We start from the raw sequence: 72089 nt of genomic DNA on the forward strand, positions 1-72089 counted from the left end.
TGTTCTTGTACATGGGATTGTGTGAAGATGACCCTTCTTGCGACAAAACCAAAATGCGGTTATGCCTCTAAGTCGTGCCTCAACACGTGGGAGATATAGCCGCATCTTGGGCGTTACACGCCCCCCCAAGGGGAGTCCGAATAGGACTAGGGGAGGGGGCGCGGCCCCTCTTTCCCTCTCCCTCTCCTTCCTTCTTCTCCTACTTGGACTAGGAAAGGGGGGTGATTCCTACTTGGAGTAGGATCCCCCCTTGGGCGCACCCCTTGTGACTGGCCGGCCTCCTCCTCCCCTCCTTTATATACGGGGAGAGGGGCACCCCATAGACACACAAGTTGATCTTTAGCATGTGCGGTTCCCCCTCCATAGTTTTACACCTCAGTCATATTGTCGTAGTGCTTAGGAGAAGCCCTGCGTCGGTAACTTCATCATCACCGTCAACACGCCGTCGTGCTGAAGGAACTCACCCTCGGCCTCAGCTGGATCAAGAGTACGAGGGATGTCATCGAGTTGAACGTGTGCAGATTACGGAGGTGTTGTGCGTTCAGTACTTGATCGGTTGGACCGCGAAGACGTTCGACTACATCAACCACGTTATTAAACGCTTCTGCTTTTGGTCTACGAGGGTACGTAGACACACTCTCCCCTCTCATTGATATGCATCTCCTAGATAGATCTTGCATGATCGTAGGAAATCTTTTGAAATACTGTGTTCCCCAATAGTGGCATCCGAGCCAGGTCTATGTGTAGATGTTATATGCATGAGTAGAACACAAAGAGTTGTGGGCGATAATAGTCATACTTCTTACCAGCATGTCAAACTTTGATTCAGCGGTATTGTTGGATGAAGCGGCCCAGACCGACATTACATGACCACGTTCATGAGACTGGTTCTACCAACGTGCTTCATACATAGGTGGCTAGTGGTTGTCTGTTTCTCCAACTTTAGTTGAATCGAGTGTGACTACGCCCAGTCCTTGTTGAAGGTTAAAAATGCACACTTGACGAAAAATCGTTGTGGTTTTTGATGCGTAGGTAAGAACGGTTCTTGCTAAGCCCATAGTAGCCATGTAAAACTTGCAACAACAAAGTAGAGGGCGTCTAACTTGTTTTTGCAGGGCATGTTGTGATGTGATATGGTCAAGACGTGATTACATAAATTGTTGTATGAGATGATCATGTTTTGTAACAAAGTTATCGGCAACTGGCAGGAGCCATATGGTTGTCGCTTTATTGTATGAAATGCAATCGCCATGTAATTTCTTTACTTTATCACTAAGCGGTAGTGATAGTCGTGGAAGAAATAGTTGGCGAGACGACAAAGATGCTAGGATGGAGATCAAGGTGTCAAGCCAGTGACGATGGTGATCATGATGGTGCTTTGGAGATGGAGATCAAAGGCACAAGATGATGACGGCCATATCATATCACTTATATTGATTGCATATGATGTTTTATCTTTTATGCATCTTATTTTTCTTAGTACAGTGGTAGCATTATAATATGATCTCTCACTAAATTTTAAGGTATATGTGTTCTCCCTGAGTATGGAGCGTTGCTACAGTTTGTCGTGCCAAGACACCACGTGATGATCGGGTGTGATAAGCTCTACGTTCACATACAACGGGTGCAAGCTAGTTTTGCACAAGCAGAATACTCATGTTAAACTTGTAGAGCCTAGCATATGCAGATATGACCTCGAAACACTGAGACCGAAAGGTCGAGCGTGAATCATATAGTAGATATGATCAACATAGTGATGTTCACCATTGAAAACTTCTCCATCTCATGTGATGATCGGACATGGTTTAGTTGATATGGATCACGTGATCATTTAGATGACTAGTCGGATGTCTATCTAAGTGGGAGTTCTTAAGTAATATGATTAATTGAACTTTAATTTATCATGAACTTAGTACCTGATAGTATTTTTAATGTCTATGTTGTTGTAGATAAATGGCCCGTGCTACTGCTCCTTTGAATTTTAATGCATTCCTAGAGAAAGCTAAGTAGAAAGATGATGGTAGAAAGTACACGGATTGGGTCCATAACTCAAGGATTATCCGCATTGCTGCACAAAAGAATTACGTCCTCGAAGCACCGCTAGGTGCAAAGCCCGCTGCAGGAGCAACACCAGATGTTATGAATGTCTGGCAGAGCAAAGCTGATGACTACTCGATAGTTCCGTGTGCCATGCTTTACGGCTTAGAATCGGGACTTCAACGACGTTTTGAACATCATGGAGCATATGAGATATTCTAGGAGTTGGAGTTAATATTTCAAGCAAATGCCCGAATTGAGAGATATGAAGTCTCCAATAAGTTCTATAGCTGCAATATGGAGGAGAATAGTTCTGTCAGTGAACATATACTCAGAATGTCTGGGTTCCACAATCACTTGACTCAATTCAGAGTTAATCTTCCTGATGACAGTGTCATTGACATAGTTCTTCAAACACTGCCACCAAGCTACAAAAGCTTCATGATGAACTATGATATGCAAGGCATGGATAAGACCATTCCTGAGCTCTTCGCAATGCTAAAAGATGCGGAGGTAGAAATCAAGAAGGAGCATCAAGTGTTGATGGTCAACAATACCACTAGTTTCAAGAAGAAGGGCAAAGGGAAGAAGGGGAACTTCATGAAGAACAGCAAACAAGTTGTTGCTCAAGCGAAGAAGCCCAAGTCTAGACCTAAGCCTGAGACTGAGTGCTTCTACTGCAAAGGGACTGGTCAATGGAAGTAGAAATGCCCCAAGTATTTGGCGGATAAGGATGGCAAAGTGAAAGGTATATTTGATATACATGTCATTGATGTGTACCTTACTAATGCTCGAAGTAGCGCCTGGGTATTTCATACTGGTTCCGTTGCTCATATTTGCAACTCGAAACAGGGGCTACGGATTAAGCAAAGATTGGCTAAGGACGAGGTGACGAAGCACGTGGGAAATGGTTCCAAAGTCGATGTGATCGCGGTCGGCACGCTACCTCTACATCTACCTTCGGGATTAGTATTAGACCTGACTAATTGTTATTTGGTGCCAGCGTTAAGCATGAGCATGATATCTAGATCTTGTTTGATGCGAGACGGTTATTCATTTAAATCAGAGAATAATGGTTGTTCTATTTATATGAGTAATATCTTTTATGGTCATGCACCCTTGATGAGTGGTCTATTTTTATTGAATCTCGATAGTAGTGATACACATATTCATAGTATTGAAGCCAAAATATATAAGTTTAATAATGATAGTGCAACTTATTTGTGGCACTGCCGTTTAGGTCATATTGGTGTAAAGCGCATGAAGAAACTCCATGCCGATGGACTTTTGGAATCACTTGATTATGAATCACTTGATGCTTGCGAACCATGCCTCATGGGCAAGATGACTAAGACTCCGTTCTCCGGAACAATGGAATGAGCAATAGACTTACTGGAAATAATACATACTGATGTATGCGGTCCGATGAGTGTTGATGCTCGTGGTGGGTATTGTTATTTTCTGACCTTCGTAGATGATTTGAGCAGATATGGGTATATCTAAATGATGAAACATAAGTCTGAAACATTTGAAAAGTTCAAAGAATTTCAGAGTGAAGTGGAAAATCATCGTAACAATAAAATTGAGTTTCTATGATCTGATCGTGGAGGTGAATATTTGAGTTATGAGTTTGGTCTTCATTTGAAACAATGCGGAATATTTTCACAACTCATGCCACCTGGAACACCACAGCGTAATGGTGTGTTCGAACGTCGTAACTGTACTTTATTAGATATGGTGAGATCTATGGTGTCTCTTACTGATTTACCGCTATCATTTTGGGGTTATGCTTTAGAGACGGCTACATTCACGTTAAGTAGGGCACCATCGAAATCCGTTGAGACAACACCATATGAACTGTGGTTTGGCAAGAAACCCAAGTTGTCGTTTCTTAAAGTTTGGGGATGCGATGCTTATGTGAAAAAGCTTCAACCTGATAAGCTCGAAGCCAAATCGGAGAAATGTGTCTTCATAGTATACCCAAAGTAAACTGTTGGGTACACCTTCTATCACAGATCTGAAGGCAAGATATTCGTTGCTTAGAATGGATCCTTTCTAGAGAAGGAGTTTCTCTCGAAAGAAGTGAGTGGGAGGAAAGTAGAACTTGATGAGGTAATTGTATCGTCTCCCTTATTGGAAAGTAGTTCATCACAGAAATCAGTTCCAGTGATTCCTACACCAATTAGTGAGGAAGCTCATGATGATGATCATGAAACTTCAGATCAAGTTACTACCGAACCTCGTAGGTCAACCAAAGTACGGTCCACACCAGAGTGGTACGGTAATCCTATTTTGGAGGTCATGTTACCTGACCATGACGAACCTACGAACTATGAGGAAGCGATGATGAGCCTAGATTCCGCAAAATGGCTTGAGGCTATGAAATCTGAGATGGGATCCACGTACGAGAACAAAGTATGGACTTTGGTTGACTTGCCCGGTGATCGGCAAGCCATAGAGAATAAATGGATCTTCAAGAAGAAGACTGACGCTGACAGTAATGTTACTGTCTAGAAAGCTCAACTTGTTGCGAAAGGTTTTCGACAAGTTCAAGGAGTTGACTACGATGAGACCTTCTCACCCGTAGTGATGCTTAAGTTTGTCTGAATCATGTTAGCAATTACTGCATTTTATGATTATGAAATTTGGCAAATGGATGTCAAAACTTCATTCCTTAATGGATATCTTAAAGAAGAGTTGTATATGATGCAACCAGTAGGTTTTGTCGATCCAAAAGGTGCTAACAAAGTGTGCAAGCTCCAGTGCTCCATTTATGGACTGGTGCAAGCATCTCGGAGTTGCAATATATGCTTTGATAGTGTGATCAAAGCATATGGTTTTATACAGACTTTTGGAGAAGCCTGTATTTACAAGAGAGTGAGTGGGAGCTCTGTAGCATTTCTAATATTATATGTGGATGAAATATTGTCGATTGGAAATGATACTAAATTTCTGAATAGCATAAAAGGATACTTGAATAAGAATTTTTCAATGAAAGACCTCGGTGAAGCTGCTTATATATTGGGCATCAAGATCTATAGAGATAGATCAAGACGCTTAATTGGACTTTCACAAAGCACATACCTTGATAAAGTTTTGAAAAATTTCAAAATGGATCAAGCAAAGAAAGGGTTCTTGCCTGTGTTACAAGGTGTGAAGTTGAGTCAGACTCAATGCCTGACCACTGCAGAAGATAGAGAGAAAATGAAAGTCATTCCCTATGCCTCAGCCATAGGTTCTATCATGTATGCAATGTTGTGTACCATACCTGATGTGTGCCTTGCTATTAGTTTAGTATGGAGGTACCAAAGTAATCCAGGAGTGGATCACTAAACAGCGGTCAGGAACATCCTGAAATACCTGAAAAGGACTACGGATATGTTTCTCGTTTATGGAGGTGACAAAGAGCTCGTCGTAAACGGTTACATCGATGCAAGCATTGGCACCGATCCGGATGACTCTAAGTCACAAACCGGATACATATTTTTATTGAATGGTGGAGCTGTCAGTTGGTGCAGCTCTAAGTAGACCGTCGTGGCGGGATCTACGTGTGAAGCGGAATACATAGCTGCTTTGGAAGCAACAAATGAAGGAGTCTAGATCAAGGAGTTCATATCCGATCTAGGTGTAATACCTAGTGCATTGGGTCCAATGAAAATCTTTTGTGACAATACTGGTGCAATTGCCTTGGCAAAGGAATCTAGATTTCACAAGAGAACCAAGCACATCAAGAGACACTTCAATTCCATCCACGATCAAGTCAAGGAGGGAGACATAGAGATTTGCAAAATACATACGGATCTGAATGTTGCAGATGCGTTGACTAAGCCTCTCTCACGAGCAAAGCATGATCAGCACCAAGACTCCATGGGTGTTAGAATCATTACTCTATAATCTAGATTATTGACTCTAGTGCAAGTGGGAGACTGAAGGAAATATGCCATAGAGGTAATAATAAAGTTGTTATTTATATTTCCTTATATCATGATAAATGTTTATTATTCATGCTAGAATTGTATTGACCGGAAACTTAGTAAATGTGTGAATACATAGACAAACAGAGTGTCCCTAGTATGCCTCTACTTGACTAGCTTGTTAATCAAAGATGGTTAAGTTTCCTAGCCATGGACATGTGTTGTCATTTGATGAACGGGATCACATCATTAGAGAATGATGTGATGGACTAGACCCATCCGTTAGCTTAGCACTATGATCATTTAGTTTATTGCTATTGCTTTCTTCATGACTTATACATGTTCCTATGACTATGAGATTATGCAACTGCCGAATACTGGAGGAACACTTAATGTGCAATCAAACGTCACAATGTAACTGGGTTATTATAAAGATTCTCTACACGTGTCTCTGATGGTGTTTGTTGAGTTGGCATAGATCGAGATTAGGATTTGCCACTCCGATTGTCGGAGAGGTATCTCTGGGCCCTCTCGGTAATGCACATCACTATAAGCCTTGCAAGCAATGTGACTAATGAGTTAGTTGTGGGATGATGCATTACGGAACGAGTAAAGAGACTTGCCGGGGACAAGATTGAACTAAGTATGATGAAATCGACGACCGAATCTCAGGCAAGTAACACACCGATGACAAAGGGAACAACGTATGTTGTTATACGGTTTGACCGATAAAGATCTTTGTCGGTGTCAAAACCGGCAGATCTCGGGTAGGGGGTCCCAAGCTGTGCGTCTAAGGCGGATGGTAACAGGAGGCAGGGGACACGATGTTTCACCCAGGTTCGGGCCCTCTTGATGGAGGTAAAACCCTACGTCCTACTTGATTTATTCTTGATGATAGGAGTATTACAAGAGTTGATCTACCACGAGATCGGAGAGGCTAAACCCTAGAAGCTAGCCTATGGTATGATTGTATGTTGTCCTACGGACTAAAACCCTCCGGTTTATATAGACACCGGAGGGGGCTAGGGTTACACAAGGTCGGTTACAAAGGAGGAGATATCCATATCAGTATTGCCTAGCTTGCCTTCCACGCCAAGTAGAGTCCCATCCGGACACGAGACGAAGTCTTCAATCTTGTATCTACATAGTCCAATAGTCCGGCCAAAGGATATAGTCCGGCTGTCCAGAGACCCCCTAATCCAGGACTCCCACAGTAGCCCCTGAACCAGGCTTCAATGACGATGAGTCCGGCGCGCAGTATTGTCTTTGGCATTGCAAGGCGGGTTCCTCCTCCGAATACACCACGGAAGAATTTGAATACAAAGATAGTGTCCGACCCTGCAAAATAAGTCCCACATACCACCATATAGAGAATGATATTTCCACAAATCTAATCTGCTAACATGTTTCGGCAACATGACATCATGTCGTGGCCTGGTGATTATTCGAACTGTTTCCTTTAACTAGCCCCGCACATAACGCGAGGCAATTTCCTGACACGTCTTGTCAAAGCAGAGATTGTGTCCCCCTTATTACGGGATTCTCATCAATACGGGCGTGGGTAACCCAACCGTGCCATCAATTACGACGCTTGGAGGATAAGCGACTTTTACCAGGCTAGTGGGGGTGCATAGTTTTGACCGCCCTTATAAAGGGATAAGGTTTATCCTTTTTCTACCCACGCCTTCTTCCTCCTTGCTCATCCATTCTCGTGTTGGGGAACGTAGCAGAAATTCAAAAAATTTCCTACGTGTCACCAAGATCTATCTATGGAGAAACTAGCAACGAGGGGAAGGAGAGTGCATCAACATACCCTTGTAGATCGCTATGCGGAAGCGTTCAAGTGAACGGGGTTGATGGAGTCGTACTCGTCGTGATCCAAATCACTGATGATCCTAGTGCCGAACGGACGGCACCTCCGTGTTCAACACACGTACAGCCCGGTGACGTTTCCTACGCCTTGAACCAGCAAGGGTAGAAGGAGAGGTTGGGGAAGACTCCATCCAGCAGCAGCACGACGGCGTGGTGGTGGTGGAGGAGCGTGGTACTCCAGCAGGGCTTCGCCAAGCACCGCAAGAGACGAGGAGGGAGAGGGGTAGGGCTGCGCCAAGAAGGAGAGGAACTCGTGTGTCTTGGGCAGCCCAAACCTCAAGTATATATAGGAGAAGGGGAGGGGCTGCGCCCCCACCTAGGGTTCCCTCCCTAGGGGTGGCGGCAGCCCCCAGATCCCATCTGGGTGGCGGCCAGGTGGAGGGGGAGAGGGAGGCGCACCAGGCATGGGCCCTAAGGCCCATCTGCCCTTAGGGTTTGCCCCCCTCCTCCCCTTAGGCGCCTTGGGCCCTTGTGGGGGGGTGCACCTGCCCACCTGGGGCTGGTCCCCTCCCACACTTGGCCCATGCAGCCCTCCGGGGCTTGTGGCCCCACTTGGTGGACCCCCTGGACCCTCCCGGTGGTCCCGGTACGTTACCGATAAACCCCGAAACTTTTCCGGTGACCAAAACAGGACTTCCCATATATATAAATCTTTACCTCCGGACCATTCCGGAACTCCTCGTGACGTTCGAGATCTCATCCGGGACTCCGAAAAACATTCGGTAACCACGTATATCTATTCCCTATAACCCTAGCGTCATCGAACCTTAAGTGTGTAGACCCTACGGGTTCAGGAGTCATGCAGACATTGCCGAGAAAACTCTCCGGCCAATAACCAACAGCGGGATCTGGATACCCATGTTGGCTCCCACATGTTCCACGATGATCTCATCGGATGAACCACAATGTCGAGGATTCAATCAATCCCGTATACAATTCCCTTTGTCTAGTGGTACGATACTTGCCTGAGATTCGATCATCGGTATCCCGATACCTTGTTCAATCTCGTTACCGGCAAGTCTCTTTACTCGTTACGTAACCCATCTTTTCGTGATCAACTCCTTGGTCACATTGTGCACATTATGATGATGTCCTACCGAGTGGGCCCACAGATACCTCTCCGTTTACACGGAGTGACAAATCCCAGTCTCGATTCGTGCCAACCCAACAGACACTTTCGGAGATACCTGTAGTGTACCTTTATAGCCACCCAGTTACGTTGTGACGTTTGGCACACCCAAAGTATTCCTACCATATCCGAAAGTTGCACAATCTCATGGTCTAAGGAAATGATACTTGATATTAGAAAAGCTTTAGCATACGAACTACACGATCTTTGTGCTAGGCTTAGGATTGGGTCTTGTCCATCACATCATTCTCCTAATGATGTGATCCCGTTATCAACGACATCCAATGTCCATGGTCAGGAAACCATAACCATCTATTGATCAACGAGCCAGTCAACTAGAGGCTTACTAGGGACATGGTGTTGTCTATGTATCCACACATGTATCTGAGTTTCCTATCAATACAATTCTAGCATGGATAATAAACGATTATCATGAACAAGGAAATATAATAATAACCAATTTATTATTGCCTCTAGGGCATATTTCAAACAGTCTCCCACTTGCACTAGAGTCAATAATCCAATTCACATCGATATGTGATTAACACTCAAGGTCACATCCCCATGTGACTAACACCCAAAGAGTTCTGGGTTTGATCATGTTATGCTTGTGAGAGAGGTTTCAGTCAACGGGTCTGCAGCATTCAGATCCGTATGTACTTCGCAAATTTCTATGTCATCTTGTAGATGCAACTACTACGCTACATTTGGAGCCATTTCAAATAACTGTTCTACTTGGAGCTATTCTAAATTGTTGCTCCATTATACTTATCCGGTATCTCTACACAGAGCTATCCGGATAGGTGTTAAGCTTGCATCGACGTAACTCTTTACGTCGAACTCTTTATCACCTCCATAACCGAGAAACATATCCTTATTCCTCTAAGGATAATTTAGACCGCTATCTGGTGATCCACTCCTAGATTACCTTTGTACCCTCTTGCCAGATATGTGGCAAGGCACACATCAGGTGTGGTACTCAGCATGGCATACCGTATAGAGCCTATGACAAAAGCATAGGGGACGACCTTCGTCCTTCCTCTTTCTTCTGCCGTGGTCGAGCTTTAAGTCTTAACTTCATACCTTACAACTCAGGCAAGAACTCCTTCTTTGACTGATCCATCTTGAACACCTTCAAGATCATGTCAAGGTATGTGCTCATTTGAAAGTACCATTAAGCATTTTGATCTATCCTTATAGATCTTGATGCTCAATGTTCAAGTATCTTAATCCAGGCTTTCCATTGAAAAACACTTTCCAAATAACCCTATATGCTTTCTAGAAATTCTACGTCATTTCTGATCAACAATATGTCAGCAACATATATTCATCAGAAATTCTATAGTGCTCCCACTCACTTCTTTCAAAATACAAGTTTCTCATAAACTTTGTATACACCCAAAAACTTTGATCATCTCATCAAAGCATACATTCCAACTCCGAGATGCTTACTCCAGTCCTTAGAAGGATTGCTGGAGCTTTGCATACTTGTTAGCATCTTTCAGGATTGACAAAACCTTCCGGTTGTATCACATACAACCTTTCCTCAAGAAAATCGTCGAGGAAACAATGTTTTGGCATCCTGTCTGCAAGATTTCATAAATAATGCAGAATCGCTAATATAATTCCAACAGACTCTTAGCATCGCTACGAGTGAGAAAGTCTCATCGTAGTCAACTCCTTGAACTTGTTGGAAAACATCTTACCGACAAGTCGAGCTTTCTTAATGGTGATACATACCATCATTGTCCGTCTTCCTTTTAAAATCCATATGTACCTAACAGCCTTACGACCATCAAGTAGTTCTTCCAAAGTCTACACTTTGTTTTCATATATGGATCCTCTCTCGGATTATATGGCCTCGAGCCATTTTGGAATCCAGGCCCACCATCGCTTCTCCATAGCTCGTAGGTTCATTGTTGTCTAGCAACATGACTTCCAAGACAGGATTACGTACCATTCTAAAGTAGTACGCATCCTTGTCATCCCACGAGGTTTGGTAGTGACTTGATCTGAAGTTTCATGATCACTATCATAAGCTTCCACTTCAATTGGTGTAGGTGCCAAAGGAACAACTCCCTGTGCCCTGCCACACACTAGTTGAAGAGACGGTTCAATAACCTCATCAAGTCTCCACCATCCTCCCACTCAATTCTTTCGAGAGAAACTTTTCCTCGAGAAAGGACCCGATTTTAGAAACAATCCCTTATTGCTTTCGGATCTGAGACAGGAGGTATACCCAACTGTTTTGGGTGTTCTATGAAGATGCATTTATCCGCTTTGGGTTCGAGCTTATCAGCCTGAAACTTTTCACATAAGCGTCGCAGCCCCAAACCTTTTAACAAATGACAGCTTAGGTTTCTCTAAACCATAGTTCATACGGTGTCATCTCATCGGAATTACGTGGTGCCCTATTTAAAGTGAATGTGGTTGTCTCTAATGCCTAACCCATAAACTATCGTGGTAATTCGGTAAGAGACACCATGGTATGCATCATATCCAATAGGGTGCAGTTATGATGTTCGGACACACCATCACACTATGGTGTTCCAGGTTGTATTAGTTGTGAAACATTTTCCACAATGTCTTAATTCTGTGCCAAACTCGTAATTCAGATATTCATCTCTACGATCATATCATAGACATTTTATCCTCTTGTCACGATGATGTTCAACTTCACTCTGAAATTAATTGAACCTTTCAATAATTCAGACTTATGTTTCATCAAGTAAATATACTCAGTATCTACTCAAATCATCTGTGAAGTAAGAACATAACGATATCCACTACATGCCTCAACACTCATTGGACTGCGCACATCAAGATGTATTCCTTCCAACAAGTTGCTTTCTTTTTCCATTTTACTAAAAACGAGGCTTTCAGTCATCTTGCCCATGTGGTATGATTTGCATGTCTCAAGTGATTCAAAATCAAGTGAGTCCAAATGGTCCATTTGCATGGAGTTTCTTCATGCATATACACCAATAGACATGGTTCGCATGTCTCAAACTTTTCAAAAACGAGTGAGCCCAAAGATCCATCAACATGGAGCTTCTTCATGCGTTTTATACCGATATGACTCAAATTGTAGTGCCACATTTGTGTGGTACTATCATTACTATCTTATACCTTTGGCATGAAAATGTGTATCACTACGATCTAGATTCAATAAACCATTCATTTTAGGTGCAAGACCATTGAAGGTATTATTCAAATAAACAGAGTAACCATTATTCTCCTTAAATGAATAACCGTATTGCGATAGACATAATCCAATCACGTCTATGCTCAACGCAAACACTAATCTCGATGGTAGAGGGAGCGTGCGATGCTTGATCACATCAAGATGGGAAAAACTTCCAACACATATCGCCAGCTCACCTTTAGCTAGTCTCTGTTTACTCCGCAGCCTTTTATTTCGAGTTTACTAACACTTAGCAACCGAACCGGTATCTAATACCATGGTGCTACTAGGAGTACTAGTAAAGTACACATTAACACAATGTATATCCAATATACTTCTATCGACCTTGCCAGCCTTCTCATCTACCAAGTATCTAGGGTAATTCTGCTCCAGTGGTTGTTCCCCTTATTACAGAAGCACTTAGTCTCGGGTTTGGGTTCAACCTTGGGTTTCTTCACTAGAGCAGCAGCTGATTTGTCGTTTCATGAAGTATCCTGTCGGTGTCAAAACTGGCAAACCTCGGGCAGGGGGACCCGAACTATGCGTCTAGGCCGGATGGTAACAGGAGGCAGGGAACACGATGTTTTACCCAGGTTCGGGCCCTCTTGATGGAGGTAAAACCCTACGTCCTGCTTGATTAATATTGATGATATGGGTAGTACAAGAGTAGATCTACCACGAGATCAAGGAGGCTAAACCCTAGAAGCTAGCCTATGGTATGATTGTTGTATATGAAGTTGATTGCCTATGGACTACAACCCTCCGGTTTATATAGACACCGGATAGGGTTAGGGTTACATAGAGTCGGTTACAATGGTGGGAGATCTTGAATATCCGCATCGCCAAGCTTGCCTTCCACGCCAAGGAAAGTCCCATCCGGACACGGGACGAAGTCTTCAATCTTGTATCTTCATAGTCCAGGAGTCCGGATGAAGGTATAGTCCGGCTACCCGAACACCCCCTAATCCAGGACTCCCTCAGTAGCACCCGAACTAGGCTTCAATGACGACGAGTCCGGCGCGCAGATTGTTCGGCATTGCAAGGCGGGTTCTTCTCCAAACCTTGTGTACCTGTAGGAATAATGTCTGATTTTTGTAATGTAGTGCTCCTCGGCTTCCACGCCCAATAATGGCCATCTTCCATGTGTTAAACGAATGCAAAAAGCCGAGGTGTCTTTACATCCACACCCCTAGCCATATAAACGAGCCGCCTATTTAACGGGATGGGGATTTAGGTCCAAACCACATCTTCTCCTTTCCGCGAGTTATCATCAGAGCGCTTCCAGCAAAGGTCCATTCCAACATGACCAGCCGTCGCAGCTCCTCCCCTCGCCCCTCTGGTCCCAAACCCGGGGACTGGGACAGTTGCACCATCCCGTATAGCGAGTTAGTGTCGCTTCAGGCCAAGGGATTTCTCCCTCAGGCATACATGGTCCTGGTCCGAGCCGGTCTCGCCACCTACAATGGCGGAAAACAAGCGAAGAGCACCCCCAATCCTTCTAAAGGAGAGCGGGTGTGCCTCGTCCCCTATCTAATAAGGGGACTGGGATTTCCAATTCATCCATTTCTCCGCGGGCTTCTGGAGTTCTACGGCCTCCAGCTGCACAATCTCACGCCCGCCTCCGTATTGCATATTGCGGGTTTTGTCGCCCTTTGCGAGCTATTTTTAGGCGTTGAGGCTCATTTCGCACTGTGGAAGAGGTTATTCTGCCTGGTGCCCCATTCTCAAAAGGGGTCTATATACCAAGTGGGCGGAGCCGAAGTATGGCGCATCGCCGGGACCGGATACCTATCCGGAACACCAAAGAAGGCGTCCGAGGACTGGCCTTCAGAATGGTTTTATATAGATGACGTCCCGCTACCGGACCCTATCCGGGTCGGTCTCCCTGAGTTCAACAGTGCTCCATTGAAGAAACGCTTGAGCTGGCATCCGCGGAGCTCCCAGAGAGAAAGCGACAGAGACGTCCTTTACCTGATGGGCCGGATAAGACTGTTGGCTCATTCTGGACTAACCAAGATTGGAGTCATGGCCGCATGCATTATGCGGGGGGTGCAGCCGCTTCAATATAGAGGCCACCCCATGTGGGATTTCAACGGGGATGATAACGCCACACGTTACGGTCGTAAGGGGCCGGCCTTAGCCGCTTCCTTAGTAAAGATCTTATCCTCTTTGTATAAGGGAGAAAAGGAGGAATTCCTCCACGTCAACCCGCAGGCCGGGTTTAGTATGTACGATCCTCCAAGTTGGGTAAGTGAACAATTGCGCTTGCCCGTTTGTTTTATACTCCCGTGGTTAGATAGGTAGTCTAACGACTTCAATGTAGGAACTGCGACAGGAGGTAAAGGATATAAGCAGCCGCCCTCCACAGCCCGAGGACCCAGAACGGTCCCTCAATCCGGACTCCGAAGAGGATCCGGACATATCGGTGGAGCTTATCGATGGGGTGTTCCATCAGCTAAGCAAGGACAATACCTTGGTAGCCATTACGGCGGATTACCCAGGGTTAATCCCGGCCTCCCAGGTGACAGAAACCGGGGTCTTATTCCCTTGAAAGAGATTCCACCCTCACGTAGCCTGGTGTTCCTGACGACAGCCATGTTTTGTAGGGGAGATTTCCGAGGCAGAAGGCCGAACCTGCGGCAGCTAGCCAACGAGGGGTCGTAGAGCCCCGTGGGGCAAAAAGGAATGAAGTCCGGACTGAGATGCCGACGCAAAGGTATAGTGCACCCTCTGTTTCCCTGGAGTTATTCTGTCAGGGCATATTAACGTTCGTGCTATCTTCAGAACGAAGAGACCTCACCGGACAACATCCGGAGAGGTTGCCAATTGCGCCTCCACCAGCCAGGCTCCAATGTCTGGCCAGGAAGCGGAGGCGAGCACAAGGCGCGCACCGGACGCTCCTCCGGCAGAGGATACGGACAGCCTGTCTGCCACAAATTCTGAAGTGGAGAGTGCCATGAACCACAGGCGTCGCCGGACAATTCTACGCGACACTTGTTTCTCCCAAGAGGCTTTAGATGCCTTTAATTCGGGAGATGCGTACCTCCGTGCCGCTCAAAATGGTTTAGCCAGAGCCACGGAGCAGTATGTAAAACACATACGGGTAAGAAAATTTTGGTTAAATATATATATATGCCAGTAGCCCCCGAGACTTGAAGCAGTTAGAGCAACTGATTTAAGGATCATTTAATATGCAGCTTCTTACAGAGAAGAATGCCGTACTGTCCCAGGAGCTGGAAAAGTGCAAGGCCCAAATAGAGGCCGCACTAGCCGCAGCAGGGGAGCCCAAAGAGACCCCCTTAGGTAAGATACACTTCGAAAGATTAGTATTGTGCGGTGTGGGTGCAAATCTGACAAATCATATTGCAGATGGCGCCGGACTTGATCCCGACAAGCAACAACTCTTACGCCGGCTAAAGGCCGGTGAGAGTACGTTGACAAAGGTTAGATGAGAGAAGAATGATCTTCAGGATGCCAACACCAAGTTGGACGTCGAACTTAAAGATGTTCGTGGCCAGCTGTCGGACTCCACGAAGGAGAATCAGCGGCTTTGACGCGGCATTTTTAGTGCGTGCTTGAACGAACTTTGAAAAAAGAGTTCGGCGAAGAAGTCAACTAAAAGAGTAATGTCTGTAGGTATGCTCACAGGTCGTCCTGCAGAGGAGATGCCCAGTTCTACGGGTGATCTTCTTACCGAACTCTTGCAACTGCACGAGCGAATTCGGCAGGCAATGCGGGGTATTGCCCAAGCCTTATGGCCTGCCCAATCCGTGCCTGAGGGCCTTGGAGAGCTTGCAGAGAAGCTGAAGGGAGCTCGGCGGCGCTTCTGGTTATGGAAGATATCGGCCTGCCGACAAGCCGCTAGGGAGGCCTGGGCCATGGGGAAGACCCGTTTTACGAAGTCTGACCCAAATCACATGGCCGAGGTCGGACCAGTGGGGCCTGACGGGAAGGAGATCCCTGTAAGCTTAGTATACGGCCAAGTAGAGTTGGCCGCGAAGTATTCCCAGTAGGACTGTAAATTAGACAACATGTTAAATGGTATAGAAGAGGAATACAGTCAGTCAGAATGACTATATAATTTTAAATTGACATGTGTAATGCCTTCTAGCCGGATTGTAGATCATTTGTTGTTGCCGACCTTTTCGCTTCAACCTCGGGACCTGACAGTCCGGAGTGTGTCCGAATACCATAGCGGTTATATAAGAACCGGGGTATGCGTGGAGACCAGGCGTAGGGGTCATTAGTGCTTTATCAGACAAGTGCCCAACTAGTTATGTTATATTACATGGTTAGTAAGAAACATCTTACAGAGAGAATAGTTCCGTTAGGGATTCCTTTCGCTGGGAGGCATGCCCTAAAGTGCATGTCCGGACTGCGTGAAAAAACGCAGAAAAAGCATCTGGGGGCGCATAAAATGGGTAAAAAAGATCATCTTTTATTTCACCGACTGAATATTCCCTTAAGAACGCTAGCTTTCGGCTTCACCAAGTCTGTGGTACACATCCGGCTGACCCGGCAGTAACAATCGCAGAGGTGCTCCCTTTACCACCTAGCCGAACAGTCGGGAACGTAGGGGTAAGCACAGGAGCCAGGCAACCCAGCTTGGCCAAAACTTAAGTCATATCGATGCATATAATGGTGAAGAAAAAGGTACATGTGGAAGTTTGACGCATGTGTTGGGTGTGAAGCCCGTATAAATAAGCTTCTGTTAAAGAAGCCCCCAGGTTTAATGAGCGCGAGTGGCGCGTCACTGGATGAGCCTTTAAGGGCTATAAAAGAAAAGAGGGGAAGGAGAGAAATGTAAGACAGAAAAATGCAAAAAATGGACAGAGGAAGGAGACGAACACAGAATCCGGCGCTAGGCATAGAATCTTCGGAGACGGGTGGCGTTCCACGGGTTCGGCTCGAGTCGGTTATCCGACGCATCTCGCAGGCGGTACGCCCCACCAGTCAGGACTTGGTCGATTATGAATGGACCTTCCCACTTGGGCTTGAGTTTGTCCTTTTTCTTATCCGGCAGGCGTAGAACTAGTTTGCCAACATTGTAATTTTTGGCCCGTACTTCTCTGCTTTGATATCTTCGGGCCTGCTGTTGATAAAATGCGGAACGGGCTTTTGCCACGTCAAGCTCCTCCTCCATGGCGTCCAAGTTGTCCTGCCGATCGAGCTCGGCTTCTCTTTCTTCGTACATGCGCACTCTACGTGAATCATGAATTATGTCGCAGGGCAGAACTGCCTCTGCGCCGTACACCATGGAAAATGGTGCGTATCCGGTGGTGCGATTTCGCGTGGTCCGCAGCCCCCATAGCACGGAGTCGAGCTCCTCTACCCAGTGCGTGTTAGATTCCTTGAGGGACCGCACCAGTCTGGGTTTAATGCCGCTCATGATAAGACCATTTGCGCGTTCGACCTGGCCGTTGGTTTGTGGGTGATAGACGGAAGCATAATCGAGCTTGATGCCCATGTTTTTGCACCAGAGTTTTACCTCATCGGCGGTAAAGTTTGTACCGTTATCGGTTATGATGCTGTGGGGGACGCCATAACGGTGTACAACCCCGGATATGAAGTCTATCACAGGTCCGGATTCGGCCGTTTTAACAGGCTTGGCTTCTATCCATTTGGTGAACTTATCCACCATGACCAGTAATTATTTTTTCCTATCGGTCCCACCTTTAAGGGGTCCGACCATGTCAAGCCCCCAGACCGCAAAAGGCCAGGTGATGGGTATAGTTTGGAGTGCGGTAGGTGGCATATGGCTTTGGTTGGCGAAAAGTTGGCAACCAGCGCATCGTTGGACTAGGTCCTGAGCGTCTGCCCGGGCCGTCGGCCAATAAAAGCCTGTACGGAAAGCCTTGCTAACAAGGGACCAAGCAGCGGCGTGGTGACCACCGAGTCCAGCATGAATTTTAGCCAGAAGGTTCCGCCCTTCCTCTTCAGAGATGCACCTTTGAAGGACTCCGGTAGTGCTTTTCTTATAAAGCTCTCCCTCGTGGACTCTATAGGCTTTAAATCGCCGCACTATGCAGCGGGCCTCGTTTTGGTCCTCCGGGAGTTCCTGCCTAGTAAGGTAGGGTAGGAGTGGTTTTGTCCACGGGGCGATAACCGCCATTATTACGTCGGCTAAAGGTGTGATTTCATTGGCAGAGCCTCCAATTGTGTCAGATTGTTCGGCGTCGAGTGATGCGGCTGGGTCCGGGCTGTATTTGCGGGTTCCCCCTCCCATGCTACGGATGGTTTGAACAATCTTTCCAAAAAGATGTTGGGGGGGGACTGCATCGCGTTTTGCTCCGATGCGTGCCAGGACGTCCGCTGCTTGATTGTTTTCTCGGGCTATATGGTGAAACTCCAGCCCTTCGAACCGAGCTGACATTTTTAGGACGGCATTGCGGTAAGCTGCCATTTTTGGGTCCTTGGCGTCGAAGTCTCCATTTATTTGGGATATCGCGAGGTTTGAATCCCCGCGTACCTCTAGGCGCTGGATACCCATGGATACTGCTATCCGAAGACCATGTAGGAGGGCCTCATATTCGGCTGCACTGTTGGAATCCGTGTACATAATCTGGAGCACATATTGGACTGTGTCTCCTGTGGGGGACGTCAGGACGACGCCAGTCCCCAGTCCGGCCAACATTTTGGAGCTGTCGAAATGCATAATCCAGTTTGAATATGTGTCGTACTCTTTAGGGAGCTCGGCCTCCGTCCATTCTGCGACGAAGTCGGCCAAAACTTGCGATTTAATAGCTCGCCATGGCTTATAGGTTATATCGAACGGGAGAAGCTCGATGGCCCATTTTGCAATCCGGCCCATTGCATCGCGGTTGTTGATAATATCGTTGAGTGGTACTTCCGAGGCTACTGTTATGGAACACTCTTGAAAGTAGTGCCGTAGCTTCCGGGATGCCATGAATACCGCGTATGCAATCTTTTGGTAATGCGGGTACTGTGGTTTGCATGGAGTGAGGACAGTGGACACGTAGTAGACCGGCCTTTGAAGGGGGAATTTGTGTCCATCCGTTTCCCGCTCGACAACGAGCACTGCGCTGACAACTTGATGTGTAGCTGCAATGTATAACAACATTCGTTCGCCAGTGTTCGGCGCAGCCAGGACTGGGTTTGTTGCCAATATGGCTTTTATTTCATCATGTCCGGCCGTGGCGGCATCCGTCCACTCAAAGTGTTCGGTCCGCCGAAGGAGGCGATAGAGGGGTAGTGCCTTTTCTCCCAAGAGGGAGATGAAGCGGCTTAAAGCCGCCACGCATCTGGTTAATTTTTGTATTTGTTTGAGGTCCTTTGGGACGTCCAATTGTGACAAAGCTCGGATCTTGGCTGGGTTTGCTTCAATTCCTCTACCGGATACAATGAAGCCCAAGAGCTTTCCGGCTGGAACGCCGAAGACGCATTTTTCTGGGTTGAGCTTGATGTCATATTGTCGGAGGTTATCGAATGTAAGCCTCAAGTCGTTTACTAGGGATTCGACATGTCTTGATTTGACGACCACATCATCCACATACGCCTCCACAGTTTTGCCGATCTAGTTTGCCAGACATGTCTGGATCATGCGCTGATATGTTGCGCCGGCGTTTTTCAGCCCGAAGGGCATTGTGTTGAAGCAGAATGGGCCGTATGGTGTGATGAATGCCGTTGCAGCTTGGTCTGATTCTGCCATCTTGATTTGATGGTATCCAGAGTATGCGTCAAGGAAACACAACAAATCGTGTCCTGCGGTGGCATCGATAATTTGATCAATGCAGGGGAGGGGGAAGGGATCCTTTGGGCAAGCCTTGTTAAGGTCTTTAAAATCGACACACAGGCACCAGGATTTGTCCTTCTTTGGTACCATCACCAGGTTTGCTAGCCAGTCCGGATGTTTTATGTCTCTGATGAATCCGGCCTCCAATATCTTGGCTAGCTCCTCTCCCATAGCTTGTCTCTTGGGTTCAGAAAAACGCCGAAGGCCTTGTTTGACAGGTTTAAATCCTTTTAGGATATTTAAGCTGTGTTCGGCCAGCCTGCGTGGGATCCCTGGCATGTCTAAAGGGTGCCAGGCGAAGATGTCCTAGTTCTCTCGTAGGAACTCTCGCAGTGCGGCGTCTGCATCAGGGTTCAGTCGTGCCCCGATTGAAGCTGTTTTATTGGGGTCCGTTGGATGGATCTGGAATTTTACTATTTCATCGGCTGGCTTGAAGGATGTGGATTTGGATCTCTTATCGAGTGTCACATCATCCCTGTTAACCGTGGAGCGCAGCGCAGTCAGTTCCTCGGCTGCTAAGGCTTCGGATAGCGCCTCAAGGGCTGATGCGGCCGTCTTGTTTTCGGCGCGGAGTGCTATGTCCGGATCACTAGCTAGAGTGATAATTCCATTCGGCCCGGGCATCTTAAGCTTCATGTACCCGTAATGGGGTACTGCTTGGAAGATTGTGAATGCTTCCCGCCCTAGTAAAGTGCGATATCCACTCTTAATCGGGGCCACCTGAAACATGACTTCTTCGGACCTGTAATTATCCGTGTGCCGAACACCACATCTAGTGTGATTTTTCCTGTGCAGCGCGCTTCCCGACTGGGGATTATTCCTCTAAAGGTTGTGCTGCTTCGCTCGACGCGGTTCCAGTCTATTTCCATGTTTTGAAGAGTTTCCTCATAAATGAGGTTCAGTCCGCTGCCTCCATCCATGAGCACCTTAGTGAGGCGAAAGCCGTCCACTATGGGACTGAGGACCAATGCGGTTGGTGCTCGGGCTGTTCGGAATTTAGGTTCATCACTTGCGTTGAAGGTGATGGCAGTGTCCTCCATGGATTTATTGTTGCAACTTGATAGACTTCGGCGAGGCTGCGGAGTGTTCTTTTCCGCACATTGTTTGATGTGAAAGTCTCGAAGACTATGAGAACGGTACTGGTGTCCTTGGGCTGGCTTTCTGCGGCCTCCGGAATTAAGAGGTCCTCGCCGATTTTGGCCACCTGCCGGAGTATCCAACATGCTCTAAGGCTGTGAGTTGGTGTGGCGTCCTTTGTACTGTGAATTCTATAGGGTCCATCAAGCCAACTTTCCAGTACGGTTCCATGCCCTCTAGAGGGTTTTGGTTTTTTGGTGTTTATTCCGGGTGTCCTATGATGATGCACCCTCTTAGTTCGGACGGGATTACTATTCAAGGCCGGATTATCCCAAAAATTTATTTCGGTTTTCCAGGCGCTTTCCATAGCACAGTATTTTTGTACTATGGACACCAAGTCAGCGAAGCGTGTGATATCACGACGACTTACGGCATTAAGGATTCCTTTGTCCGTGCAATTACTGCAAAAAATTGAGATTGCGTCTTCCTCGCGGCAATCCTTTATCCTGTTCATAACCAGGAGGAATCTGGCCCAGTAATGATGTACTGTTTCCTCGGGCCTCTGCCTGATTTGGGAGAGATCGCTTATGATTGGGTGGGCGGGTGTCGTTGAATCTGAAACCTCACCCAATCCAAGATTCGGAGGCCGAAGAGTTTCCGAACTCTGAAGTTCGGATTCTTGGATGTTGTCCAGTGAATCTGGCCCGTTGCCTGATCCTAAGCTCAGGTCTTGAGTTATATCTCCCCCTCCGCGGGTATCCGGCTTGGAGGGGTCGGGAATTCAGACGTAGCTAGTCCTTAAAATAGATGAAGGGTCGCCGCATAGCTTCTCTACCACGGCAACGTGGTGGGTGACTTGGGGAGAGTTAATTTCTCTTAGATCGGGTTTAAGCCCAACCTGGTCGTAATCCGTAGCGACCCCCAGGGCGGCGATGTGATCCAAGAGCTCGTTTACGGAAGAGAGCTCCATTGGATCTAGCTGCTCGACGAGCTCCGAGCTGACGTGTAGGTTACTTTTGATGACCCGAGAGGTCACCGTCGGCGCAACAGCCGAACAGGCGGTCATGAGGAAACCACCTAGCCGGAGGGTTTGGCCGACAGCCAAGGCTCCCTTAGCAACGGTGCCGTCTTTAAAGACGGGAGGAGGCATCCTTCCTGATTGTGACGGCACAGAGGAACTCTCAATGAAAGCACCAATGTCGGTGTCAAAACCGGAAGATCTCGGGTAGGGGGTCCCGAACTGTGCGTCTAGGCTGGATGGTAACAGGAGGCAGGGAACACGATGTTTTACCCAGGTTCGGGCGCTCTTGATGGAGGTAAAACCCTATGTCCTGCTTGATTAATATTGATGATATGGGTAGTACAAGAGTAGATCTACCACGAGATCAAGGAGGCTAACCCCTAGAAGCTAGCCTATGGTATGATTGTTGTATATGAAGTTGATTGCCTATGGACTACAACACTCCGGTTTATATAGACACCGGATAGGGTTAGGGTTACATAGAGTCGGTTACAATGGTGGGAGATCTTGAATATCCGCATCGCCAAGCTTGCCTTCCACGCCAAGGAAAGTCCCATCCGGACACGGGACGAAGACTTCAATCTTGTATCTTCATAGTCCAGGAGTCCGGCTGAAGGTATAGTCCGGCTACCCGAACACCCCCTAATCCAGGACTCCCTCATATCCCTTCTTGCCCTTGCCCTTCTTGAAACTAGTGGTTTCACCAACCATCAACAATTAATGCTCCTTCTTGATTTCTACTTTTGTGGTGTCAAACATCACGAATATCTCAAGGATCATCATATATGTCCTTGATATATTATAGTTCATCACGAAGCTCTAGCAGCTTGGTGGTAATGACTTCGGAGAACCATCACTATTTCATCTGGAAGATCAACTCCCACTCGATTCAAGCGATTGTTGTACTCAGGCAATCTGAGCACAAGCTCAAGATTGAGCTTTTCTCCCTTATTATGCAGGCTAGGAAAATCGTCGGAGGTCTTATACCTCTTGACGTGGGCACGAGCCTGAAATCCCAATTTCAGTCCTCGAAACATCTTATATGTTTCGCGACGTTTCAAAACATCTTCGGTTCCTCAACTCTAAACCGTTTAACTGAACTATCACGTAGTTATCAAAATGTGTATGTCAGATGTTCGCAACATCCACAGACGACGTTCGGGGTTCAACACACTGAGCGGTGCATTAAGGACATAAGCCTTCTATGAAGCAATGAGGACAATCCTCAGTTTACGGACCTAGTCCGCATAATTGCTACTATCAACTTTCAACTAAATTTTCTCTAGGAACATATCTAAACAGTAGAACTGAAGCGCGAGCTACGACATAATTTGCGAAGACCTTTTGACTATGTTCAGGATAATTAAGTTCATCTTATGAACTCCCACTCAGATAGACATCCCTCTAGTCATGTAAGTGATTACATGATCCGAGTCAACTAGGCCGTGTCCGATCATCACGTGAGACGGACTAGTCATCATCGGTGAACATCTTCATGTTGATCGTATCTATCATATGACTCATGCTCGACCTTTCGGTCTCTTGTGTTCCAAGGCCATGTCTGTACATGCTAGGCTCGTCAAGTCAACCTAAGTGTTTCGCGTGTGTAAATCTGGCTTACACCCGTTGTATGTGAACGTAAGAATCTATCACACCCGATCATCACGTGGTGCTTCGAAACGACGGACTTTCGCAACGGTGCACGGTTAGGGGGAACACTTTCTTGAAATTTTAATGAGGGATCATCTTATTTACTTCCGTCGTGCTAAGCAAATAAGATGCAAAAACATGATAAACATCACATGCAATCAAATAGTGACATGATATGGCCATCATCACTTTGCTCCTTTTGAACTCCATCTTTGGGGCTCCATGATCATCATCGTCACCGGCATGACACCATGATATCCATCATCATGATCTCCATCATCGTGTCTTCATGAAGTTGTCTCGCCAACTATTACTTCTACTACTACAGCTAACGGTTAGCAATAAAGTAAAGTAATTACATGACGTTTATGTTGACACGCAGGTCATAAATAAATTAAGACAACTCCTATGGCTCCTGCCGGTTGTCATACTCATCAACATGCAAGTCGTGATTCCTATTACAAGAACATAATCATCTCATACATCACATATATCATTCATCACATCCTTTGGCCATATCACATCACATAGCATACCCTGCAAAAACAAGTTAGACGTCCTCTAATTGTTGTTTGCATGTTTTACGTGGCTGCTATGGGTTTCTAGCAAGAATGTTTCTTACCTACGCAAAAACCACAACGTGATATGCCAATTGCTATTTACCCTTCATAAGGACCCTTTTAATCGAATCCGATCCGACTAAAGTGGGAGAGACAGACACCCGCTAGCCACCTTATGCAACTAGTGCATGTCAGTCGGTGGAACCAGTCTCACGTAAGAGTACGTGTAAGGTCGGCCCGGGCCGCTTCATCCCACGATGCCGCCGAATCAAGATAAGACTAGTAACGGCAAGTAAATTGACAATATAGATGCCCAGAACAACTTGTGTTCTACTCGTGCATAGAAACTACGCATAGACCTAGCTCATGATGCCACTGTTGGGGAACGTAGCAGAAATTCAAAAAAATTCCAACATGTCACCAAGATCTATCTATGGAGAAACCAGCAACGAGGGGAAGGAGATTGCATCTACATACCCTTGTAGATCGCTACGCGGAAGCGTTCAAGTGAACGGGGTTGATGGATTCGTACTCGTCGTGATCCAAATCACCGATGATCCTAGTGCCGAACGGACGGCACCTCCGTGTTCAACACACGTACAGCCCGGTGACGTCTCCTACGCCTTGATCCAGCAAGGGGAGAAGGAGAGGTTGGGGAAGACTCCATCCAGCAGCAGCACGATGGCATGGTGGTGGTGGAGGAGCGTGGTACTCCTGCAGGGCTTCGCCAAGCACCGCAAGAGACGAGGAGGGAGAGGGGTAGGGCTGCGCCAAGAAGGAGAGGAACTCATGTGTCTTGGGCAGCCCAAACCTCAAGTATATATAGGGGAAGGGGAGGGACTGCACCCCCACCTAGGGTTCCCTCCCTAGGGGTGGCGGCAGCTCCCAGATCCCATCTGGGTGGCGGCCAGGTGGAGGGGGAGAGGGAGGCGCACCAGGCATGGGCCCTAAGGCCCATCTGCCCATAGGGTTTGCCCCCCCTCCTCCCCTTAGGCGCCTTGGGCCCTTGTGGGGGGCGCACCAGCCCACCTGGTGCTGGTCCCCTCCCCCACTTGGCCCATGCAGCCCTTCGGGGCATGTGGCCCCACTTGGTGGACCCCCGGGACCCTCCCGGTGGTCCCGGTACGTTACCGATAAACCCCGAAACTTTTCCGATGACCAAAACAGGACTTCCCATATATAAATCTTTACCTCTGGACCATTCTGGAACTCCTCGTGACGTCCGGGATCTCATCCGGGACTCCGAATAATATTCGGTAACCACATATATCTATTCCCTATAACCCTAGCGTCATCGAACCTTAAGTGTGTAGACCCTACGGGTTCGGGAGTCATGCAGACATGGCCGAGAAAACTCTCCGGCCAATAACCAACAGCGGGATCTAGATACCCATGTTGGCTCCCACATGTTCCATGATGATCTCATCGGATGAACCACGATGTCGAGGATTCAATCAATCCCGTATACAATTCCCTTTGTCTAGTGGTACGATACTTGCCCGAGATTCGATCGTCGGTATCCCGATACCTTGTTCAATCTCGTTACCGGCAAGTCTCTTTACTCGTTCCGTAACACATCATCCCGTGATCAACTCCTTGGTCACATTGTGCACATTATGATGATGTCCTACCGAGTGGGCCCAGAGATACCTCTCCGTTTACACGGAGTGGCAAATCCCAGTCTCGATTCGTGCCAACCCAACAGACACTTTCGGAGATACCTGTAGTGTACCTTTATAGCCACCCAGTTACGTTGTGACGTTTGGCACACCCAAAGTATTCCTACGGTATCCGGGAGTTGCACAATCTCATGGTCTAAGGAAATGATACTTGACATTAGAAAAGCTTTAGCATACGAACTACACGATCTTTGTGCTAGGCTTAGGATTGGGTCTTGTCCATCACATCATTCTCCTAATGATGTGATCCCATTATCAACGACATCCAATGTCCATGGTCAGGAAACCGTAACCATCTATTGATCAACGAGCCAGTCAACTAGAGGCTTACTAGGGACATGGTGTTGTCTATGTATCCACACATGTATCTGAGTTTCCTATCAATACAATTCTAGCATGGATAATAAACGATTATCATGAACAAGGAAATATAATAATAACTAATTTATTATTGCCTCTAGGGCATATTTCCAACAGTCTCCCACTTGCACTAGAGTCAATAATCCAGTTCACATCGCTATGTGATTAACACTCAAGGTCACATCCCCATGTGACTAACACCCCAAGAGTTTACTAGAGTCAATAATCTAGTTCACATTACCATGTGATTAACACTCGATGAGTTCTGGGTTTGATCATGTTATGCTTGTGAGAGATGTTATAGTCAACGGGTCTGAATCTTTCAGATCCGTGTGTGCTTTACAAATCTCTATGTCATCTCCCAGATGCAGCTACCACGTTCTATTTGGAGCTATTCCAAATAACTGTTCTACTATATGAATCCAGTTTACTACTCAGAATAATCTGGATTAGTGTCAAAGTTTGCATCAGTGTAACCCTTTACGACGAACTCTTTTACCACCTCCATAATCGAGAAAATTCCTTAGTCCACTAGTTACTAAGGATAACTTTGACCGCTGTCCTGTGATCCATTCTTGGATCACTCTTGTAACCCTTGACTGACTCATGGCAAGGCACACTTCAGGTGCGGTACACGGCATAGCATACTGTAGAGCCTACATCTAAAGCATAGGGGACGACCTTCATCCTTTCTCTCTATTCTGCCGCGGTCAGATTTCGAGTCTTACTCAATGTTCACACCTTATAACACAGCTAAGAACTCCTTCTTTGCCGATCCATTTTGAACTCCTTCAAAATCTTGTCACGGTATGTATTCATTTGAAAGTACTATTAAGCGTTTTGATCTATCCTTATAGATCTTAATTCTCAATACTCAAGTAGCCTAATCTAGGTTTTCCATTGAAAAACACTTTTCAAATAACTCTTCATGCTTTCCAGAAATTCTACATCATTTCCGATCAACAATATGTTAACAACATATACTCATCAGAAATTTTATAGTGCTCCCACTCACTTCTTTGGAAATACAAGTTTCTCATAAACTATGTATAAACCCAAAATCTTTTATCATCTCATCAAAGCGTACATTCCAACTCCGAGATGCTTACTCCAGTCCTTAGAAGGATTGCTGGAGCTTTGCATACTTGTTAGCATTTTTCCAGGATTGACAAAAACTTTTGTATCTTATACAACCTTTCCTCAAGAAACTCGTCGAGGAAACAATGTTTTGACATCCTATCTGCATGATTTCATAAATAATGCAGTAACTGCTAACATAATTCCAACAAACTTTTAGCATCGCTACGTGTGAGAAAGTCTCATCGTAGTCAACTCCTTGAACTTGTCGGGAAACATCTTAACGACAAGTCGACACTTACCATCATTGTCTGTCTTCCTTTTAAAATCCATATGTACGTAACAGCCTTACGACCATCAAGTAGTTCTTCCAAAGTCCACACTTTGTTTTCATATATGGATCCTCTCTCGGATTATATGGCCTCGAGCCATTTTGGAATCCAGGCCCACCATCGCTTCTCCATAGCTCGTAGGTTCATTGTTGTCTGGTAACATGACTTCCGAGACAGGATTACGTACCACTCTGAAGTAGTACGCATCCTTGTCATCCCACGAGGTTTGGTAGTGACTTGATCTGAAGTTTCATGATCACTATCATAAGCTTCCACTTCAATTGGTGTAGGTGCCACAGGAACAACTCCCCGTGCCCTGCCACACACTAGTTGAAGAGACGGTTCAGTAACCTCATCAAGTCTCCACCATCCTCCCACTCAATTCTTTTGAGAGAAACTTTTCCTCGAGAAAGGACCCGATTCTAGAAACAATCCCTTATTGCTTTCGGATCTGAGACAGGGGGTATACCCAACTGTTTTGGGTGTCATATGAAGATGCATTTATCCGCTTTGGGTTCGAGCTTATCAGCCTGAAACTTTTTCACATAAGCGTCGTAGCCCCAAACTTTTAAGAAATGACAGCTTAGGTTTCTCTAAACCATAGTTCATATGGTGTCATCTCATCGGAATTACGTGGTGCCCTATTTAAAGTGAATGTGGTTGTCTCTAATGCCTAACCCATAAACTATCGTGGTAATCCGATAAGAGACATCATGGTATGCATCATATCCAATAGGGTGCAGTTATGATGTTCGGACACACCATCACACTATGGTGTTCCAGACTGTATTAGTTGTGAAACAATTTCCACAATGTCTTAATTCTGTGCCAAACTCGCAATTTAGATATTCATCTCTATGATCATATCATAGATATTTTATCCTCTTGTCACGACGGTCTTTCAACTTCACCCTAAAATTACTTGAACCTTTCAATAATTCAGACTCGTGATTCATCAAGTAAATATACTCAACATCTACTCAAATCATCAGTGAAGTAAGAACATAACGATATCCACTACACGCCTTAGCACTCATTGGACTGCACACATCAAAATGTATTACTTCCAACAAGTTGCTTTCTAGTTCCATTTTACTGAAAACGAGGCTTTCAGTCATCTTGCCCATGTGGTATGATTTGCATGTCTCAAGTGATTCAAAATCAAGTGAGTCCAAACGATCCATCTGTATAGAGTTTCTTCATGCATATCTACCAACAAACATGGTTCGCATGTCTCAATCCTTTCAAAAATGAGTGAGTCCAAAGATCCATCAACATGGAGCTTCTTCATGCGTTTTATACCAATATGACTCAAATTGCAGTGCCACATTTGTGTGGTACTATCATTACTATCTTATACCTTTGGCATGAAAATGTGTATCACTACGATCGGGATGGTATTATTCAAATAAACAGAGTAGCCATTATTCTCCTTAAATGAATAACCGTATCGCGATAGACATAATCCAATCATGTCTATGCTCAACGCAAACACCAAATAACAATTATTTAGGTTTTAATACCAATCTCGATGGTAGAGGGAGCGTACGATATTTGATCAACCTTGGAAATACCTCCAACACATATCGTCATCTCACCTTTAGCTAGTCTCCGTTTATTCTGTAGCCTTTTGTTTCGAGTTACTAACACTTAGCAACCGAACCGGTATCTAATACCCTGGTGCTACTAGGAGTACTAGTAAAGTACACATTATAATGCATATCCAATATACTTCTGTCGACCTTGCCAGCCTTCTCATCTACCAAGTATCTAGGGTGGTTCTGCTTCAGTGACTGTTCCCCTTATTACAGAAGCACTTAGTCTCGGGTTTGGGTTCAACCTTGGGTTTCTTCACTAGAGCAGCAGCTGATTTGCCGTTTCATGAAGTATCCCTTCTTGCCCTTGCCCTTCTTGAAACTAGTGGTTTCACCAACCATCAACAATTGATGCTCCTTCTTGATTTCTACTTTTATGGTGTTAAACATCGCGAATATCTCAAGGATCATCATATATGTCCCTGATATATTATAGTTCATCATGAAGCTCTAGCAGCTTGGTGGTAATGACCTCGGAGAAACATCACTATCTCATCTGGAAGATCAACTCCCACTCGATTCAAATGATTGTTGTACTCAGACAATCTGAGCACAAGCTCAACAATTGAGCTTTTCTCCCTTAGTTTGTAGGCTAAGAAACTCATCGGAGGTCTTATACCTCTTGACGTGGGCACGAGCCTGAAATCCCAATTTCAGCCCTCGAAACATCTCATATGTTTCGCGACGTTTCAAAACGTCTTCGGTGCCTCAACTCTAAACCGTTTAACTGAACTATCACGTAGTTATCAAAATGTGTATGTCAGATGTTCACAACATCCAGAGACGACGTTCGAGGTTCAACACACTGAGCGGTGCATTAAGGACATAAGCCTTCTACTGTCTGCATAAATGCTACTATCAACTTTCAACTAATTTTTCTCTAGGAACATATCTAAACAGTAGAACCGAAGCGCGAGCTACGACATAATTTGCGAAGACCTTTTTACTATGTTCAGGATAATTAAGTTCATCTTATGAACTCCCACTCAGATAGACATCCCTCTAATCATCTAAGTGATACATGATCCGAATCAACTAGGCCGTGTTCGATCATCACGTGAGACGGACTAGTCATCAGTGAACATCTTCATGTTGATCGCATCTACCATACGACTCATGCTCGACCTTTCGGTCTCTTGTGTTCCGAGGCCATGTCTGTACATGCTAGGCTCGTCAAGTCAACCTAAGTGTTCCGCGTGTGTAAATCTGGCTTACACCCGTTGTATGTGAACGTAAGAATCTATCACACCCGATCATCAAGTGGTGCTTCGAAACGACGAACTTTCGCAACGGTGCACAATTAGGAAATATAATAATAACCAATTTATTATTGCCTCTAGGGCATATTTCCAACATCTGGCACACTCGAGCTCCAACGCCCAAGTCCTCATCCTTCTCCTCAACCTTCTCCAAACATGTCCGGAGCGGGAGGCAAGTGGATGGATTCCTCCGTCACGGAGGGACACATCAAAAAGCTGCGCGGAGCCGGATACTTATCCGCGAATATCGCGCATCGGCTGCCCGCTGTGGGGCAGATCGTCCCCACCCCGGAACCTCACGAGAGGGTAGTCTTCCTCCACCACTTCCTCCGGGGACTGGGGTTTCCCCTCCATCCATTCGTCCGCGGCCTCATGTTCTACTATGGGCTGGACTTTCATGATCTGGCCCCGAACTTCATCCTCAACATTTCGGCGTTCATCGTCGTGTGCGAGGCTTTCCTCCGCATCCGGCCCCACTTCGGCATGTGGTTGAAGACCTTCAATATCAAGCCGAAGGTGGTGGGAGGCCAAGAAGCGGAATGCGGTGGAGCCATGGTGGGCAAGATGCCCAATGTTATATGGCTCGAAGACTCCTTCATGGAGACCATAAAGGGATGGCAATCGGCGTGGTTCTACATCACCGAGCCGCGCGACACCAACTGGGTGGTGGCCCCCGAGTTTCGATCTGGAATCCCCACGCGGCTCACCTCCTGGAAAGAGAAGGGCCTGTCCTGGGGTTCATCGGTGGAGCTGGACGGACTCCAGAATGTATCCGGAATATGGCAAGCAAGAAGCTCAAGCTTGTCAACATAGTCTAGGTCATGATCTTTCGCCGGATCCTCCCGTGTCAACAAAGGGATTTTAACTTATGGGAGTTCGACCCAGCCCGGCACCAGACTCTAAGCGAGCTCTTCGACACGACACACAAGGACGTCTGGAGGGTGCTGTTCAAGGGCACCGAGGTCCCTCCTTCTCTTACCGAGGACCGCGGGCTAACTGTGAAGCGCCTAGTGCATTCGGTAAGTTTTGTACATCTAGTAGGGTTTTTACTTCCCATAGCTTAACCACGCGCGGGGTCTGAGCTCCCATGCCTTTGACAGGACTGGGTGGGGGCATCGGAGAAGATCGACTGTCCGGCCCCTCTGCCCGAAGACACCGCGGACGCTCTCCTGACGGAGATGCTGACTCTGGCTCCATAAAAGGTGCCGGAGAAGACCAAGAAGAAGGCCAAGGGAACCCGAAAGAGTTCCCGGCGCCAGGTGATATCGGGCTCATCGTCCGATGACTCCGCGACGCACTCCTCTCCCAAAGACGACGAGGAAGATGAAGATGCTCCCCCCTCAGTCGGGGGAGACAAGAAAAGGAAGGCCGCCCCGACCGGGGGCCGAAGGGTCCAAGAAGGGGAGGACCCTCCTTCCGGACTACTCCACCACCGCTGCCGAAGGCGAAGACGAGTGGCTGCTCAGGGCCAAGCCCCTGGTGAAGTCGTAAGTATTTGGATACCAGAGTAACTCATAGCATACCTTTGTCGCACTGCTTCCACTAACACCGAATATGATTATGCAGACCGCCCCAAGCCCGTATTGACGTATCTTCGTCGGGCGGCTCCTTGGACTCGTCGGATATGGATAGCGATCCACTTCCGACCGCCACCTCCCCTTGCCCTACGGACAATGCCGAGGTATTGTCTCAAGAGGCACCAGGTCGAGGGGAGACAATCCCGGAGGCGCCTCAAGGCGACCTTCCGGACTCCAGGAGCAGAGGGGGTAAAGCTCCCGAGGGCTCCGAGTTAGGCCTTCAGCCAAACACCGTGCCGGAACCTCCAGTGGTTCCGGACTCAGGCAGGCGGACTCCTTCCAAAAGGGGCAAGACGCCTGTGCCGGTGACCTCTGTCCATCCAGAGGCACCGGACAATCTGCTGGGAGCGCTTCGCAGCGCTTCCATCGACGAAGAGCACCGCACTATTATGAGTGCGCTGATCCATAAGGTTCAGTCCACCAAGAGCGGACTGACTTAAGCCTGTGCCAACCTTCTAACAGGCTTTGAGGTAAGTATTTGAAATATAGGAAAAATATTACCGCATAGAGGATCAACTAATATCTGCAGGAGTCTAATATAAGTATGTCTATATGCGTATGCAGGCTTCACTGCTGGCCTCTACTGCACTGACTGCGGAGGTCACCGTACCGAAGCAGGACCTTGAAGGGTCCAAGAAAGAGCTCGGCCTTGCCAAGAGGCAGCTCGAGGAGAACAAAGGTAAGTAATGACTAGTCTGTAGATATGTATATATAAAAGGGATGCGATTGCAAAATGACAGGATCATCTTTAATCTGCCAGGGGCCACAACCGAAGTGGCAACCCTGAAGCAAGCGCTATCCAAGGCCGAAAACAAAGCGGCCCAGGAGTGGACCGAGCGGGAAAAAACAAGAGGCACGGGTGGGCGAGGTGCAGCAAGAGCTCCACGCTCTCGTGACGAAGCAGGAGGCGTTGGAGCTTGACTTGAAGACGCGAGAGTGCGAGCTTGCCGCGGCCCTTGAGAGTGCAAAGAGTGCCAAGGCTGAAGCCCAAAAGGCTCTCCAGGAGATTGATGCGATGAAGAAGATAGCGGCGGGTAAGGCATTCTATATGCAAAGCAAGCATGTGAAAATAAATTACTTGTTACTTACCCGAATCTGGAGCTCTCCAGGAGCATTCGCAGATTTGCCCCGCAGCGTGTCAGATGCCGCATAGTTTTACCAGGCTGAGGAGGGAAGCTCAACGGAGAAGCTATTCTGGTCTCAGTATACTAAGACCGAACACCCGATGCCTCTGAGTGACCAGCTGAAGCAACTGGTCGAGCTGCACAAGGCGGCCGAACAGGCCATGAAGGGCTTTATAGTCCGGATGTGGCCTGGTGACGCCCATCCCAACAGCTACTTCGGCCTGGTGAGGTGGCTTGTGGATGCCTACCCACGGCTGGAAGTCATCAAGCGGTCCGTCTGCATCGAAGGTGCACGCCGGGCTTTCGCCCGTGCGAAGGAGCACTGGGCCAAGATGGACGTCGTGAAGCTGGTGAAGGAAGGGCCGGCGCAGGGCAAGGAGCATCGCCACCCCGATATGTACTATGAGGGTGTCCCGAAGGGTGCCCGTCTTGTAGCGGACAAGTGTGCGAAAGATGTAATATTTGAGTAAACTTGCTCGTGTAATCCGGTATTAAGAAAACTTGTTCATATGCGCTATGCAACGCATGTTTGAATTTAAAATATTGCCTTCTGTTTGGCTGTTTATCAAATCTGAGAGATGGCTAGTCATCGGCTTCTGCCCCCACGCCACGAGTGCTGGGGTGTCCGAGATAAACCTGAGCACTCTTGTTCCAATTGTTGGGTCCTTCGAGGGAGGTTCTCAGCACAACGAACAAGGCAATCGGACTATAATGCGTTATCACTCTCACTTAGCCATAGAATTCTATAATTTTAAATTTCAGCGAAGCCCCTAGTATTTGGAAGGCCAAATTCGGGGCGCGATACACGCCTTAAGCCGGACAGGGCCGACTCCTCGCTCTAAGCGGCATAAGTCTTTAGGGACTTCAAACCTCTCAAACAGCGACCAGTCTCTCGCCTTATCATGACAGTCAGTTTTAGCTTTCTCTATTGAGGTGCTTAACCCAGCAGAACCGGGGCACAATCGTAGTAGTTCTCCCAGTGCTACCTTAGACGATAGAGCGGAACGTAAGGTACCAAAACATGGGAGCCGGGCAAACCCAACTATTGACCCAAGACATGATTTAGAGTTGATGCATATAATACTATATGTTCGGGGTGCCGCACTGTCGAAAGTGTTCAGACTTCTCACGCCGCATTATGGGGTATGCTTAAGACCCTGGTGTATTGGTCGTACCAGAGTGCACGGGTGCTAGATGTCATGAATGAACATATATATGTAAAGGAAGAATGCAGTAATAGTCTTAATGCTATGCATTGTTTATTCAAAAAGGTGCGTTAGAGCAGAATGATACAAGTAGTGCGATAAGAAAAAAGTAGGACTGTTTGACACGTCTCTTCCAAGGGCGAGCTGAGGAATAGTATTAAAGCAAGTATTTCGCTCGTTATCGTAATCCATCTGGGAGTTCCATGGTGTGACGTAGCTCTCTGCCTCCTTGGTTGCTGCATCATGTGTTCGGCAATCATGCTGCCGGACGGGGTTTCCAGAGATTAAAGTCCTGAAAGAGAAAAATAACAAAGCGGGAAGCCCCTAGTGCGGTTTAAGCCGCGACTTGGAGCATGCCGCAGTCGTGCCCCCCTCCCCGCCTATGCCCATGGTATTTTTAATGCGTAATTATGTACGCGTGGCACGGGTTTCACCGTTTGGCTGGGACCGGGGTGGGGGCCGCATTGCTATGTGAGCTCGAAACGTGCCAGGCGGTCCTGTTGCCGATTACTCCAGGAGCGCTTGAAGGTGTCCGTGTCCTTAATCGTCGAACTAGTGGATTGCCTTAAGAGGCTGCTTTGCGCCTCTGCTGCGAGGGCCGCAGTGTGCTCCTCCGTGCGGAGAGAGTGCTCTGTGTTTCCATTGATTGTTATGACCCCCCGAGGTCCTGGCGTCTTGAGCTTGAGATATGAATAATGCGGTACCGCATTGAATCTCGCGAATGCGGTTCACCCGAGCAGTGCATGGTAGCCACTGCGGAACGGGACTATGTCGAAGATTAACTCTTCGCTTCGGAAGTTATCCGGGGATCTGAAGACCACTTCCAGTGTGACTAAGCCTGTGCAATGGGCCTCTAGACCTGGTATGACGCCTTTAAATGTCGTTTTTGTGGGATTGATCCTTGAGGGGTCTATACCCATTTTGCACACTGTGTCTTGATAAAGTAGGTTCAGGCTACTGCCGCCGTCCATTAGGACTCAAGTGAGGTGAAATCCGTCAATGATTGGGTTTGGGACCAGTGCGGCGAATCCGTCATGACGGATACTAGTGGGGTGGTCCCTGCGATCGAAGGTGATCGGACAGGAGGACCATGGGTTGAACTTTGGGGTGACTGGCTCCAAGGCATATACGTCCCTGAGCGCACGCTTCCGCTCCCTCTTGGGGATGTGGGTTGCGTATATCATGTTCACCGTCCGCACTTGTGGGGGGAACCTCTTCTGTCCTCTGTTGTTCGGCTGCCGGGGCTCCTCCTCGTCATCGCTATGTGACCCCTTATCTTTGTTTTCGGCATTTAACTTGCCGGCTTGCTTGAACACCCAACAATCCCTCTTGGTGTGGTTGGATGGCTTGTCGGGGGTGCCGTGTATTTGACACTAGCGATCGAGTATACGGTCCAAACTGGACGGGCCCGGAGTGCTTCTTTTGAATGGCTTTTTCCGCTGACCGGGTTTAGAGCCTTTGAATCCGGCATTGACTGTCGTATCCTCGGTATTGTCGCTGTTAATGCGGTGCCTATTTTTGTTGTGACGTGACCTACCATTGCCATCCTTGGTATCCGAAGTACCATGGTTCTTTGATATGTTATTGCTGTGAGCTAGCCAGTTGTCTTCTCCCGCACAAAAGCGGGTCATGAGTGTCATGAGGGCTGCCATAGATTTTGGCTTTTCCTAACCAAGGTGCCGGGCGAGCCACTCGTCGCGGATGTTGTGCTTAAAAGCTACTAGGGCCTCTGCATCCGGACAGTCGACGATTTGATTTTTTTGTTAGGAACCGTGTCCAGAATTGCCTAGCCGATTCCTCTGGCTACTGAATTATGTGGCTCAAGTCATCGGCATCTGGTGGTCGCACGTAAGTGCCCTGGAAGTTGTCAAGGAATGCGGCTTCCAGATCCTCCCAATAGCCAATGGACTCTGCTGGCAAGCTATTGAACCAATGCCGAGCTGGTCCTTTGAGCTTGAGTGGGAGGTATTTAATGGCGTGTAGATCATCACCGCGGGCCATGTGGATATGCAGGAGGAAATCCTCGATCCATACCGCAGGATCTGTTGTGCCGTCGTATGATTCTATATTTACGGGTTTGAAACCCTCTGGGATTTGATGATCCATTACTTCGTCTGTGAAGCATGGGGGCTGTGCAGCGCCTCTGTACTGGCTATGTCGCGACACAGCTCGAATGAGTCTTGCCCGCTGTGTTCGGCCCGACCGGACTTACTTTTACTGTATCTAGCGTGACGATTATCGTCTCGCATAGTGGCGTGCCCTCGTGATCCATAGATCGATCTTGCATGTTTTGCTTTGTCCTCCAATACGTCTCGCAGGACTGGCGTATTTCCCCATGCCTTGACATTTTTATGTGAGTGGGGTTGGAGTGCAGACTGAGCTTTTGGCTGAAATGCCTCTCTGTCGTGAGCACGAGGTGGCCGGTCAGCCGCATCATGTGCTGGAGATGTGGGTTTGAATGCTTCCTCCTCCAGTCGGGGTAGCAACCTACGCTTTGGGTAACTCTTGGAGGGACGTTCGAGTTTATATTCCTCGGCCGCAAGGACTTCGGTCCATCTGTCGGCTAGCAAATCTTGATCAACTTGAAGCTGTTGTTGCTTTTTCTTAAGGCTATTTGCCGTGGCTATAAGCCGGCGCTTGAAGCGCTCTTGTTCGACGGGATCCTCAGGCACGACGAATTCGTCATCGTCGAGGCTTGCCCCGTCTTCGGAGGGAGGCATGTAATTATCATCCTCCGCCTCTCCGTCTGCCGCTCTCTCTGGAGGGCTGGCTTCTCCATCCTCCTGCCCTAAATCTTGCTGGATGGGATTGTTTCCATTTTCGGCACTCTCCGGAGTGGTGTTATCTCCTGTGTCGGTATCACCGCTTTTGCATTGGCGGGACTTAGAGCGGCGCCGCTGACGCGGTGGTTGGGTTGCTTCTTGGAGGGGTCATCCTCCGTTGTCTCATCGCCATTGCCTTCTTTGGGTGTGTCCACCATGTATATATCGTATGATGAGGTGGCTGTCCAGTGCCCTGTGGGTAGTGTTTCCTTTTTGTCTCAACCATCGTCGTCCATACTGTCGATGTCTTCGGAGTCGAAGTCGAGCATGTCGGTTAAGTCGTCGATAGTGGCTACTAAGTGGGTGGTGGGTGGGCGGCGAATTTCTTTGTCATCCGCGTCCCAATCTTACCGGACATAGTTCGGCCAGGATCCTCCTGACAAGGAGAGAGACCTTAATGAGTTCAGTATGTCGTCGAAGGGCAAGTGCTGAAAAATATCCGCAGAGGTAAACTCCATGATCGGCGCCCAATCGGATTCGATAGGAACGGGCGTAGGCGGTTCGGAGTCCGTGGCCGGAGAAGGATCCGGCAGTTTGGCAACACGGCTCTCAAGAAGGTTAAGGTCAATATTCGGCTCGATCACCGCTGAGGATATGGCCTCCATGACGGGGTCTATCCACCCATCCATGGATGGCGCAACTGGCTCCGAATTGAGGCTCGGAGCGGCTGCCGGTGCGATCTCGTGAATACGGTCCGATGGTAGAGCTAAATCATACTCATCGTGACCACGTGGTGCACAAGGCAGGGGCTCGAATCCGTCAAAGATCAAGTCTCCACGGATATCGGCCGTGTAATTTAAGCTTCCAAACCTGACCTGGTGGCCAGGGGCATAACTTTCGATCTGCTCCAGATGGCCAAGCGAGTTGGCCCGCAGTGCGATGCCGCCGAACACAAAGATCTGTCCGGGGAGATAAGTCTCACCTTGAACTGCATCGCTATCGATGATAGTAGGAGCCATCAAGCCTAATGACTACGACACAGAGGAACTCTCAATGAAAGCACCAATGTCGGTGTCAAAACCGGCGGATCTCGGGTAGGGGGTCCTGAACTATGCGTCTAAGGCAGATGGTAACAGATGGCAGGGGACACGATGCTTTACCCAGGTTTGGGCCGTCTTGATGGAGGTAAAACCCTACGTCCTGCTTGATTTATTCTTGATGATATGAGTATTACAAGAGTTGATCTACCACGAGATCGGAGAGGCTAAACCATAGAAGCTAGCGTATGGTATGTTTGTATGTTGTCCTACGGACTAAAACCCTCCGGTTTATATAGACACCGGAGGGGGCTAGGGTTACACAAGGTCGGGTACAAAGGAGGAGATATCCATATCCGTACTACCTAGCTTGCCTTCCATGCCAAGTAGAGTCCCATCCCGACACGAGACGAAGTCTTCAAGCTTGTATCTTCATAGTCCAATGGTCCGGCCAAAGGATATAGTCCGGCTGTCCGGAGACCCCCTAATCCGGGACTCCCACAATCTTCATTGAATATGTAGGAACAAATATGATCATCTTGGTTCCGCTATTGGTTATTGAACAGAGATGTGTCTCGGTCATGTCTACATAGTTCTTGAACCCGTAGGGTCCACACGCTTAACGTTGGATGACGATTTGTATTATGAGTTATGTGATTTGATGAACTAAAGGATGTTCAGAGTCCCGGATGAGATCACAGACATGATGAGGAGTCTCAAAATGGTCGAAACATAAAGATTGATATATCAGACCATGTTATTCGGACACCGGAAGTGTTCCGGATGGTTTCAGATAAAGCTGGAGTGCCGGAAGGGTTGCCTAAATCCCCCGGGGAAATAATGAGCCTTAGTGGGCCTTAGGGGAGAGAGAGGGCAGCAGCCAGGAGGTGGAACCCGCCCCCAAGGGGAGTCCAGATAGGACTAGGGGAGGGGGGCGCGGCCCCTCTTTCCTTCTCCTTCTCCCTCTCCTTCCTTCTTCTCCTACTTGGACTAGGAAAGGGGGGGACCGATTCATACTTGGAGTAGGATCCCCCCCCTTGGGCGCGCCCCTGTGACCGGCCGGCCTCCTCCTCCCCTCCTTTATATATGGGGGAGGGGGCACCCCATAGACACCCAAGTTGATCTATAGTCGTGTGCGGTGCCCCCTCCACAGTTTTACACCTCGGTCAAATTGTCGTGGTGCTTAATATCAAGACACAGTGTCAGTAACTTCATCATCACCGTCACCACGCCGTCATGCTGACGGAACTCACCCTCGGCCTCAGCTGGATAAAGAGTACGAGGGATGTCACCGATCTGAAAGTGTGCAGATTGCGGAGGTGTCGTGCGTTCGGTACTTGATCGGTTGGATCGTGAAGACGTTCGACTATATCAACCGCGTTATTAAACGCTTTTGCTTTCGGTCTATGATGGTACATAGACACACTCTCCCCTCTCATTGCTTTGCTTCTCCTAGATAGATCTTGCGTGATCGTAGGAATTTTTTGAAATACTGCGTTCCCCAACAGTTTTTATCGACACTTCTCTCTCAAAGCATGTGGACATGTTTTTCGATTTTGGTTTTCGCTTGAGGACAAGCGAGGTCTAAGCTTGGGGAGTTGATGCGTCCATTTTGCATCATGTTTTCATATTGTTATTTACATTTTTTTATCTATGATAATGCTTTTTGGATTAATTCTAATACTTTTTCTCTCATAATTTGCAAGGAACGCACCAAGACAGAGAATTTTGGCAGTTGGAAATCTGGACCTGGAAAAGCTACGTTAGGCCACCTATTCTGCACAACTCCAAATAAGCTAAAACTTCATGGAGATTTTTTATGGATTATTTAATAAATACTGGAGCCAATAAACACTAGATGGGGGCCACCAGGTGGGACAACCCACCTGGGCGCGCCACCCCCCTAGGCACGCCCTGGTGGGTTGTGGCCTCCTCGGCCCACCTCCGGTCCCCATCTTCTGGTATACAAGTCATTTTGACCTAGAAAAAAAATAAGAAGAGGACTTTCGGGACGAAGCGCCGCCGCCTCGAGGCGGAGCTTGGGCAGGAGCACTTTTGCCCTCCTGCTGAGCGATTCCGCTGGGGGAACTTCCCTTCCAGAGGGGGAAATCATTGTCATCATCATCACCAACAGCTCTCCCATCTTGGGGAGGGCAATCTCCATCAACATCTTCAACAACACCATCTGCTCTCAAACCCTAGTTCATCTCTTGTGTTCAATCTTGTTACCGGGACTATAGTTTGGTGCTTGTGGGTGACTAGTAGTGTTGATTACATCTTGTAGTTGATTACTATATGGTTTATTTGGTGGAAGATTATATGTTCAGATCCATTATGCTATTTAATACTCCTCTGATCATGAACATGTTTATCATTTGTGAGTAGTTACTTTTGTTCTTGAGGTGACGGGAAAATCATGTTGCAAGTAATCATGTGAACTTGATATGTGTTTGATATTTTGATAGTATGTATGTTGTTATTCCCTTAGTGGTGTCATGTGAACGCCGACTACATGACACTTCACCATATTTGGGCCTAAGGGAAGGCATTGTGGAGTAGCAATTAGATGGTGGGTTTAAACCCCAGTTTATGCGCTATTTCGTAAGGGGCCGATTGGATCCAAAAGTTTAATGCTATGGTTAGAATTTATTCTTAATACTTTTCTCATAGTTGCGGATGCTTGCGGGGGGGGGGGGGGTTAATCATAAGTAAGAGGTTTGTTCAAGTAAGAATAACACCTAAGCACCGGTCCACCCACATATCAAATTATCAAAGTAGCGAACATAAATCAAACCAACATGATGAAAGTGACTAGATGAAATTCCCGTGTACCCTCAAGAACGCTTTGCTTATCATAAGAGAACGTCTTGTCCGGTCCTTTGACTCAAAAGTATTGGGCTACCTTGCCGCACATTTGTTACTATTATCATTACTTGCTAGTTACAAATTATCTTGCTATCAAACTACCCCGTTACTTAAAATTTCGGCACTTGCAGACAATACCTTGCTAGAAACTACTTGTCATTTCCTTCTACTCCTCGTTGGGTTCGACACTCTTACTTATCAAAAAGAGCTACAATTGTTCCCCTATACTTGTGGGTCATCAAACCACCATAAGAAATTCTCAGAGGGTATCCTGCGCGGCTCCAATGGTGCTCCGAGCGGCTGCCGACGACGAGCAGCAGTTCACCATGTGTGCCGTGGTGGACACCCACAAAAGGTTCATGGACCTCTCGGTGGTTTACACCAAAGACCCAATCTGGGTGGAGCACTCCATCTACATCATGGAGTTGTTACTTGTCAAGGAGAAGTACAAAGTGGTCGGGTTCGACGTCGAGTACACCGGCGCTTGTGTCGGGTCTCGTCCCAAGGTCCCTGTCACCTAGATGTGCATGCGCCACCACGTCCTCATCTACCACTACTGCCTGGCCACAAGTCCTTGCGAGCGTTTCACGAGGTTTGTCAACAGCCCCCACTACATGTTCGCTATGGTGGACATCACCAACAGTGTAAAGGTGCTCGAGAATTCGGGCATCGCCTACCAGAATCTTGTCGACATCCAGGGCCAGCATAAGATCTAGGGAAGCAAGGAGCATGAGAAGGACTCACTGGTTCACCTCGCCGAGGCCATCATCAACCCTTACTATAGAGACATGAAGGATTCGTGCAACAAGGACAAGCGTGCCTGGCATTCGGCATGTATGGAGAAACTTGACAAAGATCACGTCGTGTACACGGCCAAGGAGGCGTACACGAGCTACGATATGTACAGGCAGATCATTGACATGAGGAAGTGCCTCCTTCCCCAAAACGGCCAGGGATCCAGCCGGAAGCAGAGCAATGGCAAGCGTCGTCGCAACAATAAGTAGATGATTAGATCCTCGTTTCTCCTACTTTAGTATGCATGTAATTGCTTACTTTGGTGTGTGGAAATGTTATGTGTGTAGTCACTTGTGTAATTGTATGCTTAATATTGTTATGCAATACTGTCTTTTTAAGTATATATGTTGATGCTCTGTAGACAGAGCGTAGATGTTGTGCGGACAAAGAAAATCACATCGCACACAGACTAAACAATGGAACCCGTCGGTGATGTTGTCATCAATCACTCACAATTGTATACCAGCAATCTCTTGCTCACAACACACATGGCTTGTTAGCAGCAATCGTCTGTGTTGTTATCGGTCTTCGCACACATTTCTGATTACAGACCTGTTTGCCGCGTATCACACACATCTTGTAAAGTTGAACCGTTTCTGTTCTCTTATGTCAACGCAAACAGTTCATCTGAGTGAACCGCATGTCGTATATTGCACACACCTTGATTTGGCTGACCGTTTCTTTTGTGTTGCCTAATAACAAATAGTTCATCCGAGTGAACCATATGATGTATATCGCACACACCTTCATTTGGCTGCCCGTTTCTTTTGTTCCTCCTCATCGCAAATAGTTAATTGAACTAAACCATATGCCCTACATCGCACATGCAACTAAAATCTGAACCGTGTTTGATGCATCCTCCATCGCAAACATTTTGCACCTATTTTGATGGTTTTTTACACCACCGTTTGCGATTATTGCATCGCACACAGTTTTGTCGAAGGGTGTCTGATCGTAGTGTCGCGTTAGCAGCATCCTACAGTAGTGACAAGCTCAAGATGATCGTCCACCACAAGACCACAAGCTAAAAGGCAAGGAGAAGCTTCAAGAGGAGATTGACTCATTTTAAGAAGCTCATAAAGCCATGGTTAAGTGGGTTCCCAAGACTACGTCAAACTCTACTTCATCAAGTTCAAACACAACTCCAAGGATTCCCATCAAGTTGATGTGGTTCTCGAAGAAGAAGAACTAGAGTGTTCTTGAGGGTGACTCCACCAACATTCTTCACTCACATTCATTTTGGCAAGGACTTGTGCAATCAACTTTCATTTCTTGCACTAGATCATGGAGTCACAAACCCCCTTGTTGGTAAGACAAGGGACAAGGTAACCTAATGCTTTCATGGACATCATCATATGTGCAATTCACTGTATGTCTATGGATATCCTTGTATGTTCCTTGTGGGACTAACCCATGTAGGTATTGAAAGTGCAAAACTCCAAAGGATTTCTCGGAACTCTTCATGATCTACATCAACATTGAGCATCCACATCTTCACTATCTCTATGAAGTCATCATTGACAAAACCCAAGGTTAGTTCATCCCTCTTTGGGGGGATATCACATCTAGAGGGAGCTTTGCTCTAAAAATTGAGCTAAAGCAACTCTAATGGCGTGAACACATTAATGCTTTATGTAAAACTGGAAACCCCACTTGTGCTTAAACGATGAGTATGACCTATGATCAAATGTTCTCATTTGACTTCTAAGTCAACATACTCATATATAGATGACCTGGTCATCGCCAATTTCTTGATAGGTGCTAGAATTGGTAGTGCATGTTTGACACATATTCCATTTGCTATTTTAACGTGTCAGCATGTTGGTTGCATATTTTCTCCATTCGAGGACATCAATTTGTTGATTTGATTGTCTTGGTTTTTGTTGGCCAAGTGGATGTACAAGAATGCCAAAGAACATTCTCTAGCTATCTATGCTTTCTTGTCTCAAATTATTTTCATGCTAAATTGAACAAATTACTTTCGGACCCTCCGTCTGATGAGCACTCGGAGCCACCGATCTGATTAGGGCTGACCTCCAAAACCTTCTCTATGCATTACGGTTAGACCAGCTCACAAAACTAGGTCAGACCGAAATCATTTAGATTGGTCTAGGTTTTTGAAGCAAAAATGCCCTAGAGGCATTAATAAAGTTGTTATTTTATATTTCCTTATATCATGATAAATGTTTAGTATTCATGCTAGAATTGTATTAATCGGATACTTGATACATGTGTGGGTACATAGACAAAACATTGTGTCCCTAGTAAGCCTCTACTAGACTAGCTCGTTAATCAAAGATGGTTAAGTTTCCTAACCAGACATGTGTTATCATTTGATGAATGGGATCACATCATTAGGAGAATGATGTGATGGACAAGTCCCATCCGTTAGCTTAGCATGTTGATCATTCAGTTTTATTGATATTGCTTTCTTCATGTCAAATACATGTTCCTTCGGCTATGAGATTATGCAACTCCCGGATACGGGAGGAATACCTTGTGTGCTATCAAACGTCACAACATAACTGGGTGATTATAAAGATGCTCTAAAGGTATCTCCGAAGGTGTTTGTAGGGTTGGCATAGATCGAGATTAGGATTTGTCACTCCGAATATTGGAGAGGTATCTCTAGGCCCTCTCGGTAATGCACATCATGATAAGCCTTGCAAGCAATGTGACTAATGAGTTAGTTGCGGGATGATGCATTATGGAACGAGTAAACAGAATTGACGGTAATGAGATTGAACTAGGTATGAAGATACCGACGATCGAATCTCGGGCAAGTAACATACCGATGACAACGGGAATGACGTATGTTGTCATTGCGATTTGACTGATAAAGATCTTCATAGAATATGTAGGAACCAATATGAGCATCCAGGTTCTGCTGTTGGTTATTGACCAGAGATGTGTCTCGGTCATGTCTACATAGTTCTCGAACCCGTAGGGTCCGCGCGCTTAAAGTTCGATGATGATTTGTATTATGAGTTATGTGTTTTGGTGACCGAAGATTGTTCGGAGTCCCAGATGAGATCATGGACATGACAAGGTGTCCCGAAATGGTTGACAAGTAAAGATATTCGTACACCGGAATGGTTTCGGAGTGTTTCAGATATTTATCTGAGTACCGAGGGGTTACTGGAACCCCCCGGGGAAAGTAATGGGCCACATGGGCCATAGGGGAGAGAGAGGGCAGCCCACAAGGGGTAGCGCCCCCCATGGGGAGTCCGAATTGGAGAAGGTGAGGGGGTGTGGCCCCCCTTTCCTTCTCCCTCTCCCTCTCCTTCCCCCTTTCCCCCTCCGAAAGAAGAAAGGGGGCCAACTAGGACTAGGAGTCCCAGTGGGTTTCCTCCCACTTGGCGCGCCCCCTAGGGCCAACCTCCTCCCCTCTCCCCCTTTATATACAGGGGCAGGGGGCACCCCAAAGCAGATCAATTGTTTCTTAGCCATGTGCGGTGCCCCCTCCACTATTTACTCCTCCGGTCATATTGTCGTAGTGATTAGGCGAAGCCCTGCGCTGATCACATCACCATCACCGTCACCACGCCGTCGTGCTGAAGAAAATCTCCCTCGAAACTTTGCTAGATCAAGAGTTCGAGGGACGTCATCGAGCTAAACATGTGCAGAACTCAGAGGTGACGTACGTTCGGTGCTTGATCGGTTGGATCGCAAAGACGTTCTATAGTGATCCAACCTCAAACGATCGAATCTCTGTGCATAAGTGTCATCCCTGGATCGGTAATGCTGACACACATAGTACTTGAAGGATTTATAACAGAGTGCAATCACACACTTATTACATTGAATAACTCATAAAGGAGTACTTGTTACAATAATATGGCTTAAGGCCATCTAAATACGATAACAGCGGAAGGCTTGGAAGATAAAGTGAGTCCATCAACTCCAACAGCATAGCTAAGTGCACGACAACGACCTAGTGCATCTTACTCTTCGTCTTAAAAGTTTGCAACATAATATGTTGCAGCCCAAAAACGGGTCAGCATAGGGATTATGCTGGCAAAATAACACAGCAGAGCTAATGAACGGGTAACAGCTATAACTATATGCATATTTGGCTAGTGGAGGCTCTATGGTTAATATGTTTTTGCGAAAAGCCAATTTTTCCCTACAACAAAGGAATATATTTTGTTTAACTATCATGGTAGTTGATAAAATTGAGAAGGTTCCTCCAACTCAATCCCAATTAAGTAGTATAAATAACCCAACAAATTAATTTAGAGTGATGAGATCAACATGACAATCCAAGAACCAGATACTCCAAATGTCCATCATCGGGGACACGACTAAACATGATTAGTTTGTACACTCTGCAGAGGTTTGCGCACTTTTTCCCACAAGACTCGATCTCCTCCATTGAATTTCTCGCACTACATGGTGTTTGAGAAACGGATGACCGAGACACAGTCTTTCAAAAGCATTTACTCTTTACTCTGGGTAGACAGTTACACCTACTTTCCCCTACATCTGCTAGCCTACCACTGAAAGATGTCACGCAACATACTCAACTATGCCAGAGCCCATAATGGCTTGTGGCTGCACATGGAAGTTTCTAGCATGAATAATCTTATGATCCCTTTGAGCCTGGGGCGAACCATAGGATGATCACACGGGTACCCCGGGATATCGTAAGACAACACTAGATTCTCCAGGTGCCCGCAACCAATCCACCCAGATGTGTATTTAAGTAGCCACCTTAAGTTAACCCATAATTAACAACTCTCACATCTGTCATGGATACACTCAACCAATCCACGTCTACGAGCATAGCATAGCTGTATAAGCATAACATAGAAGTAACTCCCAGGGTTTGATAATAAAAGGCAATAGGTTCTACCTCATCATCTACTTCCCAATACCCACATGTTAAGAGATCCTGCTCATGCAATGTTTGAGGATTGGAACTAATGCATAAAAACTGGGTATAAAAGGAATGATCAAAGTGTTACTTTCCTTGCTGACGATCTGCAAACCCTAGAGACTCGTGGTAGCACGCTTCGCACTCCAGAAATTCTGTCACAAAAAAACAATAACATACATAAGAAGTCAAGCATAGATAAAAGGGCAAAACTCAGATAAGAAAGTCCAAATTGAAAATTCAACTGAACAACTTAGGTTTGCAAAAAGAATCAATCGAATCGGAGCTACGGAACTGAAACTACGATCAAAAGAACTTCGAATTCAAATCTGCTTGAAACCCAATTTTAAAGTGTCAAAATCATGTTCAAGTCGATTTACTGGCAAGAGGGCTTCGAGACGAAGATTTTGGCGTTGGTTTCACTGGATTTGGACGAACGGTTAAAAAGTTGCGAGGGTTTGAAGATCACGGGCTAATCTGTGATAAAAGTAATCGCGGATAGGTCCCTGGCCGAAATAATAAAAAGAAAAACAATCTATCAGACGAACGTCCGCTAATAGAGACAAATGAATGAATTCGTTCGTTATAAGAACTAAACGAACGAATGTTCGCGGAATAGATCTAAACCGAGAAAACCTATCTATAAAAACACTGAACAAAAAATCGATTAACCGGGATCGGTTTATAACGATTAAATGGCGGCGACGAGGTCAATGACGGCGGCGGGACAGTGGCGCGTCGCGCGCAGGCGCGTGGTGCGCGGGCGGCGGCGGCGGCAGGCGGGCACTACAAGAAATATGTCAACTTATGACCTTCTGTCAGTGACCCTGGAAGAATTGGTCATAAATTTATGACCATTTTAGACCAATTGGTCAAAAGCTGTTCGGGGGGCTCCAAACCTAAACCATTGCGACCATTTTGGTCAGAAAGGTCGTAATTTCCTTACATGAAATGGTCATAAAGCAGACAACACTAGTCTGCTGCCTTATTTATAGCTGATCATGACCAATATAGATGGTCATAACCTTGTAAATTGTGGTGGATTGGTATGACTTGGCGCCACCTCATCAGTTATGCCTATGTGTCATGTCCATGTGTCAATTTTTACCCCAGGTTGTGAAGCAACCTATATTTCTCTCATTCCGAAAATTCCCAAAAAAATCTCATAAATTCTTTGGGTCATATCTTCTTCAAATATGTAAAAATCCTTCCTTGCCTAGTTCAAAAATAATTCAACAATATTCATTTTCCGATTCTGTTCACAACATAACTTTATGAAGGAAGTGCTATTTATATATTCTTGATTGCCCTCGGAATTCTTGGGCACTCTTTCTTATCCAAATCATTGCTGCATGACAAATTCAGCTCCATTTGCCTAGCAAATCTTCCGCGGCAAATTTCCAAAGTTTTTGTCCACCTAGAAATATTGTGAAGGAAGTACCTTTTTTATATATCCAAATAACATGAAAATTATATAGTTCCTTCATATGCCCAAATTATCACCCTCCTCCAAATTGCAGCTCAGTCAAATCATCTATGTGAGCCCAGGTTCAATTTATATTTTATGGCCAGATTGGCACGTTGCAAAGCAAGTGTTATCTAGACCCCTCCTATTACCCTCAAACTCTTTGGGAACTATTCCATACCCAAATCATTGCCACATGATAATATTCAGCTCCATTTTCCTAGTAAATCTTTCTCAGGAAATTTCCAAAGTTTCTACCTCGAGAGAAGCTTTGTTATGTAAGTACTAGCTAGGCTTACCCAAATGATCTGAAAATCTACCAAGGAATGACCATACCTATGTAACTTACCTACACCAAATTTGAGCTCATTTCATTCATCCAATTTCTCTCACTAGTTTTCCCAAGTTTCTGTCCATAGAAGAGCATTGTAAAGGAAGTACCACTTTGGCATGTCCAAATGGTATCAATTTTCTACGGTGCTTTCCAATGCCCAAATAACCATCCTCCACCAAATTTCAGCTCAATCCATTCATTATTTTGAGCCCAGCTTCGACATTCATATTTCTGTCCAGTGTGGTACTTTGCAAAGCAAGTACAACCTAGGATCCTCCTTTTGATCTAAAAATTTGCGAAGACATTCTTCTTAGTAGATGATCATCCTCAGCGAAAACTCACGCCCATTGGCCATGTGCATTTCCCATACTGCCAATCAAACACTTGGCTGCTAATTCATCTTTGAGCATAGGTCGGTCTCCTCGTGAGATTATTCTGTTGTAATTTTCTTCCTAGCACCTACCTGGGAAGTTCCTAACCCACTAGACATGCCTAGACCTCCCAAAACACATGTCAACGCCAAGGTCACGCGGTGACCACGCACCAGGCATGCGAGTTCACGCGCTTTGGAGTTGGGGCCCTGGGCCACCATCTAAACCTTGACGTATCGCCACCAAACCATGTATTTATGCTTAAATAGATACTTCTGTAACTAGAAATGATTTTTGGAAAAAATAAAGAGCAAACAATAAGGTAGCTGCAGTTCAAATTTGACCCGCTTCCTACTGAATCGGCGGGAATTTGTCTTTTTCACCAGAGGTGGATCAAAACTTTTGACACCCAACCATTTTGTCAATTGTGCATTAAATATGGACTATTATTTTTAAAAATTAATTTGGTCCAATTTTGCAACAAATATATGGTAGGTCCTTCACAAAAAAAACTCATTTCGGGCACTCGAAAAATGGAAAATGAATTTTCCGTGCAAAGAAAATGAAAACTCCCTTAGGCAACATTGTTTTGAATTCCAAGATGCACCCTTGTGCACAATATGAGATCATTTGAACAAACTATGCCATGAATGTGGCCATAATATTGATCATTTGGCTTGAAAACCCCGAATCTTCACGCGTGATAGCTCATTTGTGAGAACACTTTTTAAAAATAATTGCCGTATTACAAGTTTATTATTTTTCCTGGAAACTTGGTCACATATAATGAAACAATGCAAAGGTTTCCCAATTTTTTGATTTTTTTTGAATTTTTTATGCCCGTTTCAATATGCGGTCAAAACGGCGGGCATGACCGTTCCTAGCTAGTGGTTAAATCTTGGAATTTTTTTGGTGTTTCTCTGATTAAATAGATACTTATTTACCTAGAAATGATTTTTTGAAAAATTAAAGAGCAAACTATGAGGCAGCTCCAGTTCAACTTTGACCCGCTTCCTACTAAATCGGTGGGAATTTGTCTTTTTCACCAGAGGTGGATCAAAACTTTTGACACCCAACCATTTTGTCAATTGTGAATCAAATATGGCCTAGTATTTTAGAAAAATGATTTGGTCCAATTTTGCAACAAATATATGGTAGGTCCTTCACAAAAAGAACTCAATTCGGGCACTCGGAAAATGGAAAATGAATTTTCTGTGCAAATAAAATGAAAACTCCCTTAGGCAACAATGTTTGGAATTCCATGATGCGCCCTTGTGCACAATATGAGATCATTTGAACAAACTATGCCATTCCAAAATGCACCCTTGTGCAAAAAATGCAAGAGACATAAATAGAAAAAAGCACAATAACATAAGCTTGAAAAAGTATTTGATGTGCTCCACATGTGCTATGATTGTGAATTATAAAATTGATGTGCTCCAAATTTGCAACAAATATTTGCTAGGTTCTTTATAAAAATATCATTTTGGACACTCGCAAAAATGATTCTCTTACAAAAAACTCATATCTTAGAACACTTTTTTAATGATATTAACATTATTCAAAGTTTGTTATTTTTAGTGAAAAGTAGGTCACACTTGGTGACACAATGTGAAGGTTTTTTATTTCTACATTTTTATAAATTTCTTAGGTCATCAAATAGCAGACATGATTCAAAATCTTATTTTCAATCAATTACGACCAATTTAAATGGTCTTAACATCATCAAAGGGGATACTGTGTTCTGATTGGTCTAAAATGAGCTCACGCAGATCATGGATTAAGCACCGTCGGATGCGCCCGGATCCAACGGCAGCCCACACCCCCCTCGCCGCTCTCACCCTGTATCCCTCCCATCCTCGTCCACCCACGAAACCCTAGCCCCCTTCTCCCAATCGCCGTTGCCGCCTTCTCCCTCCCAGATCCAATCCAAGTTAGAGCCCCCAGCCCCCATCTCCATTCCTGCGCGCGTTGGCCACCTCCCTCCGGAGGAGCTCGACTCCCACCCCCAAGCGTCGCTGCTCCACCCCCTCCCGTGAGGGTCTTGAGTTTACCCCACCCCCTCCACTGGCGAGCCTCTTTGCTGCCCGCGCGCCCACAACCTCCGTCCCCTGTTGCTCTCCCTGCTGGCCCTCCTCCCTCGCCCTGGCTCCCAGCGCCGCCTCGACCGGCCAGCGCGCCGCCATGACCCGCCAGCCCATGCTCGTGTCGCCCGCTTCATTCTCCGGATTTGGCCACCTCTCTCTTCCCGTACTCTCTATTTGTCATGATTTCTCTATCTGAATCTCTCTCTCTCTCTCTCTCTCTCTCTGTAGGCACCCATGAAGGCAAAGATGGATCCTCACTGGTGATGAGGACGCCTGGACTACTCGGGTGGTAGCATCCATGGCTTCTTCTTCTCCAAGCATCGGCCTCGGCCATGGCGTCGACGATCCAGTCCTTGAAGGCCCACCAGATCTTCTACAGCCACGGCAACCCCACCGTCGAGGTACGCCCGCACGCGCCCATCCCCGTCCGTCTCCCATTGAGCCAATTATTGTTCATGTGCTTATTGGTTCGTGTGCTTATTGGTTCTTCTTCGGTAGGATATGGTCGTCCCTCTGAGCCAATTATTTTGCTTACTTTTTGCATTGCTATTGGTGGTAGTTGGGTAGGAGGATATCTTGTTTTTGTCATATATATGAGCTGCTGGAAATCCTCGAAACTATACCTGCCTGATATGTCCTAGCTTCAGCTTCATCAGTTTAGTTTTGAAGCACATTAGTTTTTGTGTACTTTGAGGTTCTGACCAACTTGAGAGTTGATGTGAACATTGTTAGTGCTGGGTGGTCTATATATTAGTGATGATTTCCTCGTCATGAGATTATGGTGCGTTCAGCTCTTGCCAATGCAGATGCCCTGCTATGTATCTTCTTCTGGATGAACTGCTATGTTTTTCAGTTTCTAATCTATCTGCAAATTCGCCCGAGCGGATTGTCAGTTTTGACTATGCTTTGGACGTAGTGTAGCAGGTTTGTCCTTGAGTGAAGCAAATCACTTGACTCGTCTAGTTCATTTTCGTAGGGTAATTCTCCTAGTACTAGTAGAGTTCTGCATCTCCTAGTAGAGGAGCCTGTAACTTTTGGCCCCATGTGCAGTGTCGTCCTGCCATGGATCTTGTCGGTGTTCAGTTTCAGTATCCTATGCCATCACATGGTCAGGAGCTCAGTTAACTTCGATTTCAGTTACAAATTTCATGATGTCTGAGTCAACGATTTGCTTCCCTCGACACTGCGAGTTATTAGTGCTCATGCCCCAATGAATTATCTTCCCTATGCTCTAGGCAGTCAACTGTGTTCGATGTTAGAGTATTGTAACTGCATTTCACATGCCAAAGTAACGAATAGGACAATATGGTAAAAGGAAAATGGACATGGAACCCCGTGTGTCAATTCTGTTCTGAATCTGAGAGTATCCATCATCTCTTCTTCTAGTGCTCTCCTGCAAAATGTGTTTGTGCTCAAACAGTCCTGGTTAAATTTATTGGCAATAGACATCGTAATATTCAAATTGTTGGGCTTGTAGCTATATGCTTAGTTATATGGCTAATCTCATGGTTTTCTCATGGTTTTATGCATCAGGTTGATGTGTGCTGCTTAGATGGAACCTTCGCCAGGGCCGTTGTTCCCAGCGATGAATCAACTGGTGAGTTATTTTGTTATTATCGTCGCTCTCTCCTTTTCAAACTTAAAATTTTGCTTTGGTTCCTGAGTTTCCGACTAGTGAAGGCACAAACTCTTATTTATATCATTATTTATCGAATGTTATTGTATTATTTTTGTTGAACTAATCTTGTCTGAATCATCCCTCTTCTGTAGGTCTTTATGAAGCTTTGGAACTGAGGGACGATATATGGATCTGACTACTTGGGAAAGGGTGTTTCCAAGGCTCCATTTGAGTGAATTTTATATTAGCGTGGATAACGAATTCCTGAGCTACAGTCTTAAGTAATTCTTTTACCTAGTTAGTGTTGGTGTAGTCTACCGTCGCTCACATCTTTTGGTCTGACATATCTAGTAGTGTTACTGTGTTACCCTGACATTTCTGCATGGTTGTTTTGTGCTGCTGGCCTAATTAAACAAGATAAATATGTATACTTCTTTGAGATAACCATAACTGTACTTCAAAAGTAAACATTAGCATCTTAAAAAATCAGCTTACTAATGTAGGAGTAGTAGAAACTCCATGGTTGATCCTCATTGCTGAACATGGGACATGTATCTTTTGCATTTCAATTACATAGCAGTACTATGTAATGAAACAGGTTTATTCTTATATTCTTGGTTGTATACTTTGGAGATTTACCATGCAACATATTTTCATCTAGTAGTAGTACTACTACTGATTTATGTATAGCCATATACATTTAGTACCTATTGCAATTTTCATTTCTAAGATCAATTTGGTATCCCGAGTCCTTCAACACTGTCTTCTTTGTTCCTGACTATAAAAATTGATGCATGTGCCCTGTTCTAAAGTGGAAAATCATTGATAGATTGTACTACTCATCCGTTCTGTTAACTTGCACTGTGCTGGTACTTGTCATTTGCAAAATACATCTCAATTTTCGCTGTTATGAGAATGTTATATGCATGGTTTCGTGTTAAATCTAAAGTTCTGCAGCAAATTTTCATCGTTATGATAATTTTATATTCACGGATTCACCTGATTATGTTTCTATCTTTTCATAATTTATTAGATGCTGGCTTCCATTCTTCAAAAGTTGGGTGTACATGAGCTCTAGGAAGAAGAATCCCGAAGAAAAACCACACCCATCAATGCGTTTTAGCTCACTGGAGATAGTTGTGTGTGAAGCTAGTTATGTGTATATTTAGTTGTATTTTATAGCTAAATACCAGAATTGTACTATGCTGGCTGTTGTATGACATATTAGGCCTTATTGGCTCTATTTGAATCAAATTATGTAATTGCACAAATATAGAACCAATGTGTGGTACCGAAAGAGTGATCCTGCTAATTGATTCCCATTTGACTAGTGGGACCTACTTTAAAATGAAAAAGAAAGAGAAAATTGACAATTGGTCTGGAAAAAGGCCGAGGCCCAAAAAATGTATACTATAAAAGACTGTGGCCCAAAAATAAATGGCTGTTGGGCTTGGCCCATGTAGCTGACCAAAATTGAAAGGGGAAAAACAATAAATAGGCTGAATTAATGGGCTCGGCCCATGTAAAACGCCGAATCGGACCGGGCTGATTCTTGTGCCACATCAGCTTGCCACGCTGGATGCCTACGTGGCTTGAGGAGGTTGCTAGTGACCAAAAACTTGGTCGTGGAACCAACGACCTTTTACAAAAGGTCAATAATTTCAGTTTACGACCGCCAGCTTTTGACCTTCTGGTTTTGGTCACACAAAGGTCGCAAATGAAAACTATGACCTTTCAGAGACCAATAGTGAGGGTCACAAGTTGACATATTTCTTGTAGTGGGGGCGGCGGCGCTGGTGGCGGGGCTGCGGGCGGCGGGGCGGGACGACGAGGAGAGGGTGATCTCGGGGTGGGTTATAAGGGGGCCGGGGTGCGGGCGGCTTGGGGAAGGGGCGACGCGGGCGGCGGCTCGGGATCGGACTCCGCCGGAGTCCGTCGTGGTCACGGCGGGGAAGGCGGCGGCGAGCGGGCCGGCTGGGCCTTCGGCCCAGTGCGGGCCGAATTTTTTTTAATAATTCTGCCGAAGAAAATCCTAAATAAATATAAAAAAATTCTAAAAATGCCAAAAAAATTCACCGTCTAAATAAAATATTTAGAACAAAGTGAACATTTTTTGGCCTAAAAATGAAATTTTGAAAAATGCATATTTTTTAATTCAAATAAAATAGCAATAAAATCCCAATTAAAATATTTATTTGATTTTAAGATATTTAATCCAATATTTCTTTTATTTTGGAGAAATCCTTTTATCTTCTCTCTTTTATTTTTATATTGGAAATGTTTCGGAGAGAAAAAGTATTAAAACCAAAATGATCCTCTTTTCAAATTTGAGAAAAAGAAATCAAATTTGAGAAAAAATCAAATATGAAAATAGTGAAAACCCAACTCTCTCCGTGGGTCCTTGAGTTTGTTAGGATTTCTAGGATCGCAAACGAGATGCAAATAAAATATGATATGCATATGATGACCTATGTATAACATTCCAAATTGAAAATTTGGGACGTTACAGGTTCGACTACATCAACCGCGTTAAGCTAAAACTTCCTCTTTCGGTCTACGAGGGTACATGGACACACTCTCCCCCTATCGTTTCTATGCATCTCCTAGATGGATCTTGCATGATCGTAGGAATTTTTTTTGTAATTGCATGCTGCGTTACCCAACAGTGGCATCTGAGCCAGGTCTATGCGTAGATGATATGCATGAGTAGAACCCAAAGAGTTGTGGGCGATCATAGTCATACTGCTTACCACCAACGCCTTATTTTGATTCGGCGGTATTGTTGGATGAAGAGGCCCGAACCAACCTTACATGACCATGTTCGTGAGACCGGTTCCACCGACAGACATGCAACTTGTTTTTCGTGAAGGTGGCTGGTGGGTGTCTATTTCTCCAACTTTAGTTGAATCGAATTTGACTATGGCAGGTCCTTGTTGAAGGTTAAAACAACAAACTTGATGAAAAATCGTTGTGGTTTTCATCCGTAGGTAAGAACGGTTCTTGCTAGAAGCCCGTAGCAGCCACGTAAACCTTGCAACAACAAAGTAGAGGATGTCTAACTTGTTTTTGCAGGGCATGTTGTGATGTGATATGGTCAAGACATGATGTGATATACATTATTGTATGAGATGATCATATTTTGTAGAAGTTATCGGCACCTGGCAGGAGCCTTATGGTTGTCGCTTTATTGTATGAAATGCAATCACCATGTAATTGCTTTACTATAACACTATGCATTAGCAATAGTTGTAGAAGCAATAGTTGGTGAGACGACAACGACGCTACGATGGAGATCAAGGTGTCAAGCCGGTGACGATGGAGATCGTGACGGTGCTTTGGAGATGGAGATCAAAGGAACAAGATAATGATGGCCATATCATGTCACATATTTTGATTGCATGTGATGTTTATCTTTTATGCATCTTATTTTGCTTAGTACGGCAGTAGCATCATAAGATGATCCCTCACTAAAATTTCAAGGTATAAGTGTTCTCCCTGAGTATGCACCGTTGTGACAGTTCGTCGTGCCGAGACACCACGTGATGATCGGGTGTGATAAGCTCTACGTTCACATACAGCGGGTGCAAGACAGTTTTGCAGGTGCGGAATACTCGGGTTAGACTTGACGAGCCTAGCATGTAAAGACATGGCCTCCGAACACTTGAGACCGAAAGGTTGAACGTGAATCATATAGTAGATATGATCAACATTGAGATGTTCACAATTGAAGACTACTCCATCTCACGTGATGATCAGACATGGTTTAGTTGGTTTGGATCACGTAATCATTTAGATGACTCGAGGGATGTCTATCTAAGTGGGAGTTCTCGAGTAATATGATTAATTGAACTTAATTTATCACAAACTTAGTCCTGATAGTATTTTCATATCTATGTTGTAGATCAATAGCTCGTGTATAGCTCCCATGTTTTATTTTTGATATGTTCCTAGAGAAAACTAAGTTGAAAGATGATAGTAGCAATGATGCGGATTGGGTCCGTGATCTAAGGATTATCCTCATTGCTGCACAGAAGAATTGTGTCCTTGATGCACCACTAGGTGACAGACCTGTTGCAGGAGCTGATGCAGACGTTATGAACGTTTGACAAGCTCGGTATGATGACTACTTGATAGTTTAGTGTGCCATACTTTACGGCTTAGAACCGGGACTTCAAAAACATTTTGAACGCCACAGAGCATATGAGATGTTCCAAGAGCTAAAATTGGTATTTCAGACTCATGCCTGTGTTAAGAGGTACGAGACCTCTGACAAGTACTTTGCCTACAAGATGGAGGAGAATAGCTCAGCTAGTGAGCATGTGGTCAGAATGTCTGAGTACTACAATCACTTGACTCAAGTGGGAGTTAATATTCCGGATAAGATAGTGATTGACAGAGTTCTCTAGTCACTATCACCAAGTTACTAGAACTCCGTGATGAACTATAATATGCAAGGGATAACAGAAACGATTCCCAAGCTCTTCATGATGCTGAAATTGGCGAAGGTAGAAATCAAGAAAAAGCATCAAGTGTTGATGGTTGACAAGACCACTACTTTCAAGTAAAAGGGCAAGGGAAAGAAAGGGAACGTCAAGAAGAGTGGCAAGCAAGTTGCCACTCCCGTGAAGTAGCCCAAAGCTAGACCTATGCCTGAAATATAGTGCTTCTACTACAAAGGGAATGGTCATTGGAAAAGGAACTACCCCAAATACTTGGCAGATAAGAAGGATGGCAAAGTGAACAAAAGTATATTTTATATACATGTTATTGATGTGTATTTTACTAGTGTTCATATTAACCCCAGGGTATTTGATACCGGTTCAGTTGCTAAGATTAGTAACTCGAAACAGGAGTTGCAAAATGAACATAGACTAGTTAAGGGCAAGGTGACGATGTGTGTTGGAAATGATTTCAAGGTTGATAAGATCACCATCGCACACTCCTTTTACCTTCAGGATTAGTGTTGAACCTAAAATAAATGTTATATGTTGTTTGCGTGAGCATGAATATGATTGGATCATGTTTATTGCAATACGGTTATTCATTTAAGTCAAAGAATAATTGTTGTTCTGTTTACATGAATAAAACCTTCTATGGTCATACACTTGATATAAATGGTTTATTTAATCTCGATCATAGTGATACACATATTCATAATATTGATGCCAAAAGATGCAAAGTCGATAATGATAGTGCAACATACTTGTGGCACTGCCATTTAGGTCATACTGGTGTAAAGCGCATGAAGAAACTCCAAGTGGATGGACTTTTAGAATCACTTGATTATGAATCATTTGATGCTTGCGAACCATGACTCATGGGGAAGATGAATAAGACTCCGTTCTCCAGAACAATGGAGTGAGCCACTTATTGGAAATAATACATACCGATGTATGCGGTCCGATGAGTGTTGAGGCTCGTGGCGGGTATCCTTATTTTCTAACCTTCACAGATGATTTGAGCATATATGGGTATGTCTACTTAATGAAACACAAGTGTGAAACATTTGAAAAAGTTCAAAGAGTTTCAGAGTGAAGTGGAGAATCATCATAACAAGAAAATAAAGTTTCTACGATCTGATCGCGGATGCGAATATTTGAGTTACGAGTTTGGCCTTCATTTAAAATAATGTGGAATAGTTTCACAACTCCCGCCACTTGGAACACCACAGCGCAATGGTGTTTCTGAATGTTGTAACCGTACTTTATTAGATATCGTGCGATCTATGATGTCTCTTACCGATTTACCACTATCGTTTTGGGGTTATGCATTAGAGACAACTGCATTCACGTTAAAGAGAGAACCATCTAAATCTGTTGAGACGACACCGTATGAACTATGGTTTGGCAAGAAACCTAAGATGTCGTTTCTTAAAGTTTGGGGTTGCGATGCTTATGTGAAATAGCTTCAGCCTGATAAGCTCGAACCCAAATCGGAGAAGTTTGTTTTCATAGGATACCGAAAAATAAACTATTGGGTATACCTTCTATCACAGATCCGAAGGCAAGATCTTTGTTGCTAAGAATGGATCCTTTCTAAAGAAGGAGTTTCTCTCAAAATAAGTGAGTGGGAGGAAAGTAGAACTTGATGAGGTAATTGTACCTTCTCTCGAATTGGAAAGTAATTCATCACAGAAATCAGTTCCAGTGATGCCTACACCAACTAGAGAGGAAGCAAACGATAATGATCATGAAAACTTCAGATCAACTTACTACCTAACCTCGTAGGTCAACCAGAGCATGTTCCGCACTAGAGTGGTACGGTAATCCTATTCTGGAAGTCATGTTACTAGACCATGACAATCCTACGAACTATGAGGAAGCGATGATGAGCCCAGATTCCGATAAATCCCTTGAGGCATTGAAATCTGAGATAGGATCCATGTATGAGAACAAAGTGTGGACTTTGGTGGACTTGCCCAATGATCGGCAAGCCATTGAGAATAAATGGATCTTCAAGAGGAAGACGGACGCTGATAGTAGGATTACTATCTACAAAGCTCAAATTGTTGCAAAAAAGGTTTTTTGACAAGTTCAAGGGGTTGACTACGATGAGACCTTCTCACCCGTAGCGATGCTTAAGTCTGTCTCAATCATGTTAGCAATTGCCGAATTTTATGAAATCTGGCTGCACACCTTAATGGATGTCTCAAAGAAGAGTTGTATATGATGCAACCAAAAGGTTTTGTAGATCCTAAAGGTGCTAACAAAGTGTGCAAACTCCAGTGATCCATCTATGGACTGGTGCAAGCATCTCGGAGTTGGAATATACGCTTTGATGTGGTGATCAAAGCATATGGTCTTATACAGACTTATGGTGAAGCCTGTATTTACAAGAAAGTGAGTGGGAGATCTGTAGCATTTATAATATTATATGTGGATGAAATATTGTTTATTGGAATGATGTAGAATTTCTGGATAGCATAAAATGGTACTTGAATAAGAGTTTTTTAATAAAAGACCTCAGTGAAGCTACTTATATTTTGGGCATCAAGATCTATAGAGATATATTGAGACTCTTAATAGGACTTTCGAAAGCACATACCTTGACAAGATTTAGAAGGAGTTAAAAATGAATCAGTCAAATAAAGGGTTCTTTCCTGTGTTTGCGAGGTGTGAAGTTGAGTAGGACTCAAAGCCCGACCATGGTAGAAGATAGAGAGAGAGAATGAAAGTCATTCCCTATGCCTCAGCCATATGTTCTATAAAGTATGCCATGCTGTGTACCAGACATATTATGTACCTTACTAAGAGTTTGGCAAGGGGGTACAATAGTGATCCAGGATTAGATCACTGAACAGCGGTCAAAATTATCCTTAGTTACCTAAGAGGACTAAGGAAATGTTTCTCGGTTATGGAGGTGATAAAGAGTTCGTCATAAAGAGTTACGTCGATGCAAGCTTTGACACTAATCTAGATGACTCTAAGTCTCAATCTAGATTTGTATTGAACATGGGAGCAATTAGCTACAGTAGCTCCATGCAGAGCATTGTAGACATAAAATTTGAAAAATACATATGGATCTGAATGTGGCAGACCCATTGACTAAAACTTCTCTCACAAGCAAAACATCATCACACCTTAGTATGCTTTGGGTGTTGGGGATCGTAGCAGAAATTCAAAATTTTCTACGCATCACCAAGATCAATCTATGGAGTAATCTAGCAACGAGGGGAAGGAGAGTGCATCTACATACCCTTGTAGATCGCTAAGCGGAAGCGTTCAAGTGAACGGGGTTGATGGAGTCGTCCTCGCCGTGATCCAAATCACCGATGATCCTAGTGCCGAACGGACGGCACCTCCGCGTTCAACACACATGCAGCCCGGTGACGTCTCCCATGCCTTGATCTAGCAAGGAGAGAGGGAGAGGTTGGGGAAGACTCCGTCTAGCAGCAGCACGATGGCGTGGAGGTGGTGGAGGAGCGTGGTACTCCAGCAGGGCTTCGCCAAGCACCGCAAGAGACGAGGGGGGAGAGGGGTAGGGCTGCGCCAAGAAGGAGATGTTCTCGTGTGTATGGCAGCCCAAAACCCCACTATATATAGGGGAAAGGGAGGGGCTGCGCCCCCACCTAGGTTTCCACCCCTAGGGGTGGCGGCCAGCCCTAGATCCCATCTAGGGGGGCGGCCAAGGGGGGAGAGAGGGGGGGCGCACCACTAGGTGGGCCTTAGGCCCATCTGAGCCTAGGGTTTCCCCCCTTTTCCTTCTCTCTTCGCACTGGGCCCTGGTGGGGGGCGCACCAGCCCACCCAGGGCTGGTCCCTTCTCACACTTGGCCCACGCAGCCCTCTGGGGCAGGTAGCCCCACCTGGTGGACCCCCGGGACCCTCCCGGTGGTCCCGGTACGTTACCGATAGCACCCGAAACTTTTCCGGTGAGCAAAACATGACTTCCCATATATAAATCTTTACCTCCGGACCATTCCGAAACTCCTCGTGATGCCCGGGATCTCATCCGGGGCTCCGAACAACATTCGGTAACCACGTATATCGAACCTTAAGTGTGTAGACCCTATGGGTTTGGAAACCATGCAGACATGACCGAGACACCTCTCCGGCCAATAACCAATAGCGGGATCTGCATACCCATGTTGGCTCCCACATGTTCCACGATGATCTCATCGGATGAACCACGATGTCGAGGATTCAATCAATCCCGTATTCAATTTCCTTTGTCTAGCAGTATTGTACTTGCCCGAGATTCGATCGTCGGTATCCGATACCTTGTTCAATCTCGCTACCAGCAAGTCTCTTTACTCGTTCCGTAACACATCATCCCGTGATCAACTCCTTGGTCACATTGCGCATATGATGATGTCCTACCAAGTGGGCCTAGAGATACCTCTCCGTCACACGGAGTGACAAATCCCAGTCTCGATTCGTGCCAACCCAACAGACACTTTCAGAGATACCCGTAGTGTTACCTTTATACCACCCAGTTACGTTGTGACGTTTGGCACACCCAAAGCATTCCTACGGTATCCGAGAGTTGCACAATCTCATGGTCTAAGGAAATGATACTTGACATTAGAAAAGTTTTAGCATACGAACTACACCGATCTTTGTGCTAGGCTTAGGATTGGGTCTTGTCCATCACATGATTCTCCTAATGATGTGATCCCGTTATCAACGACATCCAATGTCTATGGTCAGGAAACCGTAACCATCAATTGATCAATGAGCTAGTCAACTAGAGGCTTACTAGGGACATGGTGTTGTCTATGTATCCTCACATGTATGTGAGTTTCCTATCAATACAATTATAGCATGGATAATAAACAATTATCATGAACAGGGAAATAACCAATTTATTATTGCCTCTAGGGCATATTTCCAATAGTCTCCCACTTGCACTAGAGTCAATAATCTAGTTCACATCGCCATGTGATTAACATTCACAGGTCACATCGCCATGTGACCAACATCCAAAGAGTTTACTAGAGTTCAATAATCTAGTTCACATCACTATGTGATTAACACTCAATGAGTTCTGGGTTTGATCATGTTACTTGTGAGGGAGGTTGTAGTCTAGGGGTCTGTCACATTCAGATCCATATGTACTTTGCAAATCTCTATGCTATATTTGGAGCCATTTCAAATAACGGTTCTACTTGGAGCTATTCTAAATTGTTGCTCCATTATACGTATCCGATATCTCTACTCAGAGCTATCCGGATAGGTGTTAAGCTTGCATCGACGTAACTCTTTACGTCGAACTCTTTATCACCTCCATAACCGAGAAACATATCCTTATTCCTCTAAGGATAATTTTGACTGCTATCTGGTGATCTACTCCTAGATCACCTTTGTACCCTCTTGCCAGACATGTGGCAAGGCACACATCAGGTGCGGTACTCAGCATGGCATACCGTATAGAGCCTATGACAAAAGCATAGGGGACGACCTTCGTCCTTCCTCTTTCTTCTGCCGTGGTCGAGCTTTAAGTCTTAACTTCATACCTTACAACTCAGGCAAGAACTCCTTCTTTGGCTGATCCATCTTGAACACCTTCAAGATCATGTCAAGGTATGTGCTCATTGAAAGTACCATTAGGCGTTTTTTATCTATCCTTATAGATCTTGATGCTCAATGTTCAAGTAGCTTAATCCAGGTTTTCCATTGAAAAAACACCTTTCAAATAACCCTATATGCTTTCCAGAAATTCTACATCATTTCGGATCAACAATATGTCATCCACATATACTTATCAGAAATGTTGTAGTGCTCCCACTCACTTTATTGTAAATACAAGTTTCTAACAAACTTTGTATAAACCCATAAACTTTGATTACTCCATCAAAGTATATATTCCAACTCCAAGATGCTTGCTCTAGTCCATGGAAGGATCGCTGGAGCTAGCATACCTTTTAGCATCCTTAGGATCGACAAAACCTTTCTGATTGTATCACATACAACCTTTCCTTACGAAAACTGGTAAGGAAACTTGTTTTGACATCCGTCTGCCAGATTTCATAAATGCAGCTTATGCTAACATGATTCCGACGGACTTAAGCATCGCTACGGGTGAGAAAATCTCATCGTAGTCAACTTCTTGAACTTGTGAAAAACTCTTCGCCACAAGTCGAGCTTCATAGACGATGACATTACCATCCACGTCCGTCTTCTTCTTAAAATCCACATGTACCTAACAGCCTTACGACCATCAAGTAGTTCTTCCAAAGTCTACACTTTGTTTTCATACATGGATCCTCTCTCAGATTTTATGGCCTCGAGCCAATTTTCGGAATCCGGGCCCACCATCGCTTCTCCATAGCTCATAGGTTCATCGTTGTCCAACAACGTGACCTTTAAGATAGGGTTACCACTTAGAAGTTGTACACACCTTTGTCAACCCATGAGGTTTGATAGTAACTTGATCTGAAGCTCCATGATCATCATCATTAGCTTTCTCTTCAACTGAGGCAGGTGCCACAGAAACATTTTTCCTGTGCTCCGCTACTCTCTGGTTGAAGTAAAGGTTCAACAACCTTATCAAGTTCTATCTTCCTCCCACTCAATTCTTTCGAGAGAAACTTTTCCTCGAGAAAGGACCCGATTCGAGAAACAATCCCTATTGCTTTCAGATCTGAGACAGGAGGTATACCCAACTGTTTTGGGTGTCCTATGAAGATGCATTTATCCGCTTTGGGTTCGAGCTTATCAGCCTGAAACTTTTCACATAAGCGTCGCAGCCCCAAACTTTTAAGAAATGACAGCTTAGGTTTCTCTAAACCATAGTTCATACGGTGTCATCTCATCGGAATTACGTGGTGCCCTATTTAAAGTGAATGTGGTTGTCTCTAATGCCTAACCTGTAAACTATCATGGTAATTCGATAAGAGACATCATGGTATGCATCATATCCAATATGGTGCAGTTATGATGTTCGGACACACCATCACACTATGGTGTTCCAGGCTGTATTAGTTGTGAAACAATTTCCACAATGTCTTAATTCTGTGCCAAACTCGTAATTCAGATATTCATCTCTATGATCATATGATAGATATTTTATCCTCTTGTCACGACGATCTTCAACTTCACCCTGAAATTACTTGAACCTTTCAATAATTCAGACTCGTGATTCATCAAGTAAATATACTCAGCATCTGCTCAAATCATCTGTGAAGTAAGAATATAACGATATCCACTACATGCCTCAGCACTCATTGGACTGCACACATCAAGATTTATTACTTCCAACAAGTTGCTTTCTTGTTCCATCTTACTGAAAACGAGGCCTTTCAGTCATCTTGCTCATGTGGTATGATTAACATGTCTCAAGTGATTCAAAATCAAGCGAGTCCAAAGATCCATCAACATGGAGCTTCTTCATGCGTTTTATACCATTGTGACTAAAATTGCAATGCCACAAGTATGTGGTACTATCATTACTATCTTATATCTTTTGGCATGAACATGTGTATCACTACGATCGGGATTCAATAAACCATTCATTTTAGGTGTAAGACCATTGAAGGTATTATTCAAATAAACAGAGTAACCACTATTCTCCTTAAATGAATAACCGCATTGTGATGAACATAATCTAATCATGTCCATGCTCAACGCAAACACCAAATAACAATTATTTAGGTTTAACACCAACCCCGATGGTAGACGGAGCATGCAATGTTTGATCACATCAACCTTGGAAACTCTTCCAACACCTATCATCGTCTCACCTTTGGCTAGTCTCCGTTTATTCTGTAGCCTTTTATTTCGAGTTACTAACACTTATCAACGGAACCGGTATCTAATACCCTGCTGCTACTAGGAGTACACATTTAATATATGTCCAATACATACTTCTGTCAACCTTGTCAGCCTTCTCATCTACCAAGTATCTAGGGTGGTTCTGCTTCAGTGACCGTTCCCCTTATTACGGAAGCACTTAGTCTCGGTCTTGGGTTCAACTTTGGGTTTCTTCACTAGAGCAGCAACTGATTTGTTGTTTCATGAAGTATCCCTTTCTTGCCCTTGACCTTCTTGAAACTAGTGGTTTTACTAACCATCAACAATTGATGCTCCCTTTTGATTTCTACTTTCGTGGTGTCGCGAATAGCTCAAGGATCATATCTATCCCTGATATGTTATAGTTCATCACGAAGCTCCAGTAGCTTGGTGACAGTGACTTTAGAGAACCATCACTATCTCATCTAGAAGATTAACTCCCACTCGATTCAAGCGATTGTTGTACTCATACAATCTGAGCACATGCTCAATGGTTGAGCTTTTCTCCTTAGTTTGCAGGCTTAAGAAACTTGTCAAAGGTCTCATACCTCTTGACGTGGGCACTAGCCTGAAATCCCAATTTCAGTCCTTGGAACATCTCATATGTTCTGCAATGTTTCAAAAACATCTTTGGTGACTCAATTCTAAACCATTTAGCATTACGCACTGAACTATCATGTAGTCATCAAAACGTGTATGTCAGATGTTCGCAACATCCACAACCGACATTCGCAGGTCAGCTCACTGAGCGGTGCATTAAGGACATAATCCTTCTGCGCAGCAATGAGGACAATCCTCTGTTTACGGATACAGTCCGCATAATTGCTACTATCAACTTTCAACTAAATTTTCTCTAGGAACATATCTAAAATAGTAGAACTAAAGCTTGAGCTACGACATAATTTGCAAAGTCCTTTTGACTATGTTCATGATAATTGAGTTCATCTAATCAAATTATTCAATGAACTCCCACTCAGATAGACATCCCTCTAGTCATCTAAGTGAAACATGATCCGAGTCAACTAGGCCGTGTCCGATCATCACGTGAGATGGACTAGTCAACATCGGTGAACATCTTCATGTTGATCGTATCTTCTATACGACTCATGCTCGACCTTTCGGTCTTCCGTGTTCCGAGGCCATGTCTGTACATGCTAGGCTCGTCAAGTCAACCTAAGTGTATTGCATGTGTAAATCTGGCTTACACCCGTTGTATTCGAACGTTAGAATCTATCACACCCGATCATCACGTGGTGCTTCGAAACAACGAGCCTTCGCAACGGTGCACAGTTAGGGGGAACACTTTCTTGAAATTATTGTGAGGGATCATCTTATTTAAGCTACCGTCATTCTAAGCAAATAAGATGTAAAACATGATAAACATCACATGCAATCAAATAGTGACATAATATGGCCAATATCATTTGCTCCTTTTGATCTCCATCTTCGGGGCTCCATGATCATTGTTGTCACCGGCATGACACCATGATGTCCATCATCGTGTCTTCTTGAAGTTGTCTCGTCATCTATTACTTCTACTACTATGGCTAACGCTTTAGCAATAAAGTAAAGTAATTACATGACGTTTATGTTGACACACAGGTCATAAATAAATTAAGACAACTCCTATGGCTCCTGCCGGTTGTCATACTCATCGACATGCAAGTCGTGATTCCTACTACAAGAACATGATCAATCTCATACATCACATATATCATTCATCACATCCTTTTGGCCATATCACATCACAAGGCATATGCTGCAAAAACAAGTTAGACGTCCTCTAATTGTTGTTGCAAGTTTTTACGTGGCTGCTATAGGTTTCTAGCAAGAACGTTTCTTACCTACGCCAAAACCACAACGTGATATGCCAATTTCTATTTACCCTTCATAAGGAACCTTTTCATCGAATCCGATCCGACTAAAGTGGGAGAGACAGACACCCGCTAGCCACCTTATGCAACTAGTGCATGTCAGTCGGTGGAACCAGTCTCACGTAAGAGTACGTGTAAGGTCGGTCCGGGCCGCTTCATCCCACGATGCCGCCGAATCAAGATAAGACTAGTAACGGCAAGGAAATTGACAAAATCGACGCCCACAACTACTTGTGTTCTACTCGTGCATAGAAACTACGCATAAACCTGGCTCTGATACCACTGTTGGGGATCATAGCAGAAATTCAAAATTTTCTACGCATCACCAAGATCAATCTATGGAGTAATCTAGCAACGAGGGGAAGGAGAGTGCATCTACATACCCTTGTAGATCACTAAGCGGAAGCGTTCAAGTGAACAGGGTTGATGGAGTCATACTCGCCGTGATCCAAATCACTGATGATCCTAGTGCCGAACGGACGGCACCTCCGCGTTCAACACACATGCAGCTCGGTGACGTCTCCCATGCCTTGATCCAGCAAGGAGAGAGGGAGATGTTGGGAAAGACTCCGTCCAGCAGCAGCACGATGGCGTGGTGGTGGTGGAGGAGCATGGTACTCCAGCAGGGCTTCGCCAAGCACCGCAAGAGACAAGGAGGGAGAGGGGTAGGGCTGCGCCAAGAAGGAGATGTTCTCGTGTGTATGGCAGCCCAAAACCCCACTATATATAGGGGAAAGGGAGGGGCTGCGCCCCCACCTAGGTTTCCACCCGTAGGGGTGGTGGCCAGCCCTAGATCCCATCTAGGGGGGCGGCCAAGGGGGGAGAGAGGGGGGCGCACCACTAGGTGGGCCTTAGGCCCATCTGAGCCTAGGGTTTCCCCCTTTTTCCTTCTCTCTTCGCCTTGGGCCCTGGTGGGGGGCGCACTAGCCCACCTGGGGATGGTCCCCTCTCACACTTGGCCCACGCAGCCCTCTGGGCAGGTAGCCACACCTGGTGGACCCCCGGGACCCTCCCGGTGGTCCCGGTACGTTACCGATAGCACCCGAAACTTTTCCGATGACCAAAACAGGACTTCCCATATATAAATCTTTACCTCCGGACCATTCCGGAACTCCTCGTGATGTCCGGGATCTCATCCGGGACTCCGAACAACATTCGGTAACCACGTATATCTATTCCCTATAACCCTAGCGTCATCGAACCTTAAGTGTGTAGACCCTACGGGTTCGGGAACCATGCAGACATGACCGAGACACCTCTCCGGCCAATAACCAACAGCGGGATCTAGATACCCATGTTGGATCCCACATGTTCCACGATGATCTCATCGGATGAACCACGATGTCGAGGATTCAATCAATCCCGTATTCAATTCCCTTTGTCTAGCGGTATTGTACTTGCCCGAGAGTCGATCGTCGGTATCCGATACCTTGTTCAATCACATTACCGGCAACTCTCTTTACTCGTTCCGTAACACATCATCCCGTGATCAACTCCTTGGTCACATTGCGCATATGATGATGTCCTACCGAGTGGGCCCAGAGATACCTCTCTGTCACATGGAGTGACAAATCCCAGTCTCGATTCATGCCAACCCAACAGACACTTTCGGAGATACCCGTAGTGTACCTTTATAGCCACCCAGTTACGTTGTGACGTTTGGCACACCCAAAGCATTCCTACGGTATCCGGGAGTTGCACAATCTCATGGTCTAAGGAAATGATACTTGACATTAGAAAAGCTTTAGCATATGAACTACACGATCTTTGTGCTAGGCTTAGGATTGGGTCTTGTCCATCACATGATTCTCCTAATGATGTGATCCCGTTATCAACAACATCCAATGTCCATGGTCAGGAAACCGTAACCATCAATTGATCAATGAGCTAGTCAACTAGAGGCTCACTAGGGACATGGTGTTGTCTATGTATCCACACATGTATCTGAGTTTCCTATCAATAGAATTATAGCATGGATAATAAACAATTATCATGAACAAGGAAATAACCAATTTATTATTGCCTCTAGGGCATATTTCCAACATTGGGTGTTAATCACATAGTGATGTCAACTAGATTATTGACTCTAGTAAACCCTTTGAGTGTTGGTCACATGGAGATGTGAACTACGGGTGTTAATCACATAAAGATGTGAACTATTGGTGTTCAATCGCATGGCGATCTGAACTAGATTATTGACTCTAGTGCAAGTGGGAGACTGAAGGAAATATGCGCTAGAGGCAATAATAAAGTTGTTGCTTTATATTTCCTTATATCATCATAAATCTTTATTATTCATGCTAGAATTGTATTAACCAAAAACTTGATACATGTGTGGATAAATAGACAAAACACTGTGTCCCTAGTAAGCCTCTACTAGACTAGCTCGTTAATCAAAGATGGTTAAGTTTCCTAACCATAGACATGTGTTGTCATTTGATGAACGGGATCACATCATTACGAGAATGATGTGATGGAGAAGACCCATCCGTTAGCTTAGCATGTTGATCGTTCAGTTTTATTGCTATTGCTTTATTCATGTCAAATACATTTTCCTTTGGCTATGAGATTATGCAACTCCTGGATACTGGAGGAATACCTTGTGTGCTATCAAACATCACAACGTAACTGGGAGATTATAAAGATGCTCTACAGGTATCTTTGAAGGTGTTTCTTGGGTTGGCATAGATCGAGATTAGGTTTTGTCACTCTGAGCATCGGGGAGGTATCTCTGAGCCCTCTCGATAATGCACATCATGATAAGCCTTGCAAGCAATGTGACTAATGAGTTAGTTGTGGGATGATGCATTACGGAACAAGAAAAGTGACCTGCCGGTAACGAGATTGAACAAGGTATGAAGATATCGACGATCGAATCTCGGGCAAGTAACATACCAATGACAAAGGGAATTACGTATGTTGTCATTGCAGTTTGGCCGATAAAGATCTTCGTAGAATATGTAGGAACCAATATGAGCATCCAGGTTCCGATGTTGGTTATTGATCAGAGATGTGTCTCAGTCATGTCTACATAGTTCTCGAACCCGTAGGGTCCGCACGCTTAACGTTCGATGACGATTTGTATTATGAGTTATGTGTTTTGGTGACCGAAGATTGTTCGTAGTCTCGGATGAGATCACAAACATGACGAGGAGTCTCGAAATGGTCGAGAAGTAAAGATTGATATATTGGACGATAGTATTCATACACCGGAATGGTTTCGGGGTGTTTCAGATATTTATCGGAGTACGGAGTTGTACACCCTCGATGCGACTATAGCTCCCACGTGTCGAGGCACGACTTAGAGACATAATCGCATTGAAGGCATATGTCGCAAGTTAGGCAATCTTCACAACATCCCATGTAATATGAATAATAAAGGGGAGAACATAGTTGGCTTACACTCGCCACGTCATTCAAGTACATAAATAACATTACATCATCCAAACACTCATGGCCCGACTACGGCGCCAAAATAAAAGAGAACCCAACATGCGACAATGCCCCGAATCAAACCCCAACTAGGCACCACTACTGATCATCAGGAAAAGACACATAGTAACGCTGAGAGTCTTCGTCGAACTCCCACTTGAGCTCGTACTCGTCACCTGGAGCGGAATCACCTGGACCTGCATCTGGAGTTATAGTATCTGTGAGCCACAGGGACTCAGCAATCTCGCACCCTCGCGATCAAGACTATTTAAGCTTATAGGAAGGGTAAGGCAAATATATATGTGGAGCTGCAGCAAGCGACTAGCATATATGGTGGCTATCTTATTCGCAAAAGAGAGCGAGAAGAGGAGGCAAAGCGCGAGCGAGAATCTAGAGGAACATCCTGCGCAAGCATACTCCAACACCGTGTCCACTTCCCGGACTCCGCCGACAAGAGGCCATCACGGTAACACACTCAGTTGATTCATTTTAATTAATTAAGGTTCAAGTTATCTACAACCGGACATTAACAAATTCCCATCTTCCCATAATTGCGGGCACGGCTTTCGAAAGTTCAATCCCTGCAGGGGAGTCCCAACTTAGCCCATGACAAGCTCTCACGGTCAACGAAGGAATAGACCTCCTCCCAAGACGTTCCGATCAGACTCGGTATCTCGGTAATTCAAGAGAACTCCGACAATGGTAAAACAAGTCCAGCAACACCACCCGCTGTGCCGACAAATCCCGATAGGAGCTGCACATATCTCGTTCTCAGGGCACACCGGATAAGCTAAGCGTACGGGAGCCAACGTAACCCAAGTTGCCGAGGGACGGCCACGCACGGTGCTCTAGGTTGGACCAACACTCACAGGAGCACTGGCCCGGGGGGGGGGGTAAAATAAGATGACCATTGAGTCCGCAAAACCCAAGGGAAAGGCTAGGTGGCAAATGGTAAAACCAAGGTTGGGCACTGCTGGAGGAGTTTTATTCAAGGCGGACAGTCAAGGGGTTCCCATTATAACCCAACCGCGTAAGGAACGCAAAATCCGGGAACATAACGCCGATATGACGGAAACTAGGGAGGCAAGAGTGGAACAAAACACTAGGCAAGAGGCCGAGCCTTCCACCCTTTACCAATTATATAGATGCAATAACATAACATGGCAATATAATGATATCCCAACAAGTAAATAAAAGATGTTCCAACAAGGAACGGCCTCCAATCTTCACCTGCAACTAGCAACGCTATAAGAGGGGCTGAGCAAAGCGGTAACATAGCCAATCAACAATTTGCTAGGACAATGGTGGGTTAGAGGCTTGACATGGCAATTTGGGAGGCTGACAAGCAAAAGGTAGGCATCGTAGCATTGGCATAGCAAAAGAGCGAGCAAACTAGCATAGCAAAGATAGTAGTGATTTCGAGGGTATGATCATCTTGCCTGCACAGTTGTCAGAGTTGAGTGGATCCTCAAGAGCAAACTCAACGGGCTCCTCGTTAGCGAACTCATCTCCCGGCTCTACCCAAACAAGACAAACAGGAAACAAGGACACAATCAACCACGTGCAAGGACCAAGCGATATTATGCAATGATGATATGCTATGCGGGATGCGATGCGGGATGCAAAATGCAAGATATGACAGTAAATTGCATGAACCTGGCCCCAACTTGGAATTCCAAGGGTGCCACTGGAAAGATGAGATGAAATCGCTTGAAAACGATGTAAAGAACGCCGGAATCGGAGTTACGGTTTGGAAATGGTAAGTGATTCAAAATTGACACCGGTCTGCGATTTACAGCAAGTAGGCATCTAAATGCAATGAAATGAACATGCTACAGCCACCAAACATGACAAGAAAATACATGGCAGGGATGCACACAAGATGCTTAACAAAAGACTAGCACTGAGCCACGGCCAATACATCCATAAGGAGGTTCAA

The sequence above is a fragment of the Triticum urartu genome, chromosome 2 (genome assembly GCF_003073215.2).
Source record: "Triticum urartu cultivar G1812 chromosome 2, Tu2.1, whole genome shotgun sequence".
Classification (NCBI taxonomy): Eukaryota; Viridiplantae; Streptophyta; class Magnoliopsida; order Poales; family Poaceae; genus Triticum; species Triticum urartu.